The sequence below is a fragment of the Silene latifolia genome, chromosome 10, assembly GCF_048544455.1.
Source record: "Silene latifolia isolate original U9 population chromosome 10, ASM4854445v1, whole genome shotgun sequence".
In the NCBI taxonomy this organism is placed as follows: domain Eukaryota; kingdom Viridiplantae; phylum Streptophyta; class Magnoliopsida; order Caryophyllales; family Caryophyllaceae; genus Silene; species Silene latifolia.
Window position 1 is genome coordinate 13,319,329 of NC_133535.1, and position 69,836 is coordinate 13,389,164.

General features: G+C 38.9%; 8 protein-coding genes across 14 annotated transcripts; 3 read left to right on the forward strand and 5 right to left on the reverse strand.

Moving 5' to 3' along the window:
* The first annotated feature begins 890 nt into the window (after window positions 1-890).
* LOC141605191 (uncharacterized) lies at window positions 891-7,351 on the forward strand. Its single transcript, XM_074423870.1, has 10 exons — window positions 891-989; window positions 1,474-1,743; window positions 2,652-2,867; window positions 3,788-3,922; window positions 4,286-4,433; window positions 5,411-5,500; window positions 6,161-6,215; window positions 6,313-6,435; window positions 6,573-6,629; window positions 6,992-7,351. The coding sequence occupies exons 2-10, from the start codon at window positions 1,553-1,555 to the stop codon at window positions 7,120-7,122; spliced, it is 1,146 nt and encodes a 381-aa protein (XP_074279971.1). The 5' UTR covers window positions 891-989; window positions 1,474-1,552; the 3' UTR covers window positions 7,123-7,351.
* A 581-nt stretch (window positions 7,352-7,932) lies between these two features.
* LOC141605190 (pentatricopeptide repeat-containing protein At3g50420-like) lies at window positions 7,933-13,409 on the forward strand. Of its 2 annotated transcripts, XM_074423867.1 has the most exons (3): window positions 7,933-10,457; window positions 11,242-11,373; window positions 11,492-13,409. In XM_074423867.1, the coding sequence occupies exon 1, from the start codon at window positions 8,054-8,056 to the stop codon at window positions 10,052-10,054; it is 2,001 nt and encodes a 666-aa protein (XP_074279968.1). In that variant the 5' UTR covers window positions 7,933-8,053; the 3' UTR covers window positions 10,055-10,457; window positions 11,242-11,373; window positions 11,492-13,409. The 2 variants fall into 2 exon arrangements, with proteins under 2 accessions (XP_074279968.1, XP_074279969.1); XM_074423868.1 differs by lacking the exon at window positions 11,242-11,373.
* A 984-nt stretch (window positions 13,410-14,393) lies between these two features.
* On the reverse strand, window positions 14,394-17,120 carry LOC141605192 (small ribosomal subunit protein uS13z/uS13y/uS13x). The gene is made up of 4 exons (XM_074423871.1): window positions 17,010-17,120; window positions 16,761-16,921; window positions 15,258-15,446; window positions 14,394-14,723 (listed from the first exon to the last, which is right to left on the reverse strand). Exons 1-4 carry the CDS (start codon window positions 17,010-17,012, stop codon window positions 14,618-14,620), a joined length of 459 nt encoding a protein of 152 aa, XP_074279972.1. The 5' UTR covers window positions 17,013-17,120; the 3' UTR covers window positions 14,394-14,617.
* Window positions 17,121-18,695: 1,575 nt separating this feature from the next.
* Window positions 18,696-25,490, reverse strand: LOC141605193 (3-phosphoshikimate 1-carboxyvinyltransferase 2). The gene is made up of 8 exons (XM_074423872.1): window positions 24,882-25,490; window positions 22,616-22,860; window positions 22,113-22,266; window positions 21,436-21,650; window positions 21,151-21,268; window positions 20,149-20,359; window positions 19,416-19,477; window positions 18,696-19,179 (listed from the first exon to the last, which is right to left on the reverse strand). The coding sequence occupies exons 1-8, from the start codon at window positions 25,212-25,214 to the stop codon at window positions 18,961-18,963; spliced, it is 1,557 nt and encodes a 518-aa protein (XP_074279973.1). The 5' UTR covers window positions 25,215-25,490; the 3' UTR covers window positions 18,696-18,960.
* Window positions 25,491-39,588: 14,098 nt separating this feature from the next.
* Window positions 39,589-49,558, forward strand: LOC141605194 (uncharacterized). 5 transcript variants are annotated; one of them, XM_074423876.1, is made up of 4 exons: window positions 39,655-41,350; window positions 41,941-42,130; window positions 45,985-46,113; window positions 49,063-49,558. In XM_074423876.1, exons 1-3 carry the CDS (start codon window positions 39,743-39,745, stop codon window positions 46,110-46,112), a joined length of 1,926 nt encoding a protein of 641 aa, XP_074279977.1. In that variant the 5' UTR covers window positions 39,655-39,742; the 3' UTR covers window position 46,113; window positions 49,063-49,558. The 5 variants fall into 5 exon arrangements, with proteins under 5 accessions (XP_074279974.1, XP_074279977.1, XP_074279978.1 ...); XM_074423877.1 differs by having other exon boundaries at window positions 49,133-49,558; XM_074423875.1 differs by lacking the exon at window positions 49,063-49,558 and adding an exon at window positions 48,898-49,014.
* Window positions 46,421-47,443, reverse strand: LOC141605197 (pectinesterase inhibitor 9-like). The gene has a single exon (XM_074423879.1). It carries the CDS (start codon window positions 47,441-47,443, stop codon window positions 46,814-46,816), a length of 630 nt encoding a protein of 209 aa, XP_074279980.1. The 3' UTR covers window positions 46,421-46,813.
* On the reverse strand, window positions 49,376-52,598 carry LOC141605195 (plasmodesmata-located protein 8). Its single transcript, XM_074423878.1, has 2 exons — window positions 51,723-52,598; window positions 49,376-49,810 (listed from the first exon to the last, which is right to left on the reverse strand). Exons 1-2 carry the CDS (start codon window positions 52,477-52,479, stop codon window positions 49,677-49,679), a joined length of 891 nt encoding a protein of 296 aa, XP_074279979.1. The 5' UTR covers window positions 52,480-52,598; the 3' UTR covers window positions 49,376-49,676.
* Window positions 52,599-52,985: 387 nt separating this feature from the next.
* On the reverse strand, window positions 52,986-57,241 carry LOC141607467 (ABC transporter E family member 2-like). 2 transcript variants are annotated; one of them, XM_074426818.1, is made up of 13 exons: window positions 57,102-57,241; window positions 56,398-56,543; window positions 56,187-56,272; window positions 55,951-56,048; window positions 55,753-55,870; window positions 55,576-55,665; window positions 54,960-55,264; window positions 54,619-54,814; window positions 54,323-54,508; window positions 53,942-54,211; window positions 53,559-53,804; window positions 53,314-53,460; window positions 52,986-53,169 (listed from the first exon to the last, which is right to left on the reverse strand). In XM_074426818.1, the coding sequence occupies exons 2-12, from the start codon at window positions 56,498-56,500 to the stop codon at window positions 53,341-53,343; spliced, it is 1,818 nt and encodes a 605-aa protein (XP_074282919.1). In that variant the 5' UTR covers window positions 56,501-56,543; window positions 57,102-57,241; the 3' UTR covers window positions 52,986-53,169; window positions 53,314-53,340. The 2 variants fall into 2 exon arrangements, with proteins under 2 accessions (XP_074282919.1, XP_074282918.1); XM_074426817.1 differs by lacking the exon at window positions 57,102-57,241 and adding an exon at window positions 56,889-57,012.
* Between the last annotated feature and the right edge of the window lie 12,595 nt (window positions 57,242-69,836).

A 69,836-nucleotide genomic window follows, 5' to 3' on the forward strand; every position in this document is an offset into this window, starting at 1 on the left:
TCTTTAAATTTTATTTTACTTTTAAAAAAAAATCTTATTAAATAGTATAAAAGCTATATATAATTCATTTTTTAATAACATTTGTCATTTAAAGTAATAAAATTAATCATGTTTTTTGAAAGTTACAAATTAAATAAAGTCTAAAATCCTATATTTGATTTGGCAATAAACTTAATTATATATATTTCAACCATTTTTATAATAATAATGTCTTTAATAGCATACCCGTGCAATTTGCACGGGTTTAAAACTAGTTTTAGTTAATAAAACAGCCTAACTATAAATTGGAACACTAGTTTAACTACTACTCATTTATAATGGTATTGTTGTAGTTTATTTGTTCTTACCCCTTTTAATTTGTACTTATTCTAATTTTGTAAATCAAATAATGCTTAATCATCCATTCTACGTCGTAATCACAAAACCAATAATTGTTGCTCAATGAACATTCATTTTATGTTGTATATTAGAATTTTTTGAGAAATTTAGTAGGATTACAACGAAATTTATCATGTTGTTTTGTACTCCGTAACATGAGAAAATAAGTAAATCCTTTTACTATAAAAGGAGTTTTTTTTATAACCTTTTTGATCCGCTGCTTAAATTAAGGAAATAAAGAAACATTCATTTTATGTTTTATATTATTCAGTTCCGTGCAATTTTACACGGGTTTAAAACTAGTAAAGACAAGTAAAAACGAGAACAAAAGAGAACGCAAGAGATCGACTAACCGTAATCAGTATACAAATAGGATTATATCCAATTGCATGGCTTTAAAACTAGTAAAGACTCAAAAGACGAGTAAAAACGAGAACAAAGGAGAACACAAGAGACCGACTAAGCGTAATCAATAGTATACAAATAGGTCACATATTCGAATTCCCTCGGCCCTCGCTCGTAAGTTTTACTGACCTTGTACCTGGCGTTGGAACCACCAGTGAACTTCCGAACACCCGAAGTTCTGATCTTGTTTCAGTTCTTCCTGAAAGGTACAATGATTTTTGCCTTGAAAATTTCGTAATTGTCAATTTTACACATTAATTCTCTACGATTATCTTTAATCACTGTTTTTTTATCCTCTTTGTTTCAAATTAATATCATCAATATATATATATAAAAATCAGATTTTTATGCATTATACATATCACAAATTCAATTGCAGATGTTTTCGTTTTTTTCCAATCGCTTGTCATTATTCATCATCTTTGCTGATTTAGGGTTCTTCAAATTGGGGGAATTATTCAGGGGTTTGGGTTTGGGTTTAGTCGCCTCTTCTTATTGTTGTTGAACCTTGAATTTATGACTATAGTATCAATAAATTTGTGCCCACTTTCCTAATTTGCTTTAGAATTGAATTGATTTGTTCTATTCAATTTTTACAAGTTTATGTTTAATTATTATTCTTAAATTTGTGCCCACTTTCCTAAGTATAGTATTAGTATTTGCAGCTTGTAATTTGATTAAAAATTGCAGACGGAGGCGGCCGAATCCGAGATATAGATAGGATCTCTGACATTGTCAAAGTGGAAGGAAAGAGTAATAAGAACTGTTAATGCTTCTGAGATTTTCTCTGTTTATAACTTCAACCTCTAATTATCGCCTTCTTACCCCACTGCTTCCTCCGCCTTGTACCACTGTATCCTCTGTCACTGTCGCTGCTGTGTGCTCGAGTTTCCCGACAATAAGTAGAATGGATATGAACCGGTTCTCTTCTCTCTCTTCCTGTACTATATCCTCTCCAAGGTTATACCCTCTATTCTTTCCATAAAGTTGAAATTTTCCGTTTAATTTGTTGTTGACCTTTACTGTGAAAGATTGAAGCTTTTCTGGTGAATGAATACTTGTCAAAATCTTTTTTTTTTTTTTTAAAACCGAATTGGTGAATTTATGTGCTCAGTTACTTTTTTTTTTTTTTTTTTTTTTTTTTTTTTTTTGTAGTAGTTTATTGTTATATACTGCGTTAGAATACTCGTGTGTCTCGCTTAATACCAAAACATGAAGAGGGTACTTATTGTTATTGCCATTGGCATTTAAGAATTATATAAAAGAAACATACTTTGGATATTATTGAGCGATTTAGATGTCGGAATGAGTGCATTAGTAACGGAATAGCTTAGCTTGATGTAAAGTGCGTTTTATTTAAAGTTATATGTTTTGAGGGGTTGACTTGCTTGAAATCTTGAATATCAATATTTGGTTGCTACGAGGTTCAAAATAAGTTGAAATCCACTTCGAAATAGGGCTATTGCTAACCTCGTTTGGTTGGATCTTTGCCTGTAACACGGAATAAAAAATGATTGATTAGGAGGAAAGCTGTAAGATCATTAGGCGGTTTAGCCAATGCTAGGTCTGCCAAATTTAAGTAAGTGAGCTATGTATTAACAAACGACTGATATTTTTTTCGATTTGTTCTGGTCTGCAAATTAATTTAGGAAGTAAGCAATTGGGTATCATATTCTTGACTCAATCGAGCAACATAATTGAGAAAGGACTAAGCCTCTTTTATTTTATTTTTATTATTTTATTTTATTACAATAGAGAAATATACCTGTGAACTGTGAAGGCATCTATAAGTATTTGTTGGAAATTATAAAATATAGGTAGAGGTTATAATGCTTATTCTCACTACTCGTTTTTTATACAACTTGTAGTGGAGGTAGAGGACGGGGCCAATCTGGTATAAGAGGGAATAGTCAAGGTTCAAGAGGTGGTCGAGGTCGTGGAACAGCTGCTGATGGCACTTCAAACAGAATTAATGGATCCTCTGTCGGTACCGCTGCTGTGTGCTCTAGTTTTCCGACAACAAGTGGAATGGATATGAACAGGCTCACTTCTTCTGTCTCTTCCTGTACTTTATCCTCTCCAAGGTTATACCTTCTACTTTTTCCAGAAGTTGAACTATTCTGTTTAGTGTGTTGTTGCCCTTTACTGGAAAAGATTGAAGCTTTTTTGGTGAATGAATACTTGTCAAAATCCCTTGTTTTTCAAAATAAAATTGGTGATGGGTCGATAATGATTTATCTTCATATTGCTAGCATATAGTGCGTAAATGTGATTTGATGAATTTATGTGTTCTAAATTACTTTTTGTAGTAGTTATAATTTATACTCCATTAAAATACTCGTGTCTCCCTTAACACCAGAGCATGAAGAGGGTAATTTTTAGTTTTGACGTAATTGGATAATAAGAAACATACTTTTGGTATTATATGCTTTGATAATATTGAGCAAGTCAGAAATAGAATAGGTTGCATTAGTAATGGAATAGCTTGGCTTGATGTAGGGTGCGTTTAATTTAAAGTTGTAGGTTTTGAGGGGTTGACTTGCTTGATTGTCAATATTTGGTTACTATGATGCTCAAAATAAGTTGAAATCCACTTTGAAATATGGCTACGCTAACCTGGTTCTAGTTGGATCTTTGCCTATAACATGGGATAAAAAATGATTAATTAGGAGGAAAGCTGATAGAGCATTAGGCCAATGCTAGGTCTACCAAATTTAAGTAAAGTGGGCTATGACGAACAAGTGATATTTTTCCGATTTGTTTTGGTCTGCAAATTAATTGAGGAAGTAAGCAATTGGGTTCATATTCCTGACTCAGTCGATCAAATAAGTTGAGAAACTACAAAGCCTCTTTTATTTATTATCATTATTATTATTTTTTTATTTTTACAATAGAGATAGAAAAATATACCTGTGAAGGCACCTATATGTACTTGTTGGGAATCATAAAATAGGTAGGGGTTATAATTCTTATTTTCACTGCTCGTTTTTTATACAACTTATAGTGGAGGTAGAGGACAGGGCCAATCTGGTACAAGAGGGACAGGTCAAGGTTCAAGAGGTGGTCGTGGTCGTGGTCGTGGTCGTGGAGCAGCTGCTGATGGCACTTCAAACAGAGTTGATGCACTTGGCAGAACCTTGTAAGCATCAAAGACCTTTATTTCATTTTTCTCTTTCGAAAGAAAGAAGAGGACAGAGGTGCAGTTAACTATTTATAGTTTCTAACTTTTCTCGAGGGAGTTCCAATTTCTGTCGATGATATTACTGGTTGATGTGTCTAAATTGAATCGTCATTATGTTAGCTGGTGAAGGGCTGAAGGCAATGATGTGTTTAAAATCCGCCAGCCTCATAGTTTCCCTTGTGCGTCCCTTCACCAAACAACGTCGCATGTATTGTGTAGACATGCATTTTTGTCGCCTATGGCAGATGTGTTCAAATCTTATCAACATTATGCTTTGTCTAAACGATTGCAACTATGTTAACTAATGTCACTGCTTCTTAGGGTGCGCATACTGAGGCATATGGCTACAGAGTTGAATTTGGATATGCGGAGTGATGGATATGTTAGAGTTCAAGATTTGATGAAGCTAAATATGAAAAGTAGGGCAAATGTCCCTCTGAAATCACACTCTATTGATGAAATCCGAGAGGTTAGTTCTAACATTTTTTTTTGTTCTCACATTTCATTTTATGTTTTCATTTGCTTAAACCGTGTATTTAATGTTTTTCTCTTCCTCCTTAATCAATTTCTGTTAATAATAAATATATTCAAAATAGTTAACCATAGTGAAAAGAGCGTAAAAGGAGACTAAGGAGTAAATATTGAAACTTGAGGTCCAAAATTGGAAGATCGTATGCATTTTTTATTTTTATTGACCCCAGTTTATTTTTTTATATCACCTGAACTTTTCATCTTTCAATTTGGTCCAAACACGTAATTGCATAGTTTTATGCCAGTTTGGTTATTTGGCCTAGCAAACCTTATAAGCCATATTACGGGCGATGGAATCTAGTTTAGATGCCTATCTTGCTATGATGATGTAGTATGCTAGATGTAGTATGCTAGATGTACTATGTACCGTACCTGTTACCAACTAGCCCTTGTGCATGCTAGGTACTATGTCAAATGTTCTTTGATCTACTCCGTATGTTTCATGAGCTTACAGTTGTGCTTGGAAATAGTCTGCCATTTTGGTTTTGCCTTCAGTTCCTTCAATAATGAAGAATTCACCATGATATATCTGATCTGTGCATGATAATATCATGAAAAATAGATAAAATTTTTTTACTGCTACTTGGTATATTGGCACTAGGTATAAAAAAAACAGAAAATTTAGCTATTTGTACCCTGCTGAAGTAAGGAACATGGCATATATATTTGGAATCGAATCCATTTTGAGAGAGTTGAAAAGGCGCTATCTTTTTGAAAGGTTCTATACATCTGCCTTTTCTGAATGCAGTTTTTTTTTTTTTTTTTTTAAATATAAAGTGCCTTTGCTGCTATTCCCCCCATGTCATCCCTTACTGCATGATAACAAGCTAGTAGGAGTAACTTGTGAATTTCGACTGTCAATATGTCTCCACGACTCCACCCTGATATCTGGTTTGTCTTAATTGTAAATTTCAGGCTGTACGAATAGACAATAAGCAGAGGCTTGGCCTTTTGGAAGCGGATGGGCAATTGTTTATACGTGCAAACCAAGGACATTCTGTAGAGGTGAGATGTTTGCAGTTCAACTTTCAGGGACAAAAATCCTTATATTGCAGTATCTTCGGACCCTTAAGTTTTACTTTGGTTTTCAAAATCGTTTTAATCTTTATTCTCGATTTAAATTCCATGTTTTTATAAAAGAAATCCGGATTTCGATTTTAAAACCTATAAGTTTACCGGCTTTTGTATTATGTTTCACCCCCTTTTGTTTTTCAATTTCTCTTTTCTATTTTTCACATTTTGAGGTGTGTGTTCGCCCTTGGACGGTTCTAAAGGATGATTCATGTCAGCCGACCCAAATCATTTTGGGATTAAGGCTCTGATGTTGTTGTTGTTGTTGTATATAACTTTGCAATACAATTTAAGGCTAGGAGTGAGTGATCGTGATTCTCGTGAAAGATTTAATATTGCAGAAATCAAGCAGCGTAATTCCATTTGTATATTTAATTTAGTATAAAGTCAAATATCCATGGCTATAAACCAGTTTCCAAGAGTAAAAAATTCATACGCCGTATAATTTTTTTAATGGTCTTCTCTTGACCTCGTCCTATTTGTAATACGTTATAACTTTACATTAACTTTCAGTTTCTTACAATTATTAACAGTAACTCCTGATTGTCTTTTCTTGTCAATGTAGTATTTGACCCGTCCACTTTCACTCTTCAGGCTGTAGAAACCGAGAGCTTGTTGAGACCAATAACTTCAGCCGAAGATATCCCTGGTAAGGGCACTGTCATAAAAGTTAGAGCTACATTTTAGGCATTTTCTGGTTTACATAATTTGTATTCTAATAATAACCTGCCTTATCTTTTAAGCAGTATGTGTTCATGGCACATATAAGAGGTTCCTTGACTCTATTCTTCAGTCTGGCCTCAAGCGAATGGGTCGGTTACATGTTCACTTCTCAAGTGGATTGCCCTCAGATAATGAAGTAATCAGTGGTATGAGTGATTTTTTTTTTTTTTTTTTTTTTTTTTTTTTTTTGTATTGACCACTTTTTACATGTTTTCAATCAAAAAGTTTCTGAATTGAAGCTTAGTTGATGTTTCTGCTGACATATCTCGTTCCAATTTTTCAGGGATGAGGCGGGATATCAATGTGGTAATCTTTCTGGATGTTAATAAAGCGTTGGAAGGTAAACTTTCATCTCTTTTTGATGAACCAGCTCGATTGTTGCTCCATAAGCCCATATGTGTAGTCAATGCTGCCTAAAATTGCAATCACAGTAATCTCAAAACCCTTGCAAAGAGATTAAGATGTGGATCATGATGAAAGTACTGAATTAGACAATGCATTCAAGTAACAAATACTCCGTATATGGTTGAAGTGTTGTAATCTGTCATTACAGGAGATTAATCTCTTTCCTTACTGATACTTGGTTGTGTACTTAGTAATTAGTATAGTGTTTTCGAGAAAACATAGCCTTTTGGGAAGAAATCCTATTATTAACACTGTATCTGATTGAGTACTTTTTTCCGGCGAAATTTCACAATGCAGACGGAATGAAGCTGTACATGTCGGAAAATAAGGTGATTTTGACGGAAGGTTTTGATGGTGTTGTTCCAGCTAAATATTTCCAGAAAATACAGTTATGGCCTAGTCGGAAGCCGGTGCCATTTCAAATTTAATGCTATTTTGCTTATTTATCATCATTCTTAGTAACTCTGTACAATAGTGTTGTATACAGCGACGCCCTTTTTGCTGTGTATAATTTATTTTTTAGAATTGGGAGGATATTCATTCCACTTTGTATTAACACAGAATAAACTGGGGTTTTTTTTTTTGTGTGAAGGATCCACAAACTCATTTTAATTTTAATACTGACGGGTTTCAAATCTATGTTCTTACATTCCTCAATGACTTTCGAGCCAAGCCATTTAATTCATTACGGAGTATTCCATATCTCTGTAGAACAAATTTGAATTGATACTACACAACATTTCAGAGGAAAATTTGATCACCGATTTTTATATTAGACGGTCTCACTCTCATACCAATGAGTCAACAAGAAGTAGAAAACTACATAGATTTTCGATATTTCTTCCAAGTTCATGAACCATAAAAAAATTATTTTTTGGATGCAATGGCAAATTGGCAAGTTAGTGAGCTCGACTTGTGCTAAATAATCTGCAAAGCTTAAAAGTCTTGACTCGACTAGAAAATAACTTGAATTATGATGAACAAGAACACATTAAACAAAATTGAAATCAAACAAACTGGAGTATTTTTGAAATAAATATAAGAAATAACAAAAATTATTGATTTGTATCGGTTTTAAAAGTATTTGTCAAATTAGAGTCCACTTATTGTTAGTTTTTTCCATTCTCATCGTTCTTAAAAATCACAAATTATAGAGTAGGACGGTCTTACACGTGAAACGGTCCATTTCTGAAAGTAAAAAACAATACATTTATATTGCTTATAAATGAGCAATCTTTTCATATAATAAAACCATCTCATAAAAACCGTCTCATCCATTCATTTAGATTGATGATTGTTTTTTGTATTTTTTGGACGAAAAACACTTGAGCTTTAACGGTTTTTAACGGTCAACTACAAATGAATGAAGCAGCTTCTTTAACAAGCCTTCTTCTACAAAAATGTCCCTCCATAACTTCTCTCAGGAAAGCTCGGCAACTCCATGCCCTCATCTTCGCTTCGTCGACACCGTTCACTTACAATCAGCCGTTCCTCCACAACAACATTATCTCTATGTATATGAAATGCGGTTCGCTAGTTAATGCACACCAAGTGTTCGACAAAATGCCTCAAAGAAATTTCATTTCTTACAATACCATTATTTCCGCATATGCCCGTTATCCTAATTTTGGTACTAGTTCTGTTAGAATGTTTGCCCTGATGAGATATCAATGTTTTGTTCCGAATGGGGCGACTTTTATTAGCTTGTTGCAGTCGGCGTCTGGAATTAGGGACTGGTTTTTAGGGTTGACACTTCATTGTCTGATTATGAAGTATGGATTTTTGTTTGATGTGCATGTTCAGACTGCTTTGGTGGGTTTTTACTCTAGTATAGGGGAGTTGAAATTGGCTACTGAAGTATTTGGAAATGTTCTTGCTAAAGACGCGTATTCCTGGAATTGTATCATTTCAGGGCATGTGAAGAATAATAAGTTAACAGAAGGTCTGTCTCTTTTCAGAAACATGGTAGGGAGTGGTGTGATGCCTACGGAATTTAGCTATTCGATGGTACTTAGTGCTTGTTCAAGGTTGAGTGATTATGCTTTCGGTAGACTTACTCATGCTCATGTTATTGTGACTGGTGTGCCTTTAGATTTGCCGTTACAGAATGCTATGGTTGACATGTACTCTAGCTGTGGTGACTCCCAGTCTGCATTTCGTGTGTTTAATGAAATTCAGAACCCGGATCTTGTGTCTTGGAACTCAATGATGGCAGGATATGCGGAGAATGGAGAAGGAGACAAGGCTATGGATTTGTTTGTACGTTTGCTACGTCATGTGACTCAGAAGCCAGACGAGTACACTTTTGCAGCAGTAATCTCTGCCAATCAAGAGTATCCTGTTTCACGCTATGGGGAAGTGCTCCATACCCGAGTCATAGTATCAGGATTGGATAAGAGTGTATATGTCGGAAGTCCGCTGATCTCTATGTATTTCAATAATGGAAGAATTGAATCTGCTGAAAAAGTCTTCCACTCAATCCCTAAGAAAGACGTGGTTTTGTGGACTGAAATGATGGCTGGCTATACTAAAGCATTAGACGGTGAGAATGCTGTTAAAGTTTTCTTTGATATGTGGAAAGAAGGACATAACATCGATGACTTTGCTCTAAGTTGTGCTCTGAGTGCTTGTGCGGATCTTGCAACTCTAAAACAAGGTGAAATGCTTCATTGCCTGGCCATTAAAACTCGATATGATTCTAAAATGTCAGTTTGTGGAAGTCTCATTGATACATATGCCAAAAACGGAAGCCTTAAAGCTGCTGAGTCGATTTTTTCAATGGTCAAGGATCCAGATTTAAAATGTTGGAATTCAATGATAAGTGGTTATGGTCACCATGGGAAGGGAGAGGAGGCAATGAAATTATTTGACGAAATATTAATTCATGGTCCGGAACCTGATCTTGTCACCTACATTTCATTACTATCAGCTTGCAGCCATTCTGGATTGGTTACTCAAGGAAAGCACTTATGGAATAGGATGAAGGAGAATGATCTTTCTCCGGGACTTAAACATTACTCTTGTATGGTAAGTCTGCTTTGTCGAGCAGGGCTTCTGGAAGAGGCGGTGGATATTATCAATGAATCGGAATATGGGGAGAATCACCTTGAACTGTGGAGAATTGTGCTGAGTTCATCTGTTTCCAGCAAAAATTTGTCAGTGGGAGTTCATGCCGCTGGAAAAATCCTTAAAGTCGATGCACATGACAGTGCAACCTATACTTTGCTTTCGAACCTTTATGCTGCCGTGGGGAAATGGGAAGGTGTCATGGAAATACAAAAACAGATAAGAGGGCTCATGTTAGAGAAGGATCCTGGTTTGAGTTGGGTGGAGACTGTCGAAAAATTGGAGGTTTTATAATCGGGTGATCAGTCGCATCCAAGGATTGAAGAGGTGAAAGCTCAGTTGAAGATACTACAGGTGGAGCTGACTGTAGTACATCAAGAAATCAATTATTTATAGTGTCGAAATATCCTTGTCTACAAGAATAAAACGGCAGAGCCTTTATCCCAAATTGACTAGGGACAGCTAACGTGATAAACCGGCAACAATATGTGATATAATAAAAAATTTTGGATTCATGTCCATACAACTGACTTGTTTTACACTGTGTTGCCACAAATCTACCGCGACTCTTCTTTATCTCGGGAGTGAAATCCGGCAATTAATGTCATGAAGACGCTCAAGAGATGCTGACTGCTGAGGAAGGTTCTGATTGTATCCATCCAGATTAATCAGATGAGATGAGCTTAATGGATGTGAGGTTAGGCACCTAAGAGATTCGATGTATGATATTGAAAGGCTGCCACAATAGTGTTATTTATACTACTCTCTCCGTCCCGGTCTTTTGTTTACCTTTTCTTTATTCTTTGTGAGGGTTATTTAATCAAAGGTAAACAAATGATTGGGGCAAAGAGAGGAGTTAATTTGGTTGTTTGTCAATAGAATTTTGCATATTATGGTTTTTAGAAGGAAAGTTAGCTCCGTTGTTATCATTTCTGCTGATGATAAATTGATTGATTATGTTCCTCTGATGGATTAAGACATGTTCTGTAGACGGGTTTTGAGCTAAGACATATTCGTAGTAGTTAGTTGTGTTTGAGACCGTTGGATTCATACAATCATGTTAAGGTCTATATTATGAAATAAGATGCTTCATATAACACGAAATAGAACTGTTATGTGCACACAACAGTCTCATATAAGTTTTTGCGGCTGAAAACTTTAGCTTGGGACTGCTTTACTTATATAGCTTTTGCATTCTCCGGCAATTGAATGATATATATTGCATTCGTACTGTTTTAGTAACAATGGCATACGCGTTCTGTAATCATGTAACTTAAACCTGCCATAGGAATTAGCTGAAACTATAAATTGGGAATGCTGTAATTTTTACATTTGCATTCTCCGAAAATTCAGTGATATATTGCATTGATTATCATTTCAATTCCCTTAGGGTGTATGAGTATCCCACAACTCTCCAGTAACTTGCTGAGTTGTGTGATATGCTTCATTCGTTCTTACGTATTTGGAATGCTCAATTTTAGAATGAAAAGCCGGCTTCTTTCTCGTTTCTGCTGCTGAAAATGCAATTCCTGTAATTCCTGATATCTTGTCTAGTGGACTGCGGCTAGTATTGAAGTTCAACATTCATCATGTTTTGGAATCTAGGTCTCAAGGTTTGTGTACATTCTGCTATTTTCTACTCGTATCGCTTTTCATGGAGTAGCAATTAGTTTTGTAGTCCATGTATTGGTACTTAGTATATACCACTAAGTTTACATTTTTCAATTGCAGGAGTTAATTGGCCAGCAACAATGTGTACTAGTTCAGTAGTTTCTTGCAAAACTTGTACAGTCCTCACCAAGGCTAACCTAGCTCCAGTCATGACCTTGTGCAGAAAGTGAGTCTCTTCCAAATTCAGGGCCTAATGTTCAGCTAGCTATGTGGGACTTGGGACAATGTGATGCAAAAACATGTACAGGCTGAAAAATAGTCAGGTTCAATTTGCTGAAAAAACTACCCGTAACTGCTGGTTTTGGGGGTGTCATCTTGAGCCCTGTCGGGACAACTGTGTCCCAAGACAAGACTATTCTCTAATATTCTTCTTTCTTCGGCTGGTAAATTGACTCTCATCCTATCGGTTCTCTCTTCACTATCCATTTATTCTCTATCGGTATTTCGTATACCGGTAAGTGTAGCATCAAAACTTCAGTCTTTGATGGTGCATTTTTGGTGGAGTGGAACTAAGAACTATAGATCAGTTCACCGGTGTAGCAAAGAATTTCTTGGTAGACCTGTGGTAGAGGGTGGTTTGGGCCTGTGAAACATTACTTCCTTTAACCGAGCTCTTCTTGCTAAATCAGCTTGGAGGATTCTCAGTTGTCCTAATAGCCTTATTAGCCGAGTTGTTGGTCCTAAACTGGGTTTTCAAGCTGAATCAATATCCCCAAGTCATTGGTTACCCCCTCATTCGTCTTCTTGGGCACTTAAAAGCTTAGTTTGGGGTTCTGAAATTATTTTCAAGAATATGGCCTGGATTATAGGGAACTCTTCTTTCCTTAGTGTTTGGGATAGTAAGTGGATTGATTGTTGTAGTCTTAATGATCTATGTGGTGAACAAATGCAAGGAGGGATTCGTACTATTGGAAGCTCGCGAATTGTGGGGAATATACTGTTTAGTCTGGATATTATGCTGCTATATCTAGTTGTCCTGCTTCGATGTCCGACTCTTCTAGAATGTCTGCGACGATGTTATCTTTCTGCAAATCCAAACTTTGGAAGCTTCCGATTTCTAATAAGTTAAGTGTGTTTTTATGGAAATTCTTGACTAATGCCCTTCCGGTGGGCTCTGAATTTATTAAACGGAAACTGCAATGGAATTCGTGCTGCTCTCTCTGTGAGGACTCTCATGTGGAATCGCTCTCACATCTTCTCAGAGATTGAAGTTTTGCTAAAAGGCTATTTGGTTTGGCAGCCCGCTTGGAATCCGGTTGACTTGTGGCTTGGAGTTGGATGTCAGGGTTTGGGTCATTAATTGGGTTCTTTACTTTGCTAAATGTCCTGACTCTAATGCTCTTTTGTTTCCATTTGTTGCTACTTTATGGAGAATCTGGTGTTGCAGGAATGAGATTGTTTTCAATAGAACTCGCCCTTGGCCTAACAGTGCCATTGTTTCCATTGTTGATGATGTCCGCTATTTGCAGGAGGCGATTGATTGTAAGAATGGTGATGTGACTCATGAATTTTTGGGGGCATCTTGTCCTGATTTTGCTTTGACTAAGAGACTCAGGAATTTCTTTCCTTTCTGGATTGTTGGTAGTGAGGGGTGCGGGTCTTTCTGTACTATTAAGTGTGACGCAGCTTGGAGGATTGATCGGAGTTCTGGTGCTGGATAGTGTCTTCTGGATGACAAGGGACTGTTAGAGCTTCTGCACAGGCCCGCTTCATTGCTTCCTCTCCTTTGCAAGCTGAAGGACTGGCTGTTATCTTGGCTTTCAAATGGGCATTGAAGGAAGGCTATCTTCATGTCAATTTTATCAGACTGTCTGAACCTTGTTCTCCAGGTGGCCGGAGGGGATAAAGCGATTGCTTCATTCAATAATTTAGTCTGGGATATTAAGTCGATTGCGTCTCATTTTCATTGTTGCTCTCTTAATTTCTGTCCTAGGGGAGTGAATAGGATAGCTCATAATCTTGCTCAAGGTTGCAAGTTATTCTATTTGATGCTGTCAAAAACAAAAAAGACAGAGACTATTCTCTAATCAAACAGCGAGGGTTGGCAGTTGTAGACTGCTCGTGTGCCCGGTTGAGTGATGTACAGTTTGTGAAGCTCATCGGTTATTACCATGGTTTGTGGCAGTCAATCCAGTGAAGTATGGTAGGCCGTGTGAGTTATCTTGTGTTGAGGCATTGTTGGCTGCCCTAATCATTTGTGGCGAAGAGGAAACTGCAAATTAGTTACTCGAGAAGTTCAAATGGGGAATACATACATGCTTATATCACTAAATAAAGTGGATAGAGGCCATGCAAGTACCAATTGTAACATGCTCTTAGTATTTTCTACCAGCCAGTCGGCCACTGATCGGAGAACAAACCCTCAGATATCTTATTGTTGTAGGATCAATCTTAATGTAGTTCTTCATGTTCTTGTTTGTTATTGCAGAGCGGGCTACAAGCCCACATGAGCAATTTTTGATGACGGAAATAATGTGGTTCTTCATGTTCTTGTTTGTGATTGCAGAGCGGAAATAACGATTGTCATATGCATCAGTGCTCGACTGCTCGACCACTTTATCAGCTAACTTATATGAAGTTTCATGAGCACTACCCGTAAAATGTCTAGTCGTAGACAAGCTAGGAAGTATAAAGCAACACTTCACACAATGTCGCACATTGTCCAACTCATATGCTTACATTTGATTAAGACATTGTTCATACAGAATTTAAACCATGAACAGATTATTTGGACGGAGAAATCATCAGAGGATCAGAAGCCAGGACAGTGCAGCAAAGCATGTACAGCAAAGTACTTGCCTAAATTTTTAAGGTTACGTTTTGGTTTCGAGAGGATAATGTCGAGAGTATCATTACCCAAAACCGAAGATTGAGGAGACCGGTAAAGATCATCGTTCTTGTACACAACTGTGTTGATTGAAACACTGAAATTAATCTGATATGATGATTAGCCAAACGAACAGAAACATAATTGGACGAGGCACCCTTTCTTAGTAATTACTAGTTTTACTCATGCATATTCCGAATAGAGAATACTCAACTAAACAAACACGAGATAGTTGCACGATCCTACAAAAATACCATAAATTGTCTGATTTGGCCAAAACAGAAAGACAATGTCATTACTATGCTCAAGATCAAGTAAAGCAAAGGCACAAGTGATCGAAAATGAAAGACAACTCCATCTTAACGCTTCTTTGAGACACCAACAGTCTTTCCCCTGCGTCCAGTGGTCTTGGTGTGCTGCCCACGAACTCTGAGACCCCAGTAGTGACGTAGCCCACGGTGGTTCCTGAATAAATCGGGGAATACATTATGTCAGCCAAGTGGTTAGGAGATGATTAACTACCTAATTTGGACATTATACTTGATACATGAACTTCAAGCCCCCAAAATTTCCAGCTATCTCCAAAGCATAGGACTGATGTGGTCTAGTACTTGTAAACATAGGAGTATATTTTAAAGGCTTGTTTGGTCAAAAAAATAAATTACTTTAAAAAAAATCTGATATTTTTATACTATTGTAAACATATATTGACATCAGACATTTGGGGCCTACTACTGCAGTTTTGCACAGGGTCCCCCAAAATGTCAGGGACGGCCCTAAAGGCCTAAACCAGGGTTTGAAAGTAAGCTAACACGAATCGTTCATCTGAAACCATCAGTAACGGTAAACTAATGGAAACGACAAAAGAGGGTAGAGAAACAAACGCATAGGAAAGCAGAGAGAAACTTTATAGACATGGATCAGACTATGAAAACGCCTTCGCACTAGAGAAAGAAGTTGCTAGGAAGAGTAATGCAGCAATCAAAAAATAGAACAAACCTGATTTTCTTAAGACGTTCAAGGTCATCCCTGAGCTTCATGTCAAGCTGGTTAGAAACAACCTGGCTGAAGCGACCATCCTTGTAGTCCTTCTGCCTATTCAAAAACCAGTCTGGGATCTTGAACTGTCTTGGGTTTGCCACAACAGTCATCAGATTATCAAGCTCCGCTGTAGATAGCTCACCCGCCCTATAACAGAACAAAAACATATGAGATTAGGAAGAAATGTGCTGGTAAGTAGAACATAAATTTGAGCTCTTGGAGAAAAGGCATTCAAGCCAGCATGCAAAGAATAAAAAAGAGGTTCAAAATAAGTGTGCAAACATGAAAACAGGAGTTTTGCAAGAATGGAATCATCAGTAACTTCTAAAGTAGAGGTTCTTTGGTCATGAGTAAGAAAGTAGCCATGATTTGATGGAAATAGGGTTATTTTGATAGGCCATCTTACATGGAAGCTCCGTGTGGGTGATAAACTGTAGCATAGATTTTAATGATTTTACAACCTCCTAGGGAAATTGGATTATGCTTCACTTCAGCAGAGTGTAGTTAAATGATTCAGTACAATAAATTGAGAGGCCAAAAAGCCCAAGGGATACAATAATCATGAGCAATAACAAAGACAGGAAGGAATCAAATGAAGGATCCAAAACCATCAATGTAGTCCCTACATTTCATTTATGTAGTCCTCATTGGACTTCGAGGACAAGCGGTGTAATTACAAATACAAAAAACAATGGAACTACCCTAGGCATTCCAAGGACACACCCCAAATGATAGAAAACCAGAAAAACTCAGAGTCTATCTCTTAAACAAAATATACCAAAATCTAATTCCAGGTAATGCCGCATTATCATAATCTATGACGCTTAAACTTTTAGCTCAAAAAGAGTGTAAACATTTGTAACCCCTATCACAGGTTATCATTTACCCAGTGTTACAGAATTTTGTTTAAAGAATCCTGAAAATTTGTCAAGGATATTATTATACCACAGTTATACTCGAATTCTGTTATCCTGATAACCCAAGCCCACGAGGTGAATCGTCAAATGGGTAATTCAACAAACTATCGAAAAACTAGTATACATCAATAAGCTCAGATCTGAATGGATGTCGAAAGTAAACAACCTAAGTTGCCAAAAGAATCTCAAAACTCGACCCATAACACCGGCAACAACTAATCTAGCTTAACCAAAGGTCTTGAGTTTGAGCGGTACGAATGCGACTGTGTTAAAACTCAAGAGGGAGAGCATTGAGTTCCTCGTGATCCTACCCGGCTCAAATCCCGACTAAACCGAACGGTGCTAACAATACAACATTCACGATGCAAACTACCAAAACATTGACGGCCAAAACACCTAAACATAATCAAATGCAATAACCAAACATTTTAAAAAAATCAAAATTTTCCACAATTCACAACAAAATAACAGCAAAATAATCAAAACCCAGATACCAAAATGAAGAAAACTGAAAAGGGTAAAGATAAAAAAACAAAAAAAAAACCTCTTGTTCATGTCAATGTCAGCCTTTTTGCAGCAAATGTTAGCATAACGACGACCAATACCCTTGATTGATGTCAATGCAAACATGATCTTCTGTTTTCCATCAACATTTGTATTCAATATACGCAAAATGTGCTGAAACTCTTCATTTGCTACCAAAGACTGCACAATTATTTGAAACCATTAACAACATGAATATAATTATAATTATTGCATTAAAATGAGATTAATGGAGGGATTAGTGGAGTACCATTGTTGCTGTTCTTGCAGTGTAGCTGCGGCGTCCTCTCTGTCTCTCTCAATTTGCTCTGTGAGGTCTGGAAGCGGAGGGTGCAGTGATCTTAAATTAGGGTTTTTATTTATGGATTGAAAACCCTAAATTGTTGATTGATAGCCGGCCCAGTAAGATTTATGGGGATTCATAGTAACTAAATAAATTTTGGCCCATGATTCGTCACCCAGTTCTCATTGTTTTCTCTAGTGTCGAGTTGGCAATCGGGTCAAACGGGACGGTTATGGGTTTGATTTAAACGGATCGGATTATATTGACTTAGGGTTTATTTGGTTAATTTTAGGGTCGAAGCAGTTACAATTCATGTTCAGTCATCGTTTGGTTATGTGAGTGGTCGGGTCAGGTTAATTTTGGAGTTCTCCGTCCCTCTGTAACTATAGCCATATGACCATATGTCCCGTTACTTGTTAAAGAATAACCCGAACATTTCATAAAATGATGTGATATCAAGTCCACGTACACCAGTCCCGTGAATTTTTTGGCAAGGGGCTCATCCAACTTCCATATCGCACTTATCCTTTATAGTGAGTCCATCCTTTGCTGGACCTTGTGATCGCACAAGTCTTCGCCATACTCATTGTGATACTCGGCTAGCACCCCATCGAGATGTTTTTATATCCCATTCGGCATGTCCTCATCATCGCGTTGAATTGTGCCCTATCAGGACATTCAGCCATCATGTGAGAACCCTTGAACACAAAATACGCAAACGGCGTATTGGTTGATGACGTTCCCGAGCCACCCCCCTTGAAGACAAGTTTGCGAGCGAGCCATATTACTCCTTAAATGAGTTGGAGTTCCCTGCGGGCGGAATCAAGTGTCGCCAACCGAAATCAAACTTGTTTATGGCCTTTTTTCATCCCAATCACTCTAAGGCCTAAGGGGTACCTCCATATCCCAACGGCGCCATATTTTGAGACCACTCTTGCTCTCCATGGAAGTCGACGAGTCGCTCCACGTCGACATGGCTGAAGACAGGTCTTCGAACACTGCCTCATTACTTCCTGTTAAGCCAATCTCTTCAATACATCGATGAACGCAAACACTTGATCGCTCTCACTCGTGTTGGAGATCCCAATGATGTTCTACTCTTAACAACGAGCACAAGACCCTTTGTTGCTTAAATAAGCCTCTTCAAGGAGATCTCGGCATTAACATGTTTAAAGGACGGAAGCGGTTTCCATTGACTAAAACCTCTTTATTTCATTGTCTAACACCTCCTTAAAAGATGCTTATTCGATAATACATGATTTGTAGGAGGGAGTGTGCAGAATAGCAATATGTTTCGTCTGGCTCAATAAAACTATGCTAAATTAAGAATCATAACCCAAGATTCGACATTTCCGACATGAGAAAAACCTTGAAGTATGACCTTTTTAAATCCTTAGTGTGCATACTAAAGTACAGAAATATTAAAGCTACACGGTCAAAGTGTGCAAATCATCACGCTTATAGCCCTTAAACATACGTGATAATCTACAAACCACTCACACAAACTATCGTTGGTAAGTGGGACAAACTCCGACTCATCAAAGAGAAATCTCAAGTTTTTTTTTTGGTACTCAGAGAAATCTCAAGTTAAACGGCTAGAACATTTACCATCGAGGCGAACATGCAATCGCATTTCGTGATGTTAGAATGCTGAGAATAAAAACTCAGGTTTACTGATTTTCACAAGCAAGACGCAACTTCTAAAGTTCAAACTCGGTAATTGTTTCAGCTCTAAACTTCTCTGCCTGGTTCACATTTATGAACTCCATACATGATCCACGGTTCGTTTTCATTCTCTCTTAATCGAAAAACAAAAATACAGCTTACACAATAGTAATACACGTAAAAGAAAATCTTACAACATAATAACAAAAAGAATATGATTCTGATAGGAACACAGATATAACACAGGGACAGTCTAGTGCTTGGCAAACCTCTCCAAAACCTCGAAGTAGTCGGGGAATGTTTTGCGGGTGCAACCCGGGTCGTTGATGGTGACAGGAACATCAGCACAGGCGGCAAGTGAGAATGCCATTGCCATCCGGTGATCGTCGTATGTGTCGATGGATGTCACATTTAGTTTCTCCGGTGGGGTTATCACACAATAATCTGATCCTTCCTCAACTGTTGCCCCAAGCTGCAATTTTCCCGAAAAATAACACTTTAGATTATATCACTTACTCGTATTGTATAAGGTGGATTGCTCAAATACACTTTTTTAACAGCGTAAAGAGAGCCATAAAGGAGATTATTTTAAATGCTCACAATGTTCTACAGCAGATCAATGGTTGAAGTCTTGACCAGTTGCTTCGAGTTGCTCGAAGCAACTTTAATCAATATATGAAATGTGAGAGCTAATCTATAAAGCATTACCTTTCTGAGTTCTGTGCAAATGGCGATCATCCGTTCTGTTTCCTTCACTCTCCAGCTTGCCACTGTTCATTAACCAAAAAGCCATCAGTTTTATCTCTGATGTACGTTTTTTAGAGGCGTGCACACAAAATCCCCTCCCCCTTCCTGGTTCCTAATATGATTCACATTGTGCATGAACCTATGACTTAAACTAAAGGATGTCATTTAATGAATAAAAGGCCTTTCTAACAGTTAGCTATCCATAAGCCTGACTTTTCTTGACACTCGTCAGGAATCATAACGACTACACGGGTATGAGTATATGATACTTCAACACTTCATTTAGAGCCAAATACATGTGGATCTTTCATAAAAGTAACGAGGCCTGGATATGCAGCCGTATTGAATATTGCTTACAGTTCCATTTTGGTCTGTCCCAAACTCCCAATACAATTGACCAACTTCTATAATTAGAAAGTTCAAAAGGTGATATGGCCAAATACATGTGGTTTACATTTTGGTTTACATTTTCAATGGGCCTAAATACTCATTATTCATTCACTGGTATTCTAATACAATCAGATAAACCAAAATTACTTGCTAAACTCTCTATACATCGTGCAGACTGTAGAGTGCTCAAGCATTTTATGAAGGAATTATCATTTTTAGTCATGAACCAACCTCTATATGTTTTTAACACATACGGCAAATCAAACAATTAGTCTACAGAAAAGTCAACATAATAAAAACGCACCGTCTCTTATGGTGGTAGGACCATCGGCATAAAGGGCGACAACAGCCAAAGTCATTGCAACATCAGGCATTTTGTTCATGTTGACGTCAACAGCGCGCAAGTGTTTTCTTCCAGATGAGTCCCTCGGTGGTCCTGTGACTGTGACGCTGTTCTCTGTCCAGCTGACTTTGCACCCCATCATTTCAAGAACCTCTGCAAACTTTACATCACCCTGTGGAAAATAGAAAAAAATGCAGATCGGGGGTGAGAATCTTTTTGTTACCTGGAGCATCAAGATGGCATGCATAAGACTCGACAAAACTAACATGACCGAAATTGACCAAATCCAAACCCAAACCCAAAAAGAACACGGAGATCGGCATGAAAAATCTCAACCTAAAATGACTAAATTAACACAAAAAGTTCATTAGCCATAACCTGAAAGTGACTCTATCTGGAAAACAGTGACCCTGAAATGACCTAAACCTTAAAACCTAGATTGACTCATACCCAACATGGCCCAACCCTAATAAGCTGCTTGCCAGTTGCCAGCTGTGATGCTCGGACTCTTCACCTGACCCTGAGGATCCGGTGGACAGGATCCGGACATGGATCCTTGACGGATCCTTCTATGAGAAATCGGTGTGAGAATGTTGTTTTTAACCTCTGTTTTGTACAGCAGCCCTATATCAAGAGTGATCTTGACATGAATTTTAATGCTCTAATAAAGTCTTCATTCATGTTAACATTAAAAAACTACTTTTTCTTTCTTTTCTTTGACTTTTTTAACTAATAATCAATTTATTTTCAAAAAAATAAAACATTAGCCGAGTCCAAATTCAAATTAGGATCCTCGTATCCGAGTCCTTGTTTTTGAGATTTCAAGGATCGGACCCTCGGATCCGTGTCCGTGTCGGATCCTCGTATCCGAGTCCGAGCATCACAGGTTGCCAGGTCTAATTGCTTATGCCTCGGGCGGCTAATCAATGAATGAGCTTGAAACAAGTTGACATATGATCATACCTGTAAACTGCTTGTACCACAGCCCTCAACTGTGACAGTCCCACCAGTAACTGCAGCCCCTGCCAAGAAGTAACTAGCACTTGAAGCATCCCCCTCGACATAAGCGTTACCAGGAGATCTGATAAATTAAGAATGATTTTCATATTAGCTTCACAAAAAGAAAAGAAAATTGTGACCAGATATGGCGAAAAAATATTGATCATAGTTGACATTGTTCAACTATGGAAGTCAAATGGACTTAATGGAGCCTGTGAAAATGGAATGAAGGGAGTAAAGAAGACTCACTTGTACTTTTGGTTGCCTCGGATCACGAACCTGTCCCAACTGTCTGTATGTTCTACAGAGACTCCAAAACGTTCCATTAACTTTATTGTCATCTCTACATATGGAACAGAAATCAATTTATCGATGATTTCAACTTCCACATCTCCGAGGCCTAGAGGAGTAGCCATGAGCAACGCAGTCAAATATTGACTACTAACTGATCCAGAGAGCTTTACCTGCACATATGATGTATAGGACATAAATAAATAAAAAAGTTTCAAGATTCTAGTTCTCACAAGTCACAAATTAGATGATTGCATCACCTATAGCTAGACCAAAGTACCCCTTGGACTTTGGTAATCAACTTTGACCGCTATTTTCTCACAATAAACAAATGACTTTTTTTATAAAATAATATGAAAACTGTTGGTTCTGACAAATCAAACACGCCCGAATTTAGTATTGTTCTCTACATATATTTGGAGTGAAAGAGAAATTAATAGTTAAAGTTGACCATCAAAGTCAAAACGAGATAAAATAAACGGGGCGGATGTGGTATAAGATAATCAGTCATGATGATCAAATATCCAAATACCATTACTGATTGGGCATGTATGCAGTAACATCTTTTTCTCTATCACCATAAGCAAAGCATACCACAGTTTATCAAGAATTTGGGGTCCACGAATGGAACTTACCTTGCCCCCAGGAAGACCCCCTTTAGCATTTACACGAACAGGAGGACAATTTGTACCAAGAAAACAATCAACATCAGCGCCCAGTTGCTTGAGTCCTGCTACGAGATCCCCAATTGGTCGCTCCCTCATTCTTGGTACTCCATCAAGTACATAGCTGAAAAAAACCAACATAAACAATAATAAAGTTTCACCCTTTGCTTGGATACAAAAATGAAGAGATAGGGAGGGAGAAAGTTTTCCCCAATTTTTTTACCCAAACAATGGGAATTGTCTCCCTCCAAATCCCCCGCCTCCCTTTCCCTCCAAATTTTCCCCTATCCCAAACAAAGCCTTAGTTCCAACAGAATTTGACTTCATAATTTCCGAGTACATTAACGATTATGGAATGTAGCCAACAATGAAAAAATAAAGGAAGTATCAGAATCACAATGAATCTAAGAATCTATTTTTTGTCAAATAGGCGTTAGGATCATAAGATTTCGGGATATCATGATTATACAGACCTAGCTTCCCCTCCAGCAACAGTAACAGCAGCTGTCAAAGGCCGCATGGCTGTTCCTGCATTACCAAGGAAAAGTTCAATCTCTCTCTTTGAATCTTTACCAACAGGGAATGCACCACCACAGCCTTCCACAATTGCCCTTTTTGTTCCACTATCATCCTCTACTTTTAATCCAAGAGTCCTCAAAGCATCAAGCATGTAACGGATATCATCACTGTATAGCAAGTTGTCAAGAATGGTTGTCCCCTGAGGCATGATCGAGTTAAAACGTCAGAAAGTAGAAGGGAAAGGAGATAAAGTTAGGGGGGATAAAATAAGAAAAGGACAAACTAGATTCTGACCAAACATAAGTACAATTACTCAAGAGGAGTATAACAAAGCATGGCATCGACTATTCGACATCAAGTCATTCTCATTCCCACCACACATTAGTCCTTTGGAAAGTGATAGAGTACATCCTCTCATTTGTCAAATGCAGAAGATTTTTAGCATTGGTCCTTTACTTTTGCTCTAATGAAAAAAGTTAGCTATGGAGATCGATGCTTCGTAATGTCGTATAGGAAGGTCTACAACTTTGACCCATCTTTAACTATCCCAAAGAAACCCCAAGTAGACATGCAAAACCGACAGGACTCCAATGACCAGAGCAGAACAACCCGAAGAATGAACTGACATAGTGGCCCGGAAATGACCTTTCCTAAATGGCTTGAATTGACTGATACCCGTATGAAATTATACCTATTTTTTCTCCATAACAAATGCCAACCTTAATAAAGGTGACCAAAAGTTGCCCAACTCAAATCGAATAACCCATTGTAAGGATTTGTAACCACTCAACCTGAACAGACATACCTGAATCGACACAATTTACACACTTGAAATAGACTTAAAGTCGAAGCGACTTGCTCTATACAAAGCGAACCATGTGAATTGACCTAATCCAAAGATCTGAACTGACACAAGCCGAAAGGTCTCGTCTTGACTAATGAATAAGGCTTGCACAAAAGGGTATGTGAGGATGAGTTTGACAGGCTAGTGCTGCTGCCGAACATAAACCTTTGTACTATTCATCACAATCATCGAGAGTGCATGGATGCTTCATATGCAGCCTATGAGCTAAACGCAGCACGAAATGGCGAACACACTAACCCATGGGTTACTTTTCCATTGGACTAAATATCACATGGTAAACTCTGAGGCTTCTGGAGATAGCGGCATGGACTTGCCACTACCCTCATCTCATATCTCCTAAGCATGAATTTTCTGAATGGTCCATTAAACGGGGAATATGTTCACCAAAAGGAGACTGGAAACTCAGAAAGTATTTAACTAAAAGGAGAAGCAGGAGATCCTTATTGCGTGGAAAAGAACGTGGTGACACTGTCTTTTCGCGCCTTCTAAGAGTACTATGATCACTCAAACCCATTCCAAAAGAGGCCAAAGCTAAAAACTAAAAAAAATGAAAAGAAAAAATCATTCTATCTTCTAATCTCTCTTTAGCATGAGCTATAGATAGGGCAAGTGGGAAATTATATCTTATAAATACAGTCTAAAGTATGTGGATGGCAACAATTCACTTCGAATACCAATCAGTAGGTCCTTCTCAATGTCTCTATCTTGAATTCAAGGCAAAGCCAGGCTCAAGCTAATTCAGTCAGCTAAAACGCGAAAACAAGGTATTAACCGGACAAAATCCTGTAATTGTCAATACACGAATACATGATGAGTTGCATATAAATACTACTTTTGCTAAAATAAAAAAACTGTACAACCAAGGTAATCGAATTCGACATATAATTAGGCAAACTGGGGAATTCCATCACAACAACAAACCCATTCGATCTCAAATCTCGATCATCTTCTCTAATCTACCCTGACATTATTTCACCAACAGATACCATTTTTCTTCAATCAAGAAAAAGTTGCTTTTCCATAAATGTACAGTCTAAGAGCTCAAAATCTTCCAAAAACACATTCAAGTATTCATAGCATACAAAAAAAAAAAACTATAAATAAAAAAACACACTAACACCTCATAAATTCATGAAATTAAGATCAAACAATTGGTCTCTTTTAAGAGGGACATATCCGTCTTAATATCAAAACGGGTCCTACACCCCACTTGGATAGATAAGACAAACATTTTGCTAGTGTCTAGACATTATGCTTTTGTTTCATTTACCTATTTGACCCGTGTTAAGATTAAGACGGATATAATATGCCGGTTTTAAACAAAAAATTGCAAAATCAAAATGAAGAATCATTACCTCAGAAAGAGCAGCAAGAAGAAGAATTCTATTGGACAAAGACTTAGAGCCAGGCAAATTAACAGTACCAGAGATTTCTTTAATAGGCTGCAACACAATTTGAGGATGAATTGAGGGTTTCTCAGCCGAAACAGCAGCAACTGAAGCTCTAACTTTGAAAACTGATGAATACCCACCAATCAAATCACAGTTTAAAGACTGAAATTTTTGTAAAGATCTAAACTTTGATCCAAAATTGAGAGTTTTGATTGATTTGGGAATGTGGGTTTTGGGTAAATTGGGGAATATTTGTCTTGATTGGACTCCATTGTTGATGGTTGTAGCTTGAGCCATCCTTGTTTTGATTGTGTTTTAAGTGTTTGTGTTTATCAAAAGAGAGAAAGAGAGATGGTATTGATGAGGGAAGTTTAAGGAGTTAAGAATGAAGAATGGAGAAAAGGAGGATTAATGGATGATGATGATTTGACTCGACTCTCACCTACCCAAGTTTTGGTGAAGAGAAAAAATGGTGGTTGGCAAATGTTTTTTTTTTTAATCTTAAATATTTATTCCCTTCTCTTCCACTCTCTCCTATTTATATTTCTTCCGTCCGATTATTTATTTACCTTTGATTTTGTCACAAAATGTAAATAGAGACTTATAGAGGAGTGAACCAATTATGAGAGGATAAGTATACCAAATTGAATGTGAAAGATTGAGTTACTCATCAAAACATTCCTGGAATAAAAAGGCAAACAATTGACCGAGATGCCCAAAAATAAAAATAGGTAAACAATGAACCGTAATGAAAGGAGTGTTAGGATCTTCACCATTGACAATAGTAAATAATTCTTTCGTCTTTGTTTCAAAAGGTAAATTAAAAAAGTTGTTTGGTTGATCGAGTAACTTAGTTTTCCTAAGAACTTTACCGTAGAAATTAAATTCCACAAGACAATGACCAAGTGGGATTAGGTGCTACATTACATTATGTGTGCATTAGGAATCCTCGAGAAGTTCAAATTCCACATTTTTCAAAATTTATGGCAACTAAACAATTCATGTTTTTTTAAAGAAAATGATAATGTCACTATACATTTTATTAATGGCACAACAATGCAAGCTAAGTGTAAGTTTAAGGGTATGTTACTATTCACAATTTTACAAATATGAGTGACATTAGTAATTTCAGAGTGACATTATGTCTTCCCTTTTTTAAAATTATGAGATGAGATTTTTCTAATTCTTATGTTTTTCAAGTAGCAATCAAACGATTTAGAGTTTAAGAAGTTTGCTCTATTCTCATTAGTGAAAATCGAACGAATTGACTCATGTTTAAAAACTTCCAGTTAATCCTCTTTATTTTCTTCCATTTTCTCTTGATGCCTCGCAAGTTTTTGTCTACGGTTTAACTTGACTAATAACAATTTGATAGACAAGGAGGAATAATATTTTAATATAATTATGTGGCATAGAATTAAATGAAATTGAATAAAATAGAGGGAAGGTATAAAGAAAATTTAAATCAAAGAAATTAGGTTTAAGTTTGAATGGAAAAATATTATTGATATATTTCATCGATGTAAGAAGGTGACAAGTGGAAGTCGGGACTTTATAAATTTCCTGTAAAAAGAGTTGGACTTGAGTCACTAAAACTCTTTTTTGGTCCTTGATGAGGGGTATAAACCTAAAATTTAGTTAAATGACTTTTTTGGTCCTTGATGAGAGATGGAATAAACCTAAAATTTAGCTGAATGATGTTTGATTGCTAGGTACATAAGATAAGCCAAGTATAAACTTGGTCATTTTCACTAAATATGATTCTTGTGAAAGAATTGTGAGTTGGATAATAATCAACATAAAAGTGGTCTCTTAATAATTTAGTAAAAAATCGTCTCTTTAAAATTTTAGTGTATTTTAAAATTTAAATTACTCTTTCATTTTCTAAGAGGATATGCCAATGAATTCTTTACAATATTTAGTGATTCTTCAATATAAGCAAGTAATTAAGTCAAATTCTCGTTATATAGTTGTTGGTATTTGGTAGGTAAAGAAGGACTACCTTATGCAAATTGAGCCTAACATGTGAATTATAATGGGTGGCTTTGGCTCTCATGATCCCTCACCTACCGCATGTTTTTCATGAGTGAAAGACTCCACCACACACTTAGTTGTAGGGCCTACCTCACACAATCCTTATTTTCAACCCAAATTATGGAATAAGACGGTTTAACATTGTAAAATGGTCTATTCTTATACTCGTAAAAATTTAGATATTTCCAACCATTTGTGTTATAAGTGAAACCAAAGAGATCATCAATATGGCAGTCAAACCAATGATCAAGTGCAAATCAACGCTCTACATAATCATTGGCCTAACTTAGGTCGTGTTCTTTATACCTTAATTTCAGCTCATTTTAACTCAACTCAGTTTAGTTCAGCTTCAGTTTGGATTATCACTTCACCAATTAACTCTTATTTCAGTTCAGTTCAGTTCAGTTCCTTTTAGAAGAAAAAACAAGGCTTTAGTGTTTGAGGGAGCATTGTGCAATTAGTGCTACCACAACTAAAATCAATATCAATCAATTTGCCATGCTTAGTAACTTGGGCTTCTAACCCGGCCGGCGTGCTCCTAGATGACGAAACATGGACTCCGCTGTTTGGATCAGATCTTTGGGTCAGGTGTATGCTGGCTCGCCCACTCTAAGTCAAGCCTACTTGGCACGGCCGAAGGCCGAGTCGGGACAATCAAGTAATCAACCATTTATTTCAAATCGAAGCCATAAAGTCCTTCAACCATCTAGAACAAACAAAAACACTCTGCAATGCCATGCCATCATCTTCACCACATTTTTCTTCCAAGATTCTCACTTTCTTTGCACCATCACACCTTCATCTTCCTAAACCCAACCCCATCATTCTAACCATGTCATTCTCATCATCATCAACACCACATTCAATTTCATTCAATTTAGTTTAATTCACTTTTAGTCAATTTAATTCCATTTATCCCACAACAATTAAATTGCCAAAACAGTCAGGCCCAAATGATATGGGCCGAATAACCTGCCCTGAACCCGACCATGCACCCGGATTGAGGACCCAAATTTGACCCAAAATCGGAATTGGCTCGATCCTATTCAACTCGACCCGAATATTTATTATCGCATAGTGACTGATGCGTGTAGATACCTCATTTCTGCACCTCCCGCAAACCACTCGGTGATGATTGGGACGCATGTTTGGTACGCGGAACGATTTGTGACAATTCGTAAGTTTATCGTCAAGTGACCGCTCAAACATTTATGTCTACCTCTTAATTGTCATCTACGTGCCGATACGGTCGTTTTGACAGTAATTAGAGTACATTTGGAGTCCGGACCTAAAACCGTCTTCATTTTTTGATACCGAGTCGGAATGTTCTGGAATGTTCCGGATATTTCTATTCTATATTTTACAATCTTTTAATCTTTGGTAAACAATTTCCCGTAATATTCACACAAAATATTAAGGAAAACCAAATTATTCCGTTATTCCATAAACCAAACACGGAAATCTTTCTTCCGCAGGAGGAAACCACTTGGAAAAGGACACAGCTCGGATCTGTAATATTCCGTTATTCCATAAACCAAATTATTCCGTTATTCCATAAACCACACAAAATGTTCTGTAATATTCCCGTATCTTTTTCATATCTTTTCGAGATTCACTTCCAAAGTTTCTCCGAAAACCCTATTTCCTCCGTGTGATTAGTATAAATAGAGACCTTCGGTCTCACATATTTCTCACGCGAGTGTCCGCCCTTCTTTTCTCCCTTTGCATTCTAGACCACATTCTTACTTTTTGGCATCTACGTGCTTGAACTTTCGAAAACGTAAGCTCGGATCTTTCTGAGTACCAGCCTCGTTTTGCATGACCGACCAATTTGACCAACTCCACAACAATCAACTTAATTAATCTTAATCGTTTTCCTCTTACGAGGGCACTTTCGTTACATTCGAGTCGAGCATCACTAATCGTAAACTTAGTTCATCTCGTTTCGTCAAACATGTAAGTCTGAGGGTGTAAATCTCTCTTTTATTTATTGTTCTTTATTTTTGTAATCATATTGTAAGATTTATGTCGAAAATACAATTAAAACCGATTTCTAAAACCCTTTGTTTAAACCCTTTTTACGGATTAACAGGAGACAAACGTCGAGAAGGGACGCAAAGAATCGCCGCGCCTCTTGGAAAGGACGCAGCACTTGCTGCGCCTCTTCCTGAGGTTGCCGCCGTTCCTGCTTCTCTTCTTCTTCCTTCGTCTTCTGTTGGTTTCGTCTTTCTTGTTTTCTCTCGTCTTTGTTTGTTCTTATTTCCTTCACATGATAATTTAACATATCGTTCATCATAATTAACATATAATCCGTCATAAATTCCCGACTTAAATCCCAAGTAATTCATATTTGCGGGTTTTCGTCATTAAAATCAAATTCGGGTTTTAGAGGTTCGATTCATCAATATTAAGTCTCTGGAATTCGTCGTTGATATATTTTCATCTGTTGTTTGTCGTCACCGTCATTAATTCGTCATTAACAACTTGTTTAGTCTAATTAATTTGTTTAGTTCGCTAATTTGTTAATTAATCTCATTAATCTTGTAAATATTAGTTCTAATCGGTTCCTTCCATGTTTTATTATTTTTATGACCTTAATCATATGTAAATAACCTATTAATCATTTCCATCCGAGTAAATATCATTAATCAATCATTAAATTCACCAACGAACATTAACGACTTGCAATTCCGGCTTCACAGCCAGAACTGAGCCAAGGAACAGACGCAGCGACTGCTGCGCCTCTTCCAAGGGACGCAGCTCTGATGCGCCTGTTCCTGGCTAATTTCTGTCTCTGAATTCCCGTCTTGCTTTGACTTTGTTTATTAGTTACGTATTTAATTAACTATTATTCTTATTATTACCTTTAATTCCTATTTGTTAATTCTTTTATTCTTTCTTTTCCCAAATTATCCGTTTTAAAGGTATTTTCGACATAAATCGTTTAACCCGATGTAATTATTGTAATTTCATTATTGTATTTATTATTTAACTTGTATGTTTTCACATGTAATTGAACTTAAATCCCAACTTTGACCCAAATGCATGTTAAATTACGTGTTTACCGACTTAGTCTAAATTATTAACATGTTAGGATTAAAACGTTGGATGTTGCATTGCATGTATATAAATCGACAATATATTAAGTATGGACAATTTTCTCTAATCGTTAATAGAGGCCGCTATCGAGGCGGGCGGGATTAGGTGTTCGATTAAAAGAGCTTCCTAATACGTACCCTCACCCCTTACTCTAGATCTCTGTGAACATCCGTGTTCATTGGCATCCACGAGAGTCATTCTAGACATAGAATGCTAAGGGTAACGAGTTCTTGGTGTTCATGTCACTACTTTGTGCCTTGACATAGCACGAGGTATTCGAACGGTTTCCAATTTTCCACAATAAATTGGTGGCGACTCCACAAATGCAAACGCTTGTTCTTTCCCAAGTGCCCCCGTGGGCCCATTGTCCACAATGCGTGACTATAATATGATGTTTTACATTCTATTTTACACGCATTTCAGAGCCTTATTATGTAGTTTACACTACTATATTCCCTATTTTCGTCTACTCTCGTGTTTTTATGTAATATTGCATATTATTGCGGAAATGAGTAGATAATGGACCAAATCTTGATGCCAAGAGATAAGATTAGGAAGGACATGAAGATTTGACTCGGACTTGAAGTTTAGGATGCGTTTCAAGGTCTAAAGATAGGAAAAGCATGGTTGCGTACAAATTGCAATGCTTAAACAAGCAAAGAATCGCTTCACATTACTGCAGACTGCTTAAAATGTCTATATCTTGAATTCTAGATCTGATAATCGAGTGATTCCAATTGGAGGTGAAAGCTTATCCTCTTAGCTTTCCAATGCCGCGTAGAACACCTGATTTGACCAAGTAAAGAAGAAATGGCAGCTGTTTTAAGATCGGTGCGCGCTGCAGAATTCGTCAGAATGCATTATTGTACAGCACCTTTGGTCGATCGACTGGTCCCAGTAGTCGATCGACCACACCACGACTCTGACGTGAAATTAAAAGAACGAGAATTAGAAGCCCATTGCAATTAGGTTTTAGGAAATAAGAGTCACGTTAAACTCCTATATAACGTGACCTCATTCATCAAAATGGGGGGGGGGGGGATGAGAATTCAGAAAAGACTCTATTTACAGATTCAACTTTATTGTTTCAATTATCATTCATTAGTTTAGTTTTCAATAAAATTTCTTTTTGCATTCGGAATTGCTTCCTGCCCCTTTTTAATTCGGTAATCCTCTTTTAATTTCAGTTGACTTTAATTCTTTTGTTAGATTAGAATTGATAGAATAGCATCCCAAACCCTTAATTCAATTATTGCAAGTCTATTATTCAATTACGTTAATTATGCCTTCTTTAATTGTTGTTATCAATTTCGTAGTTGTTGTTAAGTTTACCATGAGCAGCTAAATTCACCCTGCTAAGATGTGAGGGGATCTGTAGTGTAGACGGCGTAGAATAGGTAGACCTAAGTCGGGGTATGGTCGATCGACTGACCTTGTTGGTCGATCGAATGTTCCTGTTGGTCGATCGACCGGCTTAACTGGTCGATCGACTGCATCGTGTTAGATTAGCACCGTTTCAATGTTTTAATTGCAATATTAACGATGAGACCGAGAGAAGACTTGTTAAATACTTAGGAATTGACCGACCCAGAAGATCGAGAGATAGGGAAGAGAAATAAATTAATAATTGAAACGACTAAATTACGTTAAGATCGAAAGATAAGTAATTTAGGCTTTAGGAATCACTTTTCGGGGCGAGAGTTAATATTAGTGAGACCTAGGGACCAGTAGCATAGGCTGAAAGACGCTTCTATTTAAGTTGGACCGAGAGGACTTCTTATTTGCCCATCTACATGATTTTTATCAGACTTACCTAGGATTACCGCCATCAAAACTGCAGTGAACCAATCGTTTTAGCTCCTTTTTAGTCATTGTTCACATCCTTTTACTTTATTCACATTTTTATTCGCTTTAATTTTAGATTTATTTTATTTTCATTCATTAGTTATAACTCAAAATCGAACCCCCCATCACTTATAGACTAAATATAGGCAACTAATAATTCCCTACCTTTCTGTGGTTCGACCCTGCTTACCACTAACTTTTGTTAGTAGTAATTAGGTTATAAATATTATTTTTGATACTAAAACGACGGTATCAAATTTTGGCGCCGTTGCCGGGGACTCGGGGAGGCAGCGTAAATTTTTAGTTGTTTTAATTTTAGTTTTTGGTCTCAAGGAGCATCCGTTCCTTGAGGCAATATTTATCTTCTTCTTGTAGTTTCTTCTTATATGCAGTTCACATTGCGCTAGACAGAGACTATTAGAGAAGTTATTTCAGGAGGAAGGCTTGAGTACTCCTGATAGATGGAGAGCAGAAGCATAGCGCATCATTCTGAGCCTAAAGTTCAGGATATCCCAAGGGGATACACTCTCCCAGCTGGTACAAATGGTTCCTTTGAGCCCCGTCCTTCGCATATATATTTAGTGGAGAGAAACCAATTTAGTGGAGCTGCAGATGAAGACCCAGGAAAGCATATGGAGGTTTTCATTGATTATGTCTGTTCTATTCCTGCACTAGAGGGCGTGACACAAGATCAGATCAAAGAAACTCTGTTTCTCTTTCGCTCCGAGATGCTGCTCGGGAGTGGTATAGGGATTTGGATAGACAAGCTTTGGGTATTACTGATTGGAATTCATTGGCTCTAACTTTTTACAAGAAATACTTTTCACCGTCCAAGACAAATGCAATTAAAGCCCAAATTACAAATTTCAAGCAGTGGCCTGATGAGGAATTTCACGAATCTTGGATCAGATTTAAGAAGTTAGTCCGCTCTATCCCACACCACGGTTTTCAGCAGTGGTATTTGTGCAACCAGTTCTACATTGGGTTGTACGATGACCACAAGAGTATTCTTGATGCAGCAGCTAATGGCCGGTTCCAAAACAACATTGGTGATAATAAGGGTTGGAACACGATTGAAGAGATGGCCACACACCGTGCAGAATATGGTAATCCTAGGGGTAATACACGGTTGAGCTCGAATGATAACAGTGCTATCCTCGCACAATTGGAGGCTATGAGTGTCAGATTTGATATGCTGGAGAAGAAGCAGGAGGAATTTAATTTTGAACAACATTATATGCCTCCTTATGTAGCTCCACCACTTCCCACTCCTCATGAAAGAACTATTAAATAATGAAGTTGCGAGTTAACAAATTTAGTGCGATTGCTTATGGTGGAAGTGCAGAAAAGTAATGCTGCGAATGAGGCCTCAATCACGGAGTCAAGTCTCATTTAGCTAACTTAGACAAGAATGCGGTGAAATCCGGGTCAATTTCTTTCTCTGAATCGATAGAAATCGTACATGCAATGACGCTGAGGAGTGGGTCTACCCTTGATGGGCCCACTATGGTAGAAGGTGTTTCCGAGGGAGACGTGGCTGAACCAACTGGAAAAATGACTGAAAGAGCGAAAAGGAACAAATCAGAAAAAACGAACAGCAGCATAGGCAGTCGATCGACTTCTAAGCGTGGTCGATCGAACGCTTCCAGTCAACAGTGGCGAGTTTCTGATGTTTCTGGAAAATCTGAAAAATTGAGCAACAACGATGTTGGTCGATCGATTGACCACATTGGTCGATCGACCACTACTGATCCTTGATGAAAGTTTCGATTCTCACGAGAATTTTGGGAAGAGGAGATCGATCGATCGATGACCTACATGGTCGATCGACCAATATCTTTCTGCGACGAGCCTTTCCGTCCTCCTTTACCTGATAAGTTGAGGGAATTTTTGTTCGGAGGTAAGACGACCCCGCAATTTTGAAGCAAGCTCTCAATGCTTTGATGGGATGATTCGGCTACGAAATATGACCCGACAACGGTCAATGGTTCATTCTTGACTAGGTCTGAAGAGTGTTCGAGCTACAACAAAGATAAAGTAGTGAACTTTCAGCCTAAATCCACTGATGCTGGTATGCATGATATTGAGGAGAGGGCCAAGTTACTTCTGACGGCCCCATATCCAGAGAGACTAGTGCCTTCAAAGGATCAGGTATCTTTCGAAAAATTTAAAGCTGTTGTTAGAAGTTTGAATGTTCAGGTTCCTTTTCTAGAGCTAGTTAATCAAGTACCTGCTTATATGAAATTCATGAAGCAATTATTGTCTAAAAAGCGGTCACTTGATAAGGTCGAGTCAGTTGCTTTAACTGAAAAGTCTTCTTCTTATTTGACTCACACCGCTCCTCACAAGTTAGCTGACCCTGATAGTTTTTCTGTTCGTTGCAAAATTGGTACCTTCTCAATTGAGAAGGCATTATGTGATTTAGGAGCTAGTATCAGTGTTATGCCTTTGAGTCCAGCTAGAAAATTGGGATTGACTAAATTTGCGGTCACAAATATGACAGTGCAGATGACTGATCGTTCTAGGGTCCAGCCGGTAGGAGTCTTAGAGGATATTCCTGTGCAGATTTACCGGTTCTTTTTCCCGTTTGACTTTATTGTTTTGGACATACCAGAGGATGTTCAGATCTCAATTATATTGAGTAGACCATTTTTGCACACTGCTGGTGCAATAATTGATGTAGGGAATAAGAATCTCTCCTTCAAGGTGGGGAAGCAGTCAATTGTTTTTGCCCAAACCCCCATAAAGAAGGACGTTATGTGCCCCGTAACTTGCAATGTTGTGTTTGATAAGAAATCCTATATTGTGTTACCTGACATTCCTGCTTTAGTACCTGTGCCTATTCCTGCTATAACATCTCCGTCCCAGATTGGGAGCAATATGGAGGAAGATTCTTCTGTTTTGACTATTGCAGGAACTGGTTTGGGGAAGAAAAAACCACCTGTTGTTCCAGCTGTGAAGGAACCAATTACTCAGAGAGGTGGATTGGGATGTCTTACTTACGGCACAGATGGGGAACCGGAGGAGAGCCCAACGAAGCAAGAGCCGAGGAAAGTGTCGGAGTATGACTTGGAGTTCGATGAGCCGGATAATCCAAGAGCTTGGGAGGTTGCTAGAGCTGGAGGTGACCCGCTGAGTATTCCAGATGTTGGAATAGAGTGAAGACCTGCTGAGGAGATTCGCACCGTGGAGGGAACTTTTTATAGCCAGAAGCCGTGGTCGGAGCTATTCCGCAGCTTGGATGGATGAACTATTCATTTCATAGGCTTTTTAAGACCATTTTATTGCTGTTTTTAGACTATTTACTGTTTTGGTTTGCGCGAGACTTCGCTTTTATTGGTTTGCTTAGGATTCTATAGACTATAGACTTTGCATTTGGGTTTAGCGCAATTTTGGGCGCTGTATTTATGTGCAATTTGCAGGTTTTAGACCAAGTTAACTCAATTTATTGAGTTAATTCGAAGAAAGTACTGTTTCGTCAAGTAAGTCAGTCGATCGACCATACCCACCGGTCGATCGACTGCCCTTTGCAGCACAGGAGCTTCTGTCTCAGTTGACCTAGTCGATCGACCAGTACCAACGGTCGATCAACCACTATTGCTGTTGTACCTGTTTCGCGATCATTCCCCTGCTGTGTTTGGTCGTTTTGCGGAGTACGAAAGGGAGTACCTTATGGTAACACTGTTGGCTACTGAAACCTCCTAGCTCACGCTGGTTTGGGGAGGTTTCTTTTTGCGCTTAAAATCTTGTGAATTTCCGAGTTCCTTTTCATGTCTTATTTAGTTATTTATCGCAAAAATCCCATTTTCCTTTTGTTTCTTTTATATGATTTTGCGCAATGGGGACATTGTGTGATTTGGTTTAGGGAAAGGGTTTTGTGTCGCATTTGCATTGTTTTTATTGCATTTCAGTTACACGTTTATTGCATTTCTGCTTGCATTTTTATTTATTTTCTATATATACAAAAATCAAAATTCAATAAAAATTGGAAAAAATTTCAAAAAATCAAAAATTTTCACGTTTATTTTAGCATGTAGGTCGAGTCGGAACGGTAGTATTTCAATGATGACATTGCCTTTTCAGCTGTTTATGCCTAAGCCATGCTTAATTGACATGTTATTAGTAGAATCACATATGCATACCTACGAGTTTTTGTTAAATTACTTGCTAAATTTGAAATTTGACTTTGAATTTTGGCAAACTATATCATATTCTGAGTTTTAGAGCCTTTTAACTGGTGTCATTCATGACCAGTTCATCTAGGATTGTGAGTAGTACTCCTTATAAGACATGTCACATAAATATGCATAAATATGAACTTAATCTGCTTAATACCTGTATGCATTCGGTTTGTGGTTTGTTGACACATGTGGAAGAGGTTCCCCTTTATTCATTTTACCCATAAGCCCCACAAAAGCCAAATTTGCCTTTTTTGTCCCATAAGCTACATTCCATATTTAGCCTACCCTTGCTGAGCTAGTATTGGTAGTCGTTCGGGAATATTTTATTGCATTTTAGTTTTTATCTCGTGTTGAGAATATGTTGGTGAAATGTTGAAGGGAAAGAAAAGAAAAAAAACAGGAATTCGAAAGAAAAAAAGGATCAGTTGGTCGATAGTCCCACTTGGTCGATCGACTTCTTGCTGCAGTAGCGAAAGAAAATTCAAAAAATCACATGGTTTTCATTATTATTAGATGGTGATTTTGTTCCCATGTTGCGATTAATATTATTTGGGGAATTAATATATTGTGGAATTGTGAGATTAGTGTTTGATATTTAGCACCGTTTCGATTGAAATCTTGAGTATGAAGTTGGAATATTTTATAGTTTGGTTTTCAGTAGTTACTAGCTTGACTTTAACTCCTTTATCCAAATTCATTTTAGCCTCTTCTTACCCATAGCCTCACATATCCAAATTTACCTCGGCATGTGTCATGGTCTTTAATGGTTGGAATGCATATGTACGGTTGTAGAGATCATTTTCATATTAGATTACATGCATGTTCTTATAGGTCGTAGTTAGGTGAGAGTCATTAAAAAATTACTTCTTTCTATCTTTTACATATATTCACATATGCTTATTTGTGTGATTTGAGCGACCCGTGAGAGTCCAATTTGATAAGTCTCTACGGTCAACGGTTCGACAACTTTTAACGACTTCGTAACTCGTTTGCATGATTCATATTGCTATTTGATTGTCAATTGTTGCACTAAATTGGTTTAGGCTTTACAATTTGCATTTCGCTCTAAGAATGAATGCGTTCCATTAGGTTCTAAGATCGAGTCTAGTTCTTGCTTGGGGACAAGCAAGGGTTTGGTTTGGGGAAGTTTGATGCGTGACTATAATATGATGTTTTACACCCTATTTACACGCATTTCAGAGCCTTATTATGTAGTTTACACTACTATATTCCCTATTTCCGTCTACTCTCGTGTTTTTATGTAATATTGCAGATTATTGCGGAAATGAGTAGATAATGGACCAAATCTTGACGCCAAGAGCTAAGATTAGGAAGGACATGAATATTTGACTCGGACTTGAAGTTTAGGATGCGTTTCAAGGTCTAAAGATAGGAAAAGCATGGTTGCGTACAAATTGCAAAGCTTAAACAAGCAAAGAATCGCTTCACATTACTGCAGACTGCTTAAAATGGCTATATCTCGAATTCTAAATCTGATAATCAAGTGATTCCAATTGTAGGTGAAATTTTATCCTCTTAGATTTCCAACGCCGCTTAGAACACCTGATTTGACCAAGTAACGAAGAAATGGCAGCTGTTTTAAGATTGGTGCGCGTTGTAGAATTCGTCAGAATGCATTACTGTACAACACCTTTGGTCGATCGACTGGTCCCGATAGTCGATCGACCACACCACGACTCTGACGTGAAATTAAAATAACGAGAATTAGAAGCCCATTGCAATTAGGTTTTAGGAAATAAGAGTCACGTTAAACTCCTATATAACGTGACCTCATTCATCAAAATGGGGGGGGGATGAGAATTCAGAAAAGACTCTTTTTACAGATTCAACTTTATTGTTTCAATTATCATTCATTAGTTTAGTTTTCAAGAAAAGTTCTTTTTGTATTCGGAATTGCTTCCTGCCCCTTTTTAATTCGGTAATCCTCTTTTAATTTCAGTTTACTTTAATTCTTTTGTTAGATTAGAATTGATAGAATAGCATCCCAAACCCTTAATTCAATTATTGCAAGTCTATTATTCAATTACGTTAATTTTGCCTTCTTTAATTGTTGTTATCAATTTCGTAGTTGTTGTTAAGTTTACCATGTGCAGCTAAATTCACCATGCTAAGATGTGAGGGGATCTGTAGTGTAGACGGCGTAGAATAGGTAGACCTGAGTCGGGGTATGGTCGATCGACTGACCTTGTTGGTCGATCGAATGTACCTGTTGGTCGATCGACCGGGTTAACTGGTCGATCGACTGCATCGTGTTAGATTAGCACCGTTTCAATGTTTTAATTGCAATATTAACGACGAGACCGAGAGAAGACTTGTTAAATACTTAGGAATTGACCGACCCAGAAGATCGAGAGATAGGGAAGGGAAATAAACTAATAATTGTAACGACTAAATTACGTTAAGATCGAAAGATAAGTAATTTAAGCTTTAGGAATCACTTTTCGGGGCGAGAGTTAGTATTAGTGAGACCTAGGGACCAGTAGCATAGGCTGAAAGGCGCTTCTAGTTAAGTTGGACCGAGAGGACTTCTTATTTGCCCATCTACATGATTTTTATCAGACTTACCTAGGATTACCGCCGTCAAAACTGCAGTGAACCGATCGTTTTAGCACCCTTTTAGTCATTGTTCACATCCTTTTACTTTATTCACATTTTTATTCGCTTTAATTTTAGATTTATTTTATTTTCATTCATTAGTTATAGCTCAAAATCAAACCCCCCATCACTTATAGACTAAATATAGGCAACTAATAATTCCCTACCTCCCTGTGGTTCGACCCTGCTTACCAGTAGCTTCTGTTAGTAGTAATTAGGTTATAAATATTATTTTTGATACTAAAACAACGGTATCAGTCTCTTATCCCCAACTAATTTGATAACAACCCACCCAAAAATGAGTCGAAGTCAAAGTAACTCGACTCGACATGACCCGGATTCTTGCAAACTCAAACCGGAATTAACTCGACTTGAAAGACCCATTTTCCAAGTCATACACAACAATAAACCAGACAAAACCGACCCGACTCAAATTGACTCGATTAATATGACCCAATCTCAGTGTTTATTGTTGCATACCGTCCATGATCCCTAAGTAAGTAAATAATTACAAATCCAAACTTGATTGACCTGACTCGATCCGACCCGCCTTAAATTCCGACAATCCAACTCAATTTGACCTCGTTCCCATTGATCCGTTCAGTTGTAATGTGACTGTATAAGCGAATGGGAGAAAAATCGTTTTTTTTTTTGGACGACGAGAGAACCCGCAACCGTTACTTTTGGTGCGCACTGGATAAAAACCCTCGAGAATACGTAATGACCTATAAACCATGTACATCAGGTCAACCACCCATTTTAAGAGGTGACAAGATCGAAATCTAATAGGCATAAGCGGTAAGCCACATAACCCTAAACCATTTTATCCCCAAAAATTACTCTTATGAACTTAAACCTAGGACCTATAAAAATTTCACCTAAGTTTTAACTTTTAACCATTGTGATTTACACCGCGCTTGCAGAGTTGCGGGTAGCAAAATCGTTATTGCAAAACCGTTCTTTAAACATCTAGAACAAACAGAAACACTGTGCATTAGCTCAGCAAAAAAAAGCATCAAAGTTTACACTTCCAACATCATCAAAACGCAAATGCAATGCCATCATCCCCGCCACATTTTCTTTCCAAGATTCTCACGTTCTCTGCACCACCACCTTCATCCTCCTAAACCCATCTCCAGAATTTTCACCATGTCATTCTCATCATCATCAACACCACATTCATCTTCATCTTCAGCTTCTCCCTCAATCCCAGACAATAATGAACAACAAACATCAAAAATCAACCAAGTTTTACAATACCATAAACAAACCAAACACAATTTCACCCAATATGCAAGAAGTCCGGGTCGTCTAGATTGGGCTAATCAACCCGACCCATTTAGAAGGTACATCTCTTCTCCATTAATCAATCTTCAACATTTTCCAATTACTGACGAAGAACAAGGAAAAAAATCGAATCTTTCATACTTTTCTCTGTTTAATTCACTTCCTGCTGCAAAACCCATGTCTTTTTCATCAATTTCTCAGTTTTTGTATGATTCTTTAGCTTTATCTGCCTGGAAAACTACTGGGTTTTCAACTTGGTCTCTTAGGGTTAACCCTAGCAGTGGGAATTTACACCCTACTGAAGCTTATATCATTGCTCCTGCAATTGGGTCGTTGTCGAAATTTGATTTTGTTGCACATTATGCTCCGAAAGAACATGGGTTAGAAATTAGGGCTGAAATTAGAGATGGGTTTTTTAGGGATTGTTGCAAGTTTGGTTTACCTGATGATTGTTTTTTTGTCGGGTTTTCGTCGATTTTTTGGAGGGAAGCTTGGAAGTATGGTGAGAGAGCATTTAGGTATTGTAATCATGATGTGGGACATGCTATTGCTTCTGTTGCTATGGCAGCTGCTGAGTTGGGGTGGGATGTTAAGTTGCTTGATGGGTTAGGGGGTAGTGAGTTGGAGAAGTTAATGGGGGTTGGGGATATTGGTAAATTTTCGGTGCCAAGTCGCCCTGTGAAGGGGGAGTTTCCTGAGATTGAGTTTGAGCATCCTGATTGTATGTTGGCTGTTTTTCCTTGTGGTGAAGGGGAGGGTCGTATCGTTGATTATGCAAAGTTGAGTGAGGCTGCGAAGGAGTTTTCGAGATTGGAGTGGAAAGGGAAGGCTAATATGCTAAGTAAGGAGCATATAGTTTGGGATGTTATCTATAAGACTTCAGAGGTAGTGAAGAAGCCGTTGTCAGTGGGGAAGTGTTCGAGGATTGATCCATTTCAGAGCAGTGGAGTGTGTAGTGAGAGTTCATATAAGGAGTTGACGGTTAGGGAGGTGATAAGGAACAGAAGGAGTGCAGTGGATATGGATGGTGTGACTGAAATTCATAGAGATACATTTTACCAAATTTTGTTGCATTGCCTCCCGTCTGGGTCGAGGAGTGAAGGGAAGCAGGGGAAACCATTGGCATTGCCATTTAGGGCTCTTTCTTGGGATAGTGAGGTGCATGCTGCCTTGTTTGTTCATAGAGTTTCGGGTTTGCGAAATGGTTTGTATTTCTTGGTGAGGAATGAGGATCATTTTGAAGATCTTAGGAAAGTTATGAAGCCGGAATTCACCTGGAACAAGCCTGACGGTTGTCCTGATGATCTTCCGTTATATGAGCTTGCTCTTGGTGATTGTAGGGAGCTCTCAAAGAGACTGTCATGCCATCAGGTAATGTTGCAGTTGCCAACTGAGAGTTTTCTTAGTCTCATGTTTTATCATGTATGAAACAGTAATTATGATCCTTGAAGCAGTGATAACTCTGTGAGTTTACCGCGGCACTAAAATTTGAACTTTGAACGCCTTCCTTTAATACCCATTTTGCTCATATTCCTCTACAGTTATCAAGAAGTTTTGTACTATTGTGGTCCCTATACCAATATGAATGGACGGTAGAGTATCAAATATCATTTCTAGAGCATAGGAAAAGGAAAAAAAAATTCCCATATTTTACAATAAATGATACGGAGTAATAGTGAATTGTCTTGAAATATGGAATTGGGAATATGGTACCAAAGTGATGTGTCTTCAGCAGAAATTGGAGAACACAGGTTTTGTAGTTTTCTCGCAAGTGAATGGAATGAGAACATCATAAAAGGACGTGAGGGAGAGTGTAGGTTTTGACTTAAAATGAGAGCCCACATGAAATGGTTTCACTTGTATAAGACGGTATCACATGTTAAACCATCCCAAATTCTTACACATTTGTTTGTGAGTTGTTAAAAAATCTTTCTCAAATGTCTGTCTGAATTCGAATGCAGGATATTGCTAGTGATGGCTGTTTTAGCCTAGGCATGATAGCACATTTCGAGCCTTCATTGAGGGAAAAAGGTGCTTGGATGTATCCTCGTCTGTTCTGGGAGACTGGTGTTCTCGGGCAGGTGCTTTACCTGGAGGCTCATGCAGTTGGAATTAGTGCCACAGGAATTGGGTGCTTCTTTGATGATCCAGGTAATATTATCACGTTACAATCATGAATTGCTTTTCATTTACACTCTTTACATCCTCAATGGAAAAGGAAAACTCTGTTGGAAATTTGTTTTGTTGAATCTGAAGATAATAAGAGCACCGTCAAAAGTAAAAGTGTACGGAGTATTAGATTCATTCAAATGCATACTGATTAGACAATGTAGATACCCTGTGCTGTGTAAATCAATGATTTAAGCGTTAAGCCTTGTTTTGGACTACTACCTGCGCCCAACTTATGACCAGACTCGGAAATGATTCATTCAGGCTAGATCAATAGGAGGTTGACTCATTTTGAGCATGCTCTTTGTGGTCATTTTGGGTATGGATTTAATCGATTCATGTCTTCCGGGTTAGGGGTCAGTCAATTAAGTCGTTTCTGTTGTGACAATAGGATTTTTGGTTCATTTAGGCCTGGTGTCAAGTTAATTTGGGGTTGGAATTACTTTAGGTTCTTTTCGGCTTTGGGTTAGGCTTGGGTCATGTCACTTCCAGTCGGTCATTCAGTTCGGAATATTTTTGTTTGGTCTACTTATTCTACTTTAAGCTCACTTAAACCTATCACTTAAAGATCTTTTAGGAAATTTGAAGCAAACAACTCTTTTGGTAATGTGTAGGTGCTCTTTATTCTTCTTTTATGAGTAAGCTTAGGCTAGGTTAACCTATATGGAATACTTAATTAATTTTGAGAAATGAAAAACACAAATTTTCATTTGTGATGGACGCTATCCGTCACAAGCTTGTGACGGGTCAAATAAAACTCACATGGGGTAGATAAAGACACAAGTCATTTGTGACTCCCGAGACGCACTAATTTTTGTCTTATCTACCCATGTGGGTGATACTTTGACGCGTCACAAGCTTGTGACGGATATAGACTTACTTAATGAAAAAGCCAAAAACTTCCTATGATCAAAGCTGATTTTTTTTTGATTTACTCTACTATGTGGATTAATGTTGTTATATACCGAGTCACTGACAACTCTTGACTATTATACTCGAATCCGAACGAAATCGAATGAGATTCACTAAAAAACCTTTTAATTCAATGAAGAGAAATTCTCTAATCAACCACGTATATCAGGTTATCGTATGCCTTATCTAATGAGAATGTTAAAATTGATCACATTTTCTATAAACAATTGTAGCAGAATCTGAAGGGGTTGTTTGGTTCAAAGGGTTGGAATGAAATAAGATATCATGAGACAATGGATTCAGAACTCGAAACATATATTAGTTTGTTTGGTTCACTCTAAAGTTGTATGGATGATAATGAAGTTTGAAACTTCAAGGGATATTGGATTCCTATGGGTTAAGGTTGAGTTAGAATTCACCAAGTTTCTAACTTCATTTTAATATAACTCAATCAAACACTAGAAATCTAGAATTGAACAAATCCATTTCATTCATTTCCAATTCGCCCAACTAAACACCGCACTAGAATAAAAGTTAACACTTTCCATTAATTAGGGTAGATAATCTTATATATATACTTGATGAGTTGATGCACCTTATAATTTTTCCTAATTGATGATGAAATAATGATCCATGAATGAATAATATGAAGTGTAGGGTTTGTTTGATCACAATTTACAAGTTTTAAAATAAGATCATCTTGCACTATTTGATTAGTTATACAATATAACAATTTTACAAAATAATCTTACAAACTAATTACCGTAAAGTTCTGAAGTACATACATCATAATTTTATCGTACGTTCGTACTCTTTAACCTCCACGAACTTACAAGACTACAACTCTATAAAAATACGCGTTTCTTGTTGAATAAGTGTATGCTAGTGTATATTTTAAGTGTTATTATGTTTGTAATTAACTACTCCGTAGTTCCGTATTACTTGGATTGCAGAAACCCATCTTAAAAGCAATTGTGTTCGTCTCAAACTCAAGTCCTATTCTATATTTCTATGGACTTATGGTTTATGAAGTGTATTTTTGTAGATGTATTATTAATCTTGCATAATCGTCATCAATATTATCTTTCTTTATCAAAATTAATCTTAGCTGTATATAATAATATTACTATAACGGTATAACCAATCATCAACGAAAACAGATACAAAATTTATCCTTAGTGAAAAAAAACCATGCATTAGTACGTTATTAATCAAGCATCCAAGTTTATCTAATCTTCTATAAAAAAATTGCCGAACAGAAGACTATCAGAACACCAACTCTTGTGATTTTAACATAAAATTTGATCTCAAACACTCTCTTCCGATTACTATATAAACCCATCTAACCCCTTCATCCATGAACTCATCCCAAAGCCTCTGCAATCAACTCCCACTGAGTTCATCATAATCAACCACAAATCTCAAAAACCCGAGAAACTCAAAAAAAGATGAAGACCATGATGGTAATCCTGGCTATTCTAGCCTTGTCATCAGTTGCTTTCGCCCAACAACAAGACGATGCACAAACACAGAATGATTTATATGATCAACAACAATGGTTCTTCCGACACCACCCTTATTTCATTCCACACCCTTATTTTCATCATCCTCACTTTCCACACCCACATTTCCCTTCTCTGTCGCCAACATCCGCTCCTCAAGTTCCCGCCCACGGTAACTTGAGTCCTTGCGTGGATGATTTCCGTTCGTTCTTGTCGACTCACAAGTACTCGATGAGTTCTGGTTGTTGCTCTGCTCTTAAGGACGTCAAGATCCCTCCTATTCAAAGGCTTGTCTCACAATACTGCTCTGGCGCTTCTGCTCCGAGTTCTTAAGCATCGAATAAATTGAGTTTATAATCTAAATTAACAATTTATATTATAGGATATATTTGAATAAATCACCCAGTGTGCATGGTGATATTAGGAAAAGTTATTATTCTAGGCTTAATAGTTGCTTATTAAGTATTCTTGTCATAATTATTACTTCGTATTAATAATGAGTGTTTTACCCCAAAATTTCTTATCGATCCCTATGTTTAAGGAACCATCCAAATTTCGACCTAACTAGCATATTCATAACGACCGGCAAAATCAACACTACCACCAAATCACCAATCCAACACTGAGTCAGTGAGTACATAAACTAGAGAATAACGATCAGTATCACAACAGCACACCAAAAAAATATATACTTTACCGCATTAATAAACACAATAACACAAATTAAAAGCACGTCCCTAAAGCAAAGATTTCACCTTTTTGTCTTCAGAAAGAAGACAGCAATGCTGCATTTTCGCCATAGCAATAACTTCTGTTGACGATTTAGGGCTCAATTGTTGTTGCTTTCGATCCGCCTCCCGTGCTGCCATTCATAAACCCTAACTTCAGTGTAATTTCGGGGTGAAGTGTAATTCAGTGTAATTTCGGTTTGAATTATGATTCTGTAGTGGTGAATAATTATTATCAGTGATTATGAATGATAACTCTAAATTTCCTCAATTTCTGGTGTTGACAGTGAGATTAAAGATTAAAGAATGGGAGTGATTTTGGTGAATAACAATGAGGAGAATATTTGACTGTTATACTCTACCCGATTCCAATGGTCGACTTGTACCACCCGATCCCACGCCCGAACTAACCCGAAATTTAGTGGTTGCCCGAATTGACCCGATCAATATGACCTAACATGAATGTTTATTGTTGCGCAGAGTCTACTTTCTCTAAATAATTTTATACAACAAACTTGAATTGACCCAACCCGGCTCCAATTTTATTAAACCCGAAAATGATCAAAGTCAGGACCCAACCAACCTGACTTGACAGGTAGACCCGTTTGCCAAGTTTATATGTATTGTCAAATGGAGAGTTTTATCGTCGTAATGGTCTTACAGACAAGTGACAACTGTATGATATATATTACAGTGCATGAGGTGCTTGGTCTGAAGGGATCAGACTATCAAAGTCTATATCATTTCACAGTCGGAGGCCCAGTTCTCGACAAACGAATAATGAGCTTACCCGCGTATCCAGGTCCAGAAATTGATGTGTAAGGTAACCAACTTGTGTCGACTTCAGCATATGTTAATATAGAATATGCCATACTGTCCATAGCTGTAGATTTTTAGATTAACGCGAGTGTCATGACCATATTCATCGTTGTTGCTTGCTGGTGAAAATGGATGCTCCAAGTCTGTTAATTTCTTGGAGATTTTATTCCGCAAGATTTAGTTGCTTAGGATGAGCTTACTGCTCAGTGGCTGACCCAGAAAATTTTATTTCTGGGTTATTATGTAGACGATGCTGACCTATAAAATTTTAACTTTTTATAATAAAATTACAACTTTTTATCTGGTTAAGCACAAAAGCTGGCAAAATGCACAAACAGTATAAACCGTCGGGCCCTATAATTTGCGTCCGTCGATGCTAGCTGTATACCAGGGTCTGAGATTGATGCATAGTTAGTCATAGTTTTAATTGTGGCAACTTGTGAAATGTGGGGGGCACTTATTTTCAATAGATTTGCATAGTAATTTTGCATGTAATTCCAAGGTGACAAAACTTTGCTAATGTTTCTAATTACAATGGCGTATTACATAATAATACTTAAACAACACTTCAAGTTTATGAACACACACTTACATATAGAGCCAAAAAAAAGAGAAGATTAGGATTAGTATTCAAGACATTTATTGGACTAGAGGTTGTTCGCTAATCAGCTTGAAACCACAAAGCGGCGGTTTCATGATCGATTTTAGGGCATATGGGTTCCACGAGCGAAACGGTGTCTAAGAACAAACCGATTAACCAAAGCCAAAGCAACACTAGTAACCTTAGAGACGTCGTTCACCTTCATACTAACAAGTGCCTTGATGCTCTTCCCTCGCCTACCACCTGAAAAAGCCTCGGCACAATCATTTTGGTCGGTGAGTGCAGTGCTAGTCCATGTGACAACATTACTCATGTGCCACATAAAGTCATCAACTCCGCCCTCTGTATTAAACTTCTGTAACTCAAATATTGATTGCCTGAGTTGTGTGACGCTATCATCAATCTTCTCCATGCAACTTCCTATGGCTAGGTACTCGGAAGTATGGTGTGACCTCTTAAGTTTACTAGCCAACTTGGTTAAGTAGGCTTGAGCAAACCTAGCTCGAGTCAAGCTAACCTTTAATGCTATTTGAGCCAACTCTTCATGACTTAGGTTTGTACTATTGACATAGCCGGACAATATTTGCTCACATACCTTAGGGTAGCGCGTTGTGCTACACGCGGACATGATGAATGCTCTAGTCCTAGAGCACCGACGACAACTTGCTGCATCTCCGGCCATGAGGAGGATGGAGAGGGAGAGAAGTAGCAAGGAAACATGATATCTTGCCATATTTGTTTTTGTTCCTTGATATCTTTGCGGAGCTATTGTTTTCAATTTAAGACGTTTTTAGAGGTGATAGAAGTATGGCATGTATGACGAGGTATATATATACATAGATGCGATATTTCTTAACTAAGCGTCAGCTTCAATTTAGGGTCAAATGTTGAATGTCCATGTGCATATATTAAGTGCTTTAATTTGGAGCCTAGCTTTAAGTCAAAGGGTCACCTGAGACCTAGTGTAAGATACGGATCTCTAATCAATATTTTAATCTAATTTTTAATTATCGGTGCCACCTGGGGGTATCGAGATCTTTCTAATCAATAATTTTTTATACTCCGTATAATTCTTTATGATAGGCCGCCACCAGGTGGTACCGATTATCGATACCACCCTCTCATATACGGAGTATTACATATAGAGTCAACTAAAATAATGAGCCCTACATGGGGGCATATGAGATTCCGTGAGAGGGTGGCTCCAAGACTTGATACGACCTAGTGACGCTATCTCATTTTATCATTATTTAGTAATGTAAGAACTTAGACCAACCCCAAGCAGTGGTCGCGCTAACTAGGTCGCGACCCGATTTTACTCTTAATCCTAACTTATTAACCTTGACCAATTTTCACCCTCCCAAGCAGAAGGTCGCGATCTAGGTCATCAACCCAATCATTATCCACTTTACAACATTCTCAGTCATTGTTTTTTATTGTTTTATAATTGTTCAACCAATAAGAAATTGACACGTAGAAGGTCAATAAGACCCCTCTTTTGATCAACCTTGGTCACAAATTGACCATTTCTTGTTTTTGGTCACAAATTAACCACCATTGGTCACACATTAACAATACTAATTACTTGATTAACCGTGACCAAGCAAGGTCACAACCAAGCAATTGACCTTGCTTGGGGATGGTCTTAGAACTACGAAAGAGACCTAGGTTTATGATGCATTATTGAGTTACTATATTTTATGTTTTGAGATTTATTGTAAATCTGGGGATGCACACTAGTAACAAATATACTAATTTGATGGATTCGAAAAATGACAGGAAATAGGTGTAATGTTTAAGAAGACAGGCTTATTTGTTTGACTTTTATTTGTCAACTAGACTAGATGTATGGAGTATTTTCTAGGGATACTGAGAGGGCTTATTAGGGGACAAGAACCTTACTTAAAGCCGGTTATGCTTCTTCGATCATCACCTTATTCAGGCTGTATTGTGATGATCGAGATTGATTAAATATATAGTAGTGAAGATGTTACAGTAGTTTGTAAGAGAAATTTACGCGACTTTTTAACATAACTGTTTGACTGGTATTTGTTTGACGGAGTTCAAAACGTCAGACTTATAAAACGCGCATTTCTATAACATATAATTATCCGTTAAAACTGTCGCAAACAAGTTTTTGCGAGTATTGGAATGCTGTTATTTATGGTAATTGCAAATTTACGACAGTGGGATTTTGCTTAATTTGAAGAGCTTTGTGGTGGTTTAAGCAAACAAACATGTGCATCAGCTTGCAGTAGCAACGAGCTATGCATATGCATGTGCAGAGTGCACGTAGTATTAGGATAGAAGTCAATTACATGCATTTTTATTCGATACACAACTACATTCCAGGAAACTGTCCAGCAGATGCCAGCTTCTGATGTTTTGATGGTGTTTTTCAAATGTTTGGCTTCCTTCCTAGGCAACTTCTGATGTAACCTTCCCCATATGTGGCTAACAAAAGATTAGGCGGAGAGGTAGAAGACTTTAGTTATGTCGGGAGGGGGCATGGACTTCCCTGCTTCTCGACCCTCGCCGACATTTCTGTTAAGCAGTGGTCACCCAGCCCCTTTGCCTCGGTGGTTGAATGTAAATATATTTACACATAAGATTAGGTGTTTAGTTCTTGGCCGGTTTTATTTCTTACTTTGAAGATTCATCACTGTGAAAAAAGCTCTTACTCGTAATTGATTTTGCGGAGTAGCGAGTTTGCAACGGGGTAATGCATTGCATGCAATATATTACAGAGTACATTTGTAAAGGGTAATTAATTAGTGAACTACCGAAAATGTAAATTAAATTATGTTCCTACCGCAGCTTAATTTCAAAATGATTTGGGGTTGGCTGACATGAATCATCCTTTAGAACCATATCCGTGAATCCATCATGTAATTTACATTGAATTCTTTGAGAAAATTCATGGAAATGAAATCCACAAGTGAACCAATGAAATGAAGTTCGGAAGTTTATTTGCCGCCGCCGTGAGCGCCACCACATGATTTCCGACAAACGGAGAGGAGAACGATGAGAACAGCAATGCCGCCGATAATGCCAACAATGATAGCTATTGTTTTTGCAACATCATCCTCATGCGTTGGATCTATTCACCCACATATTGGAATAATTAAATTATGTAAAATACAACCATTTACTATATTACATCAATTTAAAAAATGTTTTTGTTTATATCAATATTATGTCGTCTTTTCTGTATATACTTTATACTTTATTGAGGGTAATGTATCAACCTGAACACTAATTCTCATATAAGACGGTCTTATAATCTCGCGAAAGACTTGTTCAAACTTGAATAGGTGGGGGTAGACTTAGATAGACAAGCACCTTTGTTGGTTGTTCTTTAGGCTAATGCACTAAAATAAGTGGATTTGCATGAAAAGAAGAGTATCAACTAGGAATGCTCTAGTCTTAAAAGAAGGGGAATTATATTATTAAGAAATCATGCACTAAACTTATGTTCTTTAAACAAATCATTCACCTCAATTATTAGAGCTTTCTTCAAATAAATCAATTCAAAAAGTTCCAAACAAGACTACAATTCATTTTTTTATAGCCTAAATACTTTGGGTTCATAATTTTATCACCAATTATTGTTTAAGATCGTCTCAACTTAAGAATGCTTTCACACCTGGTTAAAATAGAGGATGGAAATAAGAAGAGGTTGTGAGAAGACTGAAATTAAGGCGGTTTTAAGCAAGACTGCAAGAGCAACCTGCAACTTTATAGTGATCATTAAACCTAACTATCTAAGTTATCATGACTATATAAAAAAAGAACATGATTACCATTTTATGGTCAGTAGGGAGAAAATAAAGTGTAAGACGATAAGACATACAATGATGCACAAACTTAAAAGTGTGATGGAGAGGGGCCGAGTGTCTTCTATTTAAAGAAACTAAGTATATATTCTTGATGCCTTTAACTTTGTGGAATTGTGGTAGTAGATTTTGTACCAATTAAAAACTGTGGTGGTAAATTCATGGTATCAAATATCGACATAGTGATATAGTAGTAGATAAACGATGGATCTTTAGTATCTTACATAGTACATGTTTGTTGTAGATAAAACGGTGATATCAAGACTTGTTATCAGCTGGTTGACGTTATCTTTATGTTTGTTATGATTTTAAAAAGATTAGCTAGAAAACTCGTAAGCAATTTATTGATCACACTACATGACAGATCTTTGTCAAGATTCCTAGCAATGTGCTATGGCATCATATTTATTTTTATTTTTATTTTTTAAGTAAGCCATGGCATCGTAATTATGTCAATTCAAATTCCGAATATTACCGCGGTCATTTTTTAAAATGATATAGCTAATCCAATTTTGATACAATAATAAAACTAAGGTTTATTATATAAAAAATGAGTTATTCCATTAGTTTATGGTGTCCCAAACTTCCTACTAACTTCATCAACATTTTTTGTTTTTTTTTTCTCTTGAAAAAGTGGGAATAATAATATAGGAATAACTATCCCCTATTGGTTGAAAATTTTTATTCTAGAGACAACTTAACACGTAAGTTACTCCCACTTCACTGAAAAATACTTGGTCGTCAAAATTTTATAATTCATTTTTTTTTTTAAAAAATTTTCCATTGTATGAATAATTTCTCGAATTTGAGGTTGATTCGAGTCAATTTATTATTAATTTCTCCATTTTAATACTTTACTTACACTACATTTTACGTAATTTGTTTCTTGTTTAATGTAACAACGTCCGCCACAATTATTTATTTACCTTTTATTAAAATACCTTTTATAAAAAAATAAAAATAAAAGATAAACAAATAAATGAAACGGATTTCATTTACTCCCATCATACTCCCTTAATCCTATGGACTAACATCACATGCAACATGCAAGCTACTACGTATATATTTACTGGGACGGAGGAACTATATATTGTCGTTCTTTTCACCGAGTTAATTCTTACAAAAATGCATGGTTTTTAATTTTTAATTTTAAACAAATTAAGGAAAAAGAACTACCTGCAGCACCAGTAGACAAATCATAGTAACCAGCAGCCCAATATTGAGCATAACATTTACCCAAAAACACATGAGCAGCAGGAGCAGAACCACAAAGAACCTTCAACTCTTTAACAGCTTCAACTAAACAACTAGAACAATCACTAGGGTTCAAATCACCTAAACACTGTCCAAACCCTTGAACCGACCCGGATTGACTAACCCGAAACCCGACTCCACCTTCCAAAGCACCTAAAACATCATCCCTTTTACTAAAAAAATCCGGGTCATTTACACTTGTACTTCTACTACACCTCTTGTACATAATCGTCAAATCCGGTTTGCCTAAGAAGTCATACCTCTCGTACCGGACATAACACCCCTCTAACTGTAAGGTAGCTCCGTAAGAGTAAGGGCAAATGAGTCCGATTTGGGAGACTGCACTTTGTATACAACTTGTGCAGTCACTTGGTTTAAGGTCACCTCTACATTGGTATAAGCCGAAAATAGTTGAGTCAGTAGGGGTAGAAGTGGAATTCCCTATCGCGAATGTGTCGTAAAGTGTTTGAGAGGATGAGCTTACTAGGGAAGTAAGGAAGGAGTTTAGGTTGGCTTCATAGGGTGAGGATGGTTGGTATTTTTCTTGAGAACAACCGGCGTAAATGAAGATATAGGCTTGTGTTAAGGTGAGTAGAGCGAGGACGAGGACGAGGAGGAAGACGGGTAGTGTAAGGAATTTGAAGGTTTTGCAATGGTGGTGGTTTATGGTTTTTAACATTTTGGCTTTTTGGTTTTGGTTCTTTGATGCTTTTGAATGTTTGTTGTTGATGAGTAAAGATGATATGTTGATGGGAGTGGAGGGAATTTATGCCTTTTGGTGGGATTGATTGCTTTTTTGTTATTCCTTTGGAACCAAATGGAGGCCCATTTGTTTTTTTTGTTTTGATTTGGTTTCAGTTATCGGATTTAATTTGGATTTGAGTTAACTGGAGGGAAAATGAAGCGTAAATGGATTAGTCGAGAGTATATTTAGAAGAGGGGTATATTCAGAATAAATAAAATATTATTTATTTCTCGAGCTGAAACCTCTTAAGGTCATCGGCTTTGTCTACTTGCGTTCCCGTCAATTGGGGCCTAGTTCAAATCAGGCCAGTTTTACGATGTTCACTTACACAAACATGGAAGACGATGGGCAATAACACGATCAATTAATAAACCGAGGTGAACTTGAAGCGATTCATACATGGAAATATATCTCTACAAAGAGGAACTAGTCCTTAGTTCAAGTTACCAGAATTACTAAATTACGAAAGCAGGAGTAATGTAATGTAATGTAATATAACTCGAGGGCCATTGATTGATCACCCTGAAGTCTGAACACTCGTCTTCAATGTTGAATAAAGGCTAATAGTAAAATGAGCACTTGCCGCGAATATCCTTCAGTACAGTGCATATACATAGTCACTTCCTGCAGAACAGTAAATTGAAAAACATTAGGTATTCATACCAATAAACCAAGGAATCAAGGATAGCAGAAAAATTCTGAATGGTCAAGGAAATTACGAGAGATTTTCAATGGACAGCTTAACGTCTAAATTTCAGAAGATCATACATTTGTAAATGGCGAATCTGTACAGCTTTAATCATCGAGGTAATAGTAAGTTCCAGCCGATTTTTGCTCTCTATCCTTCGTGGATTCCAATTTGTTGATCCTTGGCCGATAGTTAGTTGGATCCCTTCTAAATGTGATGTCCAGATGCTGCAGTTTAACAAAAAAGAGCGACAAATTAGAAAATCACACATTTAAGATCTATTTCAACAGCATCTGCAAAACCTGAACTGGTCAATGGGACTTACAGATAGGAAAAGATTCATTCCGGTTAACAGCGACTGAGGGGAGTTTGCTGTACAATCCACTGACGGTGACCCTTCATAAACAATCACTCTGTCTGCCAGATATGTTGCCATGATAAAATCATGTTCAACAACAAAGGCAGTCTTCTGACGATGGAGTATGTATCTCTTAATCACCTTTGCGGCTACAATACGCTGCTCTGAGTCGAGATATGCACTTGGTTCATCTATCAGATAGATATCTGCCGGCTAGATTCAGCAAAAAAAGGTAAATGTCAAAGACTGTACTACTCCCTCTCTTCATTAAAAACTTATCAAATTCTTTCGCACCAGAATTAAGCAGCACAGTAAAAACAGGCAGCCGGGAGCAATGGACAAAGATTTACCTTTCCCAAACACACAGTCAATGCAACTCTCTGCAACTCTCCACCAGATAGATTAACAACTTCACGGTCCATTAACTGCTCTATTTGCAAAGGCTTCATGACATCCGACACAAATTGAGGCTGCATATAAAACTCGCTTATCTTCTGATGAAGCAGATATCTAACAGTGTGTGGAAATTTTGGGCTGATCTTTTGGGGCTTGTATGAAACATTGAAGCTCGGCACTTCAACATCAGAGTCTCCCACATTGTCGGGCTTTAACAGACCAGCCTGAATTTTGACAATTACGGCGACATTAATTCAGTTTTTCACTGTAAGCAAACTTCAGTATATTTATACTCACATACTATCACCATACAATAAGTTAGGAGAGACAGTTACCAGCATACGAATAAATGTGGTCTTCCCCGTCCCATTTTCACCCAGCATCAACACAATCTGGGAATCCGTAAATTCACCTGCACTGACAGATAGCCTAAAGCCACCCTGAGTTTTTGTCATAGAAGGGTATTTGTAACGAGCATATGACTGGCCTTCCGCAGCATTTTCCTGAGGCGTCTCTGCAACCTAAGAATACAATATGAAACGAATAAATACCTAAATACCATTAGAGTCTTTGAGACTGTCACTTGTAAGTTGTGAAAAAACATGGCAACTAGGAGTATGTCTAGGTGTACCTTGAATGTAAGGGATACATCACGGAAGCGCAAGTTTTCAGTGGGCACAAATCCGGACAAGAATATATTGATACCTTCTCTAACAGAGAAGGGTAAGGTAACAACTCCATAAGCACCCGGTGTACCGTATAAACAGCAAATGAAATCCGAAAGATAGTCCAGAACACTAAGATCATGCTCGACTACAATAACAAAGCTGACAGAAGGCAAGCACAAGTTATGATTAGTAATAGTTTACGACATTTTAAATGCTGGATTTGAAAACTGTTGCTTTAAGAAATTAACGGGAAATGGAGACAATAAAAATGGGATGGACGAAGTAATAGAATAGGAGCGGATACCTATTAGGCCTAAGCAACGATCTAACTACTTTAGCAGCTTTGAGCCTTTGCTTCACATCAAGGTAACTTGAAGGCTCATCAAACATGTATATCTCAGCATTTTGCATAGCCACCACAGCAATGGTAAACCTCTGCAGTTCTCCACCAGAAAGATCCACAACATTACGATTCAAAACTTTGTTAAGTTCAAGATCAGTCAATATTTCAGCCTTCACATCTCTCTCATTTTTCTTATCTAACACTTCTCCGACATTTCCCTGGACTGCCTTTGGAATATTATCCACGTACTGAGGCTTGATGATTGCCTGTTCATTAAAATGAATCAGTATGATGCAAAGACAGCGGTAAACTGTCAAAATGATCGGGTCCATCAGGTCAGATCAATATATTTTTCAGGTTAAACCCTAACCCTAACAGTAAATTTGCGGATCATTTCAGGCAATGGTAAATTTTTTACAGGCTCCTGTCAAATTTAGAAAGAGTAACAATTGTTCCCAAGGAACCAGGTGCCAAAGGAATCGCGCGCGCGCACACACACACAGACAAAAACATTGCATTGGGGACACAGAGAGTACAAAGAGAATCAGGAGAAAAATCACATAGAGAAAGACAGCACCTTCACGCCATCTTGCAGTAAGCGGGTGAAATAATTTTGAAGCTCAGAGCCACGAAAGTAGGTCAAAATTTCTTGCCAGTTTGGGGGGTTCTGCACAGAACACATTAGTCAAGTGAGGAGAAGAAACAGAAAGATATCAAGAATTAATCAACAAATTCCGCAGAAACAAACAATTACATCAAAACGCCCCAGATTAGGCTTCAAGTTCCCCGCTAGCACTTTAAGAGCAGTTGATTTTCCAATACCATTAGTTCCAACCAAACCAAGAACTTGTCCTGGCCTCGGAACAGGTAACCTGTAGTACAGTAGTTAAACCATTCAAAAGTGAAAGAAATAAAAAAATCGAAACAAAAATCATAAATTAATTCTTCTAACCTATGTAACTTGAATGTGTTTGGACCATATCGATGTGTTGTATCTTTATCCATATCTTTAGGTAAGTTGATAATTTGGATAGCATTAAAAGGGCATTTCTGCATACAGACGTAACGCAATATCCTTAGTGACCTTAAACACAAGCATTGATTCATTCCATGAACATGTACATCAGATCACTCATGTGTGGAGTGAAAGAAGGGTAGGAGAATGGACTACAGAGTTGAGTTGTCAACCTGGACGCACTGACCGCACCCAAAGCAAAGCTCCTCTGAAATGAAGGCAAGTTTTGCTGCTGCAGTGACCTCAATACATTGCTTCCCTGAAATTGAGGCGGAAATCAGAAACAGACAGGAGGTTCACAAAAGAAGACTTAATCAAGAGAATTCACCAAAAGAGAGCACTCATGTGAAACATATTGTCAAGGTACACACGACAAAACCGCACCTGTCTTTTCCACAGGACAGATCTTCTTGCACTCTTGACCGCACTTCTTTGGCTTACAACGATCTGAGCGAACAATGGCTAGACGAGGCAAACGGTCTGACATCTTGCTACTGGTTAGACGGATGCCAAACACTTTACCTTGGAAACTGGAAGAAAAAAGAGGACAGGATGGAACTGAATAAAAATTAAAAGCATTTATGCCAACATCACGAACTATTACAGTAAAATTTTAGTTACCAAAAAACCCGTTTTACAAACCTACTTGTATAACGGCCGCATTACACAAGAATTTGTTAAAAAGATTAGTTTTTTATTTACTTCATCGCGAATGAAGTCCTTTACAATCGTCATCAAGCAACATATTGCTTTGCTATAAACAAACATGGCGAAATCCTAAGTATCATGCAATCTTCAAATGCATGATAAACACAAAGCTTCAATCTTTATATCCTAACTACAAAGAATTCAAGAAATTGTAAAAAATTACCAACTTTTTATACATTATTACGTATCAATTCGAAAAGGGTTTAAAAATTTCTACGTTCCCTAGCTTTATACAGTATAATTTATTTAATTTTCAGCGTAATGAATCAACAAATAGAACATCAAACGAATGCTATAATTAGAAAAGAACGTAACTTTGATAAATATATGGAGAATAAAGTTAAAAGAAATTTGAGACTTGAGAGAATAGAAAGAGTTACCGAGAGAGCAAGAAGAAGTGTTCAAGTAATACAGATAAACGAGAACACACGCCTGCTTCCCTCCTTGCAACAATTCTTATATAACGCGTTTCAGATATATTATTGTAAAATTAAGTGATTATTTACCTAAAAAGTCACAACTTTCCATAAATAAGTTTACAATATCTACTAAGGGGGCGTTTGGTTCAAATATTAGGTATGGAATGGAATAGATTCTAACTCTAAGGAGGTATGGAGTTAGAACTCCATACCTGTTTAAAGTTGTTTGGTTCAATCCGGGAATTGTTTAAAGTTGTTTGGTTCAATCCGGGAATGAGAATAATAGTGTGTTGGATGGAATGGAGTTGGAACCTTGGGGAGAAAGATGGGTATGGGATTCCAAGGGGTTGGAATGGAGTTAGAATCCATCAGATATCTAACTCCATTCCAAAATGCTTCAACCAAACACCCCCTAAGTACAAGTTACCACTTTCCTAAGTTTACCCAATGTGATACTAGTTGGAAAGCCCGTGCAATACACGGGGCTTCTATTAGGATTATCTATAAGAATATGTTCTTAAGTTGATAAAAAAAGTCCAACTATGTTAATAGAATCATTGATGAAAAAAAAATCCGTGATTGGTGTTATTGATCACCGATGAATTATTAGTGCTTTTAGCATAAAAGTTTTTTCGTTCAGTAATATAACATCAAGTGACATAGTTATAATATGTAGTTAGCTTTTTCATTATTATAGGCACAACCAGTTTATAATTAAATACAAAACGTCATCTCTATAAACATAATGCAGCTCGCCAAAATGAACCTTTAATAACGGAGACAGGCCTTTATGCGTTTTGCCAATTATTTTAACCTACAACAACTACATATGTAAAACTGAATGATGTTACGTATAACAACATGTATAATAATTATATATATTTAGTGTGTTCAGAGAAAATTGGGATCTCTTACAACATAATTTTACCTTGACTATCTACAATTAAGAGTATTTGCTCCTTATAAACTTCTCGCAACATTAAATTAAATTCAAACTGAATACCAATACAATTAGCAGCTAGTCTCCAAACAACAATAAAAAATATATGTGATTTTATTACATAGAATGCACGGGACGCCTAGTAGTAGTAATAGTAGTAACATATGTGACAACATCAGCTAGTAGTTTATGGCATCATTAAAATCGTTATGTTTTCAAGTTAATATTTTATGGCAACGCTGAAAACGTTGGTTTACGTTACAAATTTACAATAATCTAGTAATAGAAAACTATTAAATTTAACAAAAAAGTCAAATCATCCTGAAAATTGGAGCAAACAAAATTTCAGGGGTTGATTTAGATGAGGATTGATTAATCATGAGTTCATACAACGCAAACGTTGTGGCAATTTGGTATTAATATATCCGATGTATAGCATTCAGAGATCTAGTTGGATCATAGAGTTACCATTCTTATTGTCTCACGCACCCTCGATTTTTAACCGAAATAGTCTTTGACTATTTACAATTAAAACAACTTGTCCTTAAAAACATGCAAAATATAAATTATGATCCCGAGTTTGGTAAATTTGTGAAACTTTCTTGTAAACAATGTTTTTCGTGTGGCCTTGATACACTTGGTCTATATCATCGATGAGAATCTTAATCCCTCGGATGATGTTGTTCTTAACGCTTTTACGTAAAGCTGGTCAATACTAAAAACTGGTTTCAGCACATAAATTCCAACATGATTAAGTGATTTTCCTTGACTCTTTTTTATTGTCATGGTGTAGCACGCTTTCAATGTATATTTTTTGTCCGCTTAAAAACGAAAGGAATCTTTGTATTTGATGAAGTCGTTACTATCCTCTAGTTCAGTACCTTTTGCGACTTTGAAACCCGTAATTATCTTGGCTTTTTCTACGATTTTTAGAGCATACCATTATGAGTTATATTAAAAAAAAAATTATCATGTATACTCCTTTTTTTCATCATGTATACTCCCTGTCCTTTTTAAACATCTTCCACCTTTGCTTATTAAGGGTCAAACTTTTATAATTTTGACCATTAATATGTCAAAAATCATGGTCAAATTATCACATTGACGACTATGCAAAAGCAATACGTACAAAAGGTCACTGCGAAGAAGATGAAGTACAATTAATGTGAAATTCCTAAAAGATAATGAATTTTGCTCCCAAAGTCTAACTCGACTAAAATACTCTCTCAAGTCTTGCATGATGAAAAAAAAAACGACTCCTAAGAGCAAGCGTGTCATAAGGGGGAAGAGAAAGGACGAATGTACACTTTCTCATACCCATATTAATAGAAAAATTACATGTCTCTAGTTGTTTCATTACCTATCGCGCAAAAAAAAAATTCAAAACCATAACTGGCTCAACTTGTGAAGATCTTTAAATAGTTTCGTCCCAATTAAATATTATATACTCGGTTATTCTATAGCGTTTTCAAATAATTCTGATATTAATTTTACCCATGGTTGGCATGATTTAAAATTCAGTTTGAACCTAAAACATTATTTATATTTGATGCATCCAAGACAAATGCGATATAATTGGAATATATACATACTTTGTGTTACAATGTTCAATTGCTAATATTTATTCTGAACCATAGCTATTTATTCTATTAATCAAGTTTATAAAATTAAAAAAGGAACTTGAAATCAACTACTAACAATATGTTCAAAAGCAAGAAAAAACATCAAAAGGAAATTAATTTTGTATGAGGAAGTTCGGGAAATCATGAAATATCTCATATTTAGGCTATTGTTTTCAAGAAATAAGCTTATGCATATTTCATCACAATTTCATTTATCTTAATATTTCATAAGTATTTGACAGATAAATAATTTATCAATATAAGAATAGCATGTGAGACTGAGCTACCTATTTTTTTTTTTTTTTTTTTTTTTACTTTTAGTCCTTCAATTTATAATATTAAATAGGGAGTACTTATTAGGTCCTTTTATGTCATTTTAAAATTTTACTTAAGATGTAAAACTAACACTAAAACACAAAGATACGTGATTGAGTAAATAGAAAAAAAGAAAATACCTCGTAGTGCACAAGCAAGATTATGTTAAATTAAAACATAATGTACGTTCTTTTGATGCAATTAATTAACACTAAAACATATGTAAACCCTTGAGTAATAAGTAGTCTAAATTATTAAGACTCTTTGAAAATTACTCTTATTCAAAATCTAGGCTAATACGTGACTCTACAACTTATCATCAATTCATCATATGAATAATATATACTATGAGTTGCTCCATTGTTACACAAAAACTTTGAGCTGTTCAAACCGCCAAATTCTACTTTAGTTCTTTTCTGTTTAGTTCCTCCATCCAATGATCTCCACATTCTTATATAGAGTATATTAATGAAACAAAGATAGTAACATATATAGATTGGTGAAAAGTTTTATATGTATTGATCGCTTGAATGTATGTGGAGGCATTTATGATTTATATACACACTCCAATGATTAATTATTGATTATATTTTGATGGAACCGTAGTTTATATTTCGTGTAACAACGTAAGATCACACTACACCATCTTAACATAACATTTTATCAAATAAATGCATTATTTATCTGCCAGCTTCTTGAATTTTGATGCGAGAATACAAACTATAAATGTATGGGAATATAAGTGAGGGGAAAAATGAAAACGATACCTTGAACTATTATAAATGTTTGTTATCTATTTGATAATTTTAATCTACTTATATTAGGACAATTTTATTAAAATATATTTGATCTACTTATATTAGGATAATTTTATTAATGTTTTAAATATTAAGATATCTACTTTTATTAGGATAATTTTATTAAATTTGTTTCGTAATCTACTCTTAGCCTTATTTTCTTAAAATTTGTTTTAAAATAATAGGATTAGGAATTTTTAAAAAGTAGGACTCTCTAATATCGCTCGAAAAGTTTCTGCTTTATATATATGTATTGATGTATTGATTATAATACCGTTTTACCGGATATTCAATGCCTTTTTTAATATATTTTTTTATATATAATATTTATATATTTATATCATTCGGTTTAAATCAAATTTTTAGTGTTCCGGGTGTAATTCCAGAGCAGATATTTGTTACCACTCGTAGCTTGTAGAATGATGTCCTTGCTTGAATCCTCCTCGCGGTCTCCTGAAACGATGAACAAACTGAGGGCTCGGCTTTGGCCGAGCGTACTCACTCCGACGCTCAAGTCAGTAAACTTAGAGAGGTAAGTTGTTGTTACTTGGCTAAATGCGTATTGTAGAGAGATAAGGAAGATATTACCAGATGAATAGTGGTTATTAGGTCAATTTGTGGATCCTTTCCTCAATGAAGGTTGAGGAGTATTTATAGACTTTCACCTTTTGTCACGTAGTGGCCAAGTGGCCAAGTGGCTAGTAGGTGGAAAGACCGTTCTACCCTCGGCCGATGGACCTATGGCAGGCCGGCCGAGGGGTCTTGGATATGAGTACGCGGATATGTGCCCCGGCTGGCTGGTTGCCATGCCGAGACCCAGGTGACAGGCCGATGGGCTGCATCGGCTAGACTGTCTAAGTCGTTGACTTTGCTGTGGATATCTTTGAGCTTGCTCAATATGTTGACTTGGTAAGCGGTGCAGAATATGCCCCATCAATTTGCCCCCAGCGTAGTCTATGCCGTGGTATGGGCTCCGATGTATGTCGAGCGTATATTCTGCGCAAGTAATTTGTAAAAAAAATTCTGCATCGGCTTCTTCTACTGTATCGGCTTCTTGTACCTCTACCTCGGCCTGGTTCTTATTAGGCCGTACCATATATATCCCCCCTTCGCATGGATGTGTAAAGGGCATCCGATGTGGAAAAAGAAAGTGACGTTGGCCGAGACCAGGGTTGAGAGTGCCGGTTGCTTTTGATTGCCCCCGGCCGGTGCTACCTAGCTTGGTTGATCAAGAGGCCGGCGGAGAGCAGATGCCTAGGAATTTGTCGAGGAAGATGAACAGGCGAAGAGATGTGAATGGGCGTGTTGAAGACGCTTGGTCACTGTTGCATTGATTGACGTTCAACTGTTGCAACGATTGACATTCCGTGGTTGCATGTCTGACACGTGTCTGCTTGCTGATTGGCTGGCGCTTCATGGGCTGTGCCCTGATTGGTCCTTCTTCATGGGCTTTTCCCTATAAATAGGGCGGTTATTCCGTGAAATTGGCCACCAATTTCATTCTCTCAAATTTTTCTCCAAAATCTTCATCTTTCTAAACTTTCAAGGGCTTCCTTTTCTTCTAATCTTCAGAGTCTTTGATCCGACGAGTGTTTTTCTTCAAGGTAAACAAACAAATTTTCTTTTATTTTGTTAAGTGATTGTTGTGAACATGTCTTCTGCTGATGCCGGAACTAGTAAACCGGCGCCGGGGGGTACCCCGTCGCGTCTTGATGGGGAGGAGAAGCTAGACGTCATCCTGACGAGGTCTGGGGGCTCTAGGTCTCCTTCTCCTGAAGTTGATCCTCAAATTTTGGAGGCATGGGAGGATGACGATGATGTCGATGATGACGCTGACGATTTCGGTGATGATGCTGAAAGGGCTCGTCCTAATGAGGGGAGGCAGTACGTCATGGATCACGGCGACGCCTGTAAGGTCCGCCTAGACCGTGCTTGGACCCATAAGCTTGCTGGTTGTTCCGGTGAGACACTTTTCGAGGGCCATTTCTTCTTTGGCAGGGGATACAAAATTGTTATCCCTGAGGTGGGTCAGGCCGTCTGTTGCCCTCCACCGGGCCACACCGGCGTATACATGCGGCATTTGGAGTACGGGCTCCGGTTTCCGCTGAATGAATACGTTATGGGCATCATTAGAGCCATGAACGTTGCCGTTGCCCAACTGCACCCGTTGGCTATGAGGACCATAGTCGGCTTTGTCTCTTCAAGGGAGAGGCCCCAACGGTCAATTTATTCCGCCGGCTTCATCATCTCCGGCCATCAATCTCTGGTCGCGTCGGATGGTACAGTGTGCACATGGAGCAGGGTTACGTCTCTGTTGACAAACTTTCTTCCTGCAAAGACTGGAAAGATCGGTGGGTGTACGTTAAGGTGCCGGATGACTACCCGCTGCCCCGTTCCTTCCAGCACCAAGTTAATTTGCGGTGTGAAACTAAGGCGGAGCATGACAGATGGGTCACCCGGAAAAAGCTTAAGATGGATGCCAGCAAGGTCCCTCTTAAAGAGGATGAGAAGCTGGCGATGAGGCTTTTTGAGGCGGACAAGGGTGGGGTGTCGAAAAGATGGATTCCCCCAACGCAGATCATTCTTCAGGATGAGCCGCTCTGCCATGTCGGCCTCATACCGCCCCGGCACAGGGGAGTGAGTGGGGTCGGTGTGAGGCCCATCACCGCTCTCAATGTTCCTGTTTCTCGAACTTCGATTTATTTCTTCTACTTAACTCTTGCTTTGTTTCCTTCGCAGACCACTTTGGACCGGACCTGTCTGAGGATATCCTCCGGAGAATGGGGCTGCACAAAGATAAAACCGTTGCTAACTTGCACCCCAAGGCTCTAGCCCATGACCGCAGGACGCCGCCGAATGATCTCATGGAACAACAGCTGAAAGCCTTGAATATGGAGGAGGCTCAGGCGAAGGTTGTCAGCAGCGTGGCGCGCCGGACGCGGAAGACAGAGTCTTTGGCGGTGACGACGTCGACACCGGTTTCACCTCCCATCCCCCCCCTAAGAAGGAGACGGTGGAGATCGTTGATATTTCTGATGGGGGGGACTCCGATGCGGAGGAATCTCCCCTTGTCCGGAAGAGGAAGGAGCCTGCTCCGGCTACTGCTGAAGCTGCTGCCAGCAAGGAAATGCATCCTCCGGCCAAGAAGGCCAAGCACGGTACATATCTATCCCGTGGCCCAGATTTAACCGGTTCATTGGAAGTTTCCGATGACAGGCTCTCCGGTATATCCATGTATGTTGACACTGATTCTTTAATTGAATCTTGTAGATCAGCCGCTGTCGGCCGTCGCTCTTATTGGGCAGCAAATGGAGGAGAACCCCGTGCAGGCCGTTGATCAAGGCGTCACCGTTGACTCTTCATCCCAGAAGGCTTCCCTCTCCCAGCCGCAATCTGGTGATCAAAACGTCACCATTGTCTCTTCATCCCAGAAGGCTTCCCTCTCCCAGCTGCAGGCTGGTGAACAAAATGTCACCACTGTCTCTTCATCCCAGAAGGCTTCCGTCTCCCAGCTTATAGTGGAAGGCACGAAGCTGATCCAGGAGCTGGCGAGGTGGAACGAGCTGACCGGTGCTCGTATCAAAGAGCAGGAGAAAGCCGTGGCTCAATCTGTTCTTGAGCGTAATGCCCTTAAGCAGGTAGCCGTGTCGGCGAAGCTGGGTCTCCTTGATGAGCAGAGGCTTAGGGGAGAGGCTGAGAAGGCGCTCTCGGCTGAGAGAAAACTTAGGGAGGACGCTGAAAAGGAGGTCCTTGCTGAGAGAGCCAAGGCCGAGGCTGCGGCGGCTGAAGCTGCTAAGCTGCTAGAGAAGTGTAACCTTGTTCAGAGGCACGCTGACCTTTATCTCCAGCAGAGGGACGAATTCAGGGGCCAGTTTCAGATCCAGGGGAAGGTGATTCGGAGCAAAGAGGCCATCATCAAACAAAAGGAGGAGGACATTGAGATGCTCCAAACCGTCATGCTCCCTAATATGTGCGCCGAATTCCGGGATCTGGCCGAAGAAGCTGCCAGGGAAGTGATTGGGGAGCTCTTCCCTCTTGAAGGTTCCTTTCCGTGGGGCAAATATGACGAGCTGCTTGACGACAGGCTCGAAGCTAAGGAGAAAGCCGTGGCGGAGAAGGCCAAGGAGGTGGTCAGGGCGAAGATAGAGAAAGAGGCGGCCGCGGAGAACGCAGCTCTTGCTGAGAAGGCTAAGGCGGCGAAGGAAGAAGCCGAGAGAATGAGGGCAGCTGATGCTGCCGAGGCTAAGGCTGAGGCTGCTGGGAAAACTGCTGGGTTGCCCATCGAAGAAGATGCGGCTACCGCTGCTGATGGCAAGCAGCAACCGGCATAGGGAGACGGGCGGTTGTCACCAGGCTCACCCGGCGTCTCGGATAGCTTCAGCTGTTCGGGAGCCAATTATTAAGCCCTTCCTCCCTGCCATCTTTTGGCGCTTTAAATGTAACTTTTTGCTTCTCTTGTATTTTGTACAACTTTGGTAGGTTGTGTTTTGGCTTATCCCTATGGGGACGGCCGTCGTCTGTATTCTCCTCACCTGTAACCTGTTATCATTTTTAATAAGAGTTCGTTTCTTTTGCCTTCGGCTTGGCCGAGGTCTTTACCTCATTTCTTTTTCTTGCGCTAGCATTTGAGCGTCTCAACTGTACTTAGCGTTTTCACTTTGCCTCTGGCTTGGCCGAGGTCTTTTCTCGTCTTTGTCTGAGTTGTCTTCTTATGTTATTAATTGAGCGTCTCTTTCGTTTCCGCCTCGGCTTGGCCGAGGCAGTTTAGAGTGCGTATCTCAACTGTGTTTAACGCTTCTAAGGCATTTTGATTGCCTTTGCGAGTATAAACTGCGCTGGCCGTGACTGTCGCGGTGTCGGCTTCATGAGGGTGATTGCCGCTCTGGTCGGTGTGACAGTGTGAGCCGGCGTAGTTTCTTGATGGAGACTGCCGCTCTTGTCGGATTGACAGTGTGAGTCGGCGCCTGTTTCTTGATGGAGACTGCCGCTCTTGTCGGATTGACAGTGTGAGCCGGCGTCTTCTTGATAGCGTCTAACGTAGCGTCTACCACTTTAAGTGACTGCCGAAGCGTCTACTATTTGGGGTGACTGCGACGGCGCTTATTTCTTGACGGGGACTGCCGCTCTTGTCGGATTGGCGATGTGAGCGGCGTCTTCTTGATAGCGTCTAACGTAGCGTCTACCACTTTAAGTGACTGCGCCGGCGTCTACTATTTGGGGTGACTGCGACGGCGCTTATTTCTTGACGGGGACTGCCGCTCTTGTCGGATTGACGATGTGTGAGCGGCGTCTTCTTGATAGCGTCTAACGTAGCGTCTACCACTTTAAGTGACTGCCGAAGCGTCTACTATTTGGGGTGACTGCGACGGCGCTTATTTCTTGACGGGGACTGCCGCTCTTGTCGGATTGACAGTGTGAGCCGGCGTCTTCTTGATAGCGTCTAACGTAGCGTCTACCACTTTAAGTGACTCCCGAAGCGTCTACTATTTGGGGTGACTGCGACGGCGCTTATTTCTTGACGGGGACTGCCGCTCTTGTCGGGTTGACAGTGTGAGCCGGCGTCTTCTTGATAGAGACTGCCGCTCTTGTCGGTATGACAGTGTGAGCCGGCATCTTCTTCCTGCTAGTGACTATGGGAAAAATGAACATTTCGATGGAAGACTTGGTCGATTTTTCATTAGATACAAACATGCGTCGGGGTGCCCACAACTGTTTTGGACACCTCCGCCGCTATACAACGTCTTCCCGAGATTACCAGTGTCCTAATGCCCCATTTAAGGCGCACCCTCCCCGTCAGTCGTCGGTTGCATCCATGAGGTCGCCCCTCTGTTGTAAGGGTGGGCTTTTCCCCCTCTCCGACTGCTTTGCCACTTTGAGGGATTGCACGTTGCATCCTCTGGCCGATATCTGGACGTTGATCACCTCGTCCTTCTCGTCTTTGGAGACGAGCTTATGCGCTTCCCCCCGGTCAGAGACATACATCAGTGTCAGGGCCCGGATGGACATTACTGCGTCGGCCTCGCTCAGAGTGACTCGGCCTATGAGAACGTTGTAGGCGGACGAGCCGTTAATGACCACGAACTCAGCTAGGACATTCTTAGCCGCATTTCCTTCGCCGAACATCACTGGCAGCCTGATTGACCCCAGGGGCACCAGGCCAGCCCCAGAGAAGCTGTACAGTGGATTGGTGCAGGGGCTCAAGTCTTTGTCTTTCAGACCGAGGTTGAGGAAGCATTCTCTGAACATGATGTTTGTGTAGGAGCCTGTGTCAATCAGGCACCTCTTGACCAGGTGGTTGGATATGTCCACGTTGACCACGAGTGGGTCGCTGTGGGGGGTGATGACTCCCTCGTAGTCCTTCCTTCCAATAGTCATATCGGGGATGTTGGAAGCGGGGATTGCTGTGTTGGGCACAAAGTTGATGGCCTGGTATAGCTCGTTCAGGTGCCGTTTGTGCCCATGAGCGGACCCTCCGTTCTCGTTGCCCCCGATGACAACATGAATCACTCCTATCCGTTCGAAAACGGATTTCTTATCTGAACTGCCGGCGTCGGTCTTTTGGCCTTTGGCCACATACTTGCCGAGGCTCCCTCTCCGGATCAGCTCTTCAATGGCATTCTTCAGATGCCGGCAGTTGTCGGTAAGGTGGCCGGTGTGGCCGTGGTACTCGCAGTACTGGCTCGTGTCACCGTCTCCTTTTGGCTTGGGGGGGCGTTCCCACTTTTGGCCCTCGTTTTTGCTCAGGGCGAAGACTTCGGCGGCCGATACGACCAGAGGGGTTTTATCATTGTAATGCCTTTGGTAGAACGTTCCCGAGCTCCCCCCGGCGCCCGTCGAGTCCTGTTTCCTGGCGGATCTGTCAGACCGTGGCCTATTATTGTCACGGCGTCTCTCATCGGATCGTGGCCCGTTATTGTCACGGCGTCTTTCATCCGGGTTGTCCTCCCGGCGGCTCTTCTTTTCTGAGTGCCCAGTCTCGCTGTGGCCTACCCAGGTTTTGTGGTAATCTTCCACCTTGATGGCCTGGTCGGCCATTTTCCTAGCGGCGTCTAGGCCCAGGCCCCCGTACTTGATGAGCTCATTTTTTAAATCTCCCCCTGGGAGGCCTTTCATCAGTGCGAAGGCCGCCAGCTCAGGATTAATCTCCCGAATCTGCTGGACTCTGCCGTCAAACCTCTTTACATAGCTTCGTAAAGACTCGCCTTCCTCCTGTCTGATAGTTAGGAGGTCCGATGTCTCCACGGCCCTCCTCTTGTTGCAAGAGTACTGGGCTAAGAAGGCGTCCTTTAGGTCGGCGAAACAGTATACCGAACCGTCGGGAAGCCCCTTGTACCAATTTTGAGCCATCCCATGCAAAGTCGTTGGGAAGACTCGGCACCAGACCTCATCGGGCTGCTCCCATACCGACATGTAAGACTCGAAAGCCTCGGCGTGGTCGGTTGGGTCACTATCTCCTTTGTATGTGAACGCCGGCAACTTCAGCTTAGTTGGCACGGCGGTGTCTAGGACATAAGCGCTGAGGGGCTGTCTGACCACGCGTCGAATGACACGCGGCGATCGGCTCCTCGCATTCCTGGTCTGGCTCCCCTCCTCGTAGCGGGAAGGACTCCTTCTCCTGCTCGGGCTTCTTCTCCGACTCTGCTGAGTCGGACTTCTCTGGCTTCTCTGAGGCGGGCCTCGTCGGTGCTGCGGCGACGCTGTCCTCTCGTGAGTACGGGGAGGGCTCAGGTCCACCACTAGCACTCTGGGCTCCTCCGGCGTCTTGGCTGGGTCCGCTTCTCCTAGTGCTCCGTTCAAATTTCTCGGAGTCACGTTTTGGGCCCTGGTCTCCTGGACGGTTTCCGCCGCTCCTGTCGGCGTGACAGTGTGAGCTGGCGTACTTCCAACTAGGTCCAGGAGCATCTTCAGTTTAGCTATGTCAACCACATGTCCCATGATGGTGACCTGGTTGGCGGGCAGCGGCGTGTCTGGTATATTCGGCATCCCGAATTCCGGTTGGATTACTCCGCCGGTGGAGGGCTGCACAACTCCAGAATGGTGGAAGGTATCATCTTGGTGTAGCTCGGTTTCGTCATTTACGAATACCTCTTGCTGTTTTGACATCTTTTTAGCTCTTGGGGTGGGTTTTTGTGTTTATTTATTTTTGTTTGGGAATGGATGTGACTAGCTTCTAGTGTCGCTTCCCCACAGACGGCGCCAATTGTTCCGGGTGTAATTCCAGAGCAGATATTTGTTACCACTCGTAGCTTGTAGAATGATGTCCTTGCTTGAATCCTCCTCGCGGTCTCCTGAAACGATGAACAAACTGAGGGCTCGGCTTTGGCCGAGCGTACTCACTCCGACGCTCAAGTCAGTAAACTTAGAGAGGTAAGTTGTTGTTACTTGGCTAAATGCGTATTGTAGAGAGATAAGGAAGATATTACCAGATGAATAGTGGTTATTAGGTCAATTTGTGGATCCTTTCCTCAATGAAGGTTGAGGAGTATTTATAGACTTTCACCTTTTGTCACGTAGTGGCCAAGTGGCCAAGTGGCTAGCAGGTGGAAAGACCGTTCTACCCTCGGCCGATGGACCTATGGCAGGCCGGCCGAGGGGTCTTGGATATGAGTACGCGGATATGTGCCCCGGCTGGCTGGTTGCCATGCCGAGACCCAGGTGACAGGCCGATGGGCTGCATCGGCTAGACTGTCTAAGTCGTTGACTTTGCTGTGGATATCTTTGAGCTTGCTCAATATGTTGACTTGGTCAGCGGTGCAGAATATGCCCCATCATTTAGTATTTCATTTCCAGTATCAAATTTTGGATCTGTACTTTGAAGTTTTGATGTTTGTTGATGAGGAGTATCCCTAGCAATTAGCGACATCTAGTGTAATGTCTTTCGGGATATTGAAGTCAATTTGAGATATCTAATTAAGATATACTGTATTAACTTGGATTAAAATGACTATAACAAAAAAAAAAAAATTGTGCCCAGCGCCAGCCAATAACCACATTCGCCTCGGAAAATTTAGCAAAAAATGAC

Coding starts and splice junctions, on each gene's coding strand:
- LOC141605191 (XM_074423870.1), top strand. CDS start 1,553: ATGCTTCTGAGATTTTCTCTGTTTATAACTTCAACCTCTAATTATCGC. Junction 2,868..3,787: donor TGTACTTTATCCTCTCCAAG/GTTATACCTTCT, acceptor TACAACTTATAG/TGGAGGTAGAGGACAGGGCC. Junction 3,923..4,285: donor GATGCACTTGGCAGAACCTT/GTAAGCATCAAA, acceptor ACTGCTTCTTAG/GGTGCGCATACTGAGGCATA.
- LOC141605190 (XM_074423867.1), top strand. CDS start 8,054: ATGAATGAAGCAGCTTCTTTAACAAGCCTTCTTCTACAAAAATGTCCC.
- LOC141605192 (XM_074423871.1), bottom strand. Junction 15,447..16,760: donor GACATTGACATGAACAAGAG/GTTTTTTTTTTG, acceptor GTTCTGTTATAG/GGCGGGTGAGCTATCTACAG. Junction 14,724..15,257: donor GAACGTCTTAAGAAAATCAG/GTTTGTTCTATT, acceptor CGATTTATTCAG/GAACCACCGTGGGCTACGTC.
- LOC141605193 (XM_074423872.1), bottom strand. CDS start 25,214: ATGGCTCAAGCTACAACCATCAACAATGGAGTCCAATCAAGACAAATA. Junction 22,861..24,881: donor TTCTTGCTGCTCTTTCTGAG/GTAATGATTCTT, acceptor ATCATGCCTCAG/GGGACAACCATTCTTGACAA. Junction 20,360..21,150: donor GTGGTACAAGCAGTTTACAG/GTATGATCATAT, acceptor TATTTTCCACAG/GGTGATGTAAAGTTTGCAGA.
- LOC141605194 (XM_074423873.1), top strand. CDS start 39,743: ATGCAATGCCATCATCCCCGCCACATTTTCTTTCCAAGATTCTCACGT. Junction 41,351..41,940: donor AGAGACTGTCATGCCATCAG/GTAATGTTGCAG, acceptor ATTCGAATGCAG/GATATTGCTAGTGATGGCTG. Junction 42,131..45,984: donor GTGCTTCTTTGATGATCCAG/GTAATATTATCA, acceptor TATATATTACAG/TGCATGAGGTGCTTGGTCTG.
- LOC141605197 (XM_074423879.1), bottom strand. CDS start 47,443: ATGGCAAGATATCATGTTTCCTTGCTACTTCTCTCCCTCTCCATCCTC.
- LOC141605195 (XM_074423878.1), bottom strand. CDS start 52,479: ATGTTAAAAACCATAAACCACCACCATTGCAAAACCTTCAAATTCCTT. Junction 49,811..51,722: donor TTTGTCTACTGGTGCTGCAG/GTAGTTCTTTTT, acceptor GTGGGTGAATAG/ATCCAACGCATGAGGATGAT.
- LOC141607467 (XM_074426817.1), bottom strand. Junction 55,265..55,575: donor TACTGCAAGATGGCGTGAAG/GTGCTGTCTTTC, acceptor TTTAATGAACAG/GCAATCATCAAGCCTCAGTA. Junction 54,815..54,959: donor TCGTTGCTTAGGCCTAATAG/GTATCCGCTCCT, acceptor GCCTTCTGTCAG/CTTTGTTATTGTAGTCGAGC.